The 72,089-nt window shown below is 36.8% G+C and overlaps 3 protein-coding genes and 2 long non-coding RNA genes across 5 annotated transcripts; 3 read left to right on the top strand and 2 right to left on the bottom strand.

Annotated features, from left to right (window-relative positions):
• Positions 1–10,080: 10,080 nt before the first annotated feature.
• Positions 10,081–10,821, bottom strand: LOC112786221 (protein FAR1-RELATED SEQUENCE 9-like). Its single transcript, XM_025829625.1, has one exon. The coding sequence runs from the start codon at positions 10,819–10,821 to the stop codon at positions 10,081–10,083; it is 741 nt and encodes a 246-aa protein (XP_025685410.1).
• Positions 10,822–10,833: 12 nt separating this feature from the next.
• LOC112786220 (protein FAR1-RELATED SEQUENCE 5-like) lies at positions 10,834–11,586 on the bottom strand. The gene has a single exon (XM_025829624.1). It carries the CDS (start codon positions 11,584–11,586, stop codon positions 10,834–10,836), a length of 753 nt encoding a protein of 250 aa, XP_025685409.1.
• Positions 11,587–26,910: 15,324 nt separating this feature from the next.
• LOC140183182 (uncharacterized) lies at positions 26,911–27,549 on the top strand. Its single transcript, XM_072231204.1, has one exon. It carries the CDS (start codon positions 26,911–26,913, stop codon positions 27,547–27,549), a length of 639 nt encoding a protein of 212 aa, XP_072087305.1.
• A 14,201-nt stretch (positions 27,550–41,750) lies between these two features.
• LOC112785813 (uncharacterized) lies at positions 41,751–43,963 on the top strand. The gene is made up of 4 exons (XR_011878946.1): positions 41,751–41,980; positions 42,068–42,463; positions 42,569–43,506; positions 43,587–43,963. It is a non-coding gene; the product is annotated as an uncharacterized lncRNA (long non-coding RNA).
• A 5,754-nt stretch (positions 43,964–49,717) lies between these two features.
• LOC112786810 (uncharacterized) lies at positions 49,718–53,798 on the top strand. The gene is made up of 3 exons (XR_003194334.3): positions 49,718–50,633; positions 50,707–51,032; positions 53,596–53,798. It is a non-coding gene; the product is annotated as an uncharacterized lncRNA (long non-coding RNA).
• The last annotated feature ends 18,291 nt before the right edge of the window (positions 53,799–72,089 follow it).

Genomic DNA, 72,089 nt, shown 5'->3' with positions numbered 1-72,089 from the left:
TATTGTTGCATAGAAGGTTCTGATAACTGATATGATTCAAGATTCACCTTTTTAGTTAGCATGACTTATATGCTCTTAAACTTTGAGTTGATTCATTGATTCGGGCACATGTATCATGGTATGAATTGTTATCTTTATTATTAAAATGTATAACTTGGCTATCTTTTAATGGAAATTTATTTTTATTTTCAGTTGTGTTGACTATTGAACTTTTAAACTTCTTTAATTGTTGTATTTGAATTTCTTTTGTCGTTAAATTTTATTAGACCAATACTTTGTTAGCTATTGTATATTTGTGTTTGTTGATTTCAATGTTATGATTTTGTGAAATAGTATGGTAGTATTTTTTTTAATTGATTAAAAAAACCGAACAAACCGAGCCAAACCAAATAGATTTTAATTGGTTTGGTTTGGTTCGGATGGCTTCGATAAAAAAATCGAACCAAACTGAACTGTAGTTTAATTAGACGATTGGATCGAATGACTTTTCTCTCAAAAACCGAACCAAACCGCACTGCGAACACCCCTAAGGGTAGATGTGCTTGGACCCGTTCATGTGGTTGGGTTGATATTTGGTTGGGCCCTTTTTTTTGGTAATTCAGTACTAGTTCATTATGGCACTATTTGTTATCAACATCATTTTATTATTATCGTTGTGTTAGACAGTATTATTGGTATATTATTATTATTAGCAATAATTTTGTCTCAGAATATTTACATGCATTTATTATGTGAGACTAATAACATATTAATTTGTGAAACAACCATAAATAGAGGTGTACATGGCCTGTCCCAGTCTGAAGGTCCGGTCCGGACCCAAATATTTTTTAAGTTAATTTGGTGTAATTTCATCGGGTTTAGAGCTGAATAATGATCTCAAAAATAGACTCGGTCATTATTTAGGGCTGGGTTCGAGGTTCGAGTCAAGGCGAACCCGACTAAAAAAGGTATATAGTTTTAAATTAATTCTAATATTATTTTATATTAATTATAAGCTTATTGTTTTATTTTTAATTACACTTGTTTTATTAGAAAGTAGATTAAACAAGCATAAAATTAGAATTTATGGACAAATTGAAGTTCAAATATGGATATCAACTTCTCCGTAACAAGTATATTATTTCCTTTATAAATAAGTGAATCATAATTTTTTGACATAAAGTTTATCAAGACTCGGATTTTACCAGTTTAGACTTGATTTTAGTGTGACCTGAAAATAGTAAGATTTTACCGGGTCTAGAGCCGAATAAGGATCTCAAAAATAGACCCGCTCATTATTTAAGGTCGAGTCCGGACCCGCATACACCTTTAAGTATATAAGAATAATTAAAAAACATTTTCCAGCAATTATAAGATTATATTATTGCTCGTATTTGTAGCAAAGGATACGAGCTTGTGAGATCAAGGAATCAGATTCCCTAATTTAGCTGACTACGGAACCAGATCAGAAAGATTACTTGCAAAATACTCTGATACTTAAGTCAATAATATTCTTAGGTGTTAGAGATGATTAGATTTTACCTGTTGAATATCCTCTCCTTTTATGAGTATCATTCTTGTATAAACCAGTACCTTAACTCAGATCTCTTGACTTAAGCCCTTTGTCATGAGCACCCGAATTTACGAGATCAAATCTAAACAAGTTTTTCACTTTTAAAGTGCCAAAGATCTCCAGAAAACTTTTCAAAATTTTTTTGTGCAGTTATAATTTTTCTCGGTTTGTGAACTGTGAGTGTCAGTTTTGCAATTACAGCTTCTCTTTCCATCATTTAATGCTATATTAGTTTTTAATTTAATAACTCTACTTCAACTTCACTTTTTTCATTTCTCCAAAATTTCCTTTCTTTCCAAAGGGTTTCTACCAAGGTTACAAAAATCGAACCGATTAATGAACCGATAGAGTGACTAATTCAATGGTTCAAAGGTTCAACTGGGTTCAATTGGTTTAAACAAATATAAAATAAAATTATTAAAAATTCAATATATAATTTTAAAAATTTAAATTTAATGATTTTTATTTTTTAAGTTGATAAAATTTAAAATTTTACAATTTTACCTAATAAATTATCCATAATTTATCATTAAAAGTTCACAAACATCTTCAAACATCAAAATTTATAACCAATAAAAATCAAAATAGGCAAAAATGACAAATTCAAATAAGAAAAATCAGCATAACCAACTTAAAATCAGAAAATTTCAACAATAAACAATGCAGTGAAGCTCTGTACCATAGCACCATCAACAACTCAAATCAAAAAAATCAACAACCAGAATCAACAAATCAAAAAAAATTAGTATAACCAATTCAGAATCAGAATCATAGCATAAACAACTAAGAATTGATTCTAGCATAAATAATTTGGTGCATTGAGTGGAATTGAAGATGTAGCACTAAAATCAAAGGATGCCTTAACTTCCAAGTCTTTTAACATCTGCTAAACAAAAATCATAATTCAAACCTAGTTTTTAAAATTAGTAGAATCAAATCAGCCTAAATTACCTTAAAAGCATTAATAAAAAATAAATAAAATTCATCCTGCAAAAAAGAATCATATTTGCATATTTGGAGGAGTAAAAACTACATGCCAACCAAGAAGTAAGAGCATTCCATTTACTATTTTTGACATCATAATAAAGCACATCGTCTTGATTTGAATGATAGAAGTAGCAGCAGCAATAGCACAAAGCAATTATATTATATCAGGACAAAAAGCATGAAAATTGGAAGCAATTTCTATTTCATATTTCATATTTCATAGCTTTCATAGAGAATATTTGGAGGCTAATCCTAACACAAGCAGTCAAGCACGCACAAACAAAATCTATTGGATTTCTCATAACCCTAAGAAGTGACCCTTATTAAGATTACAAATATATCCAAATCTAATGCTCGGGAATCTCTTAATGAGATTAATAAGAGTGAGACAGAGTGAACTCAGAGAGAGATAGAGAGCTTGAAGAGAGACACGACGGTGAGGAGAAGAGCTCTGAGCGCGACGGAGAGAAGAGGGTGTCGATCTATAGAGACCACTTTTGGTGACGACGGCACGCTTTTTGTCACAATTCTAGCGGCGACGACACCCTCTGGCCAAGGAGAGGAAATCGGTGATGGAGAAGGTGGCGGCTAGGGATTCTGGTGATGATTGCTCTGATAGGGTTTATGTTGCTTTTAGTCAGTTGTGTTTGTGAGAGAAAGAAGGGGGAGGGTGTTGTTTTGTTCATTGTTTTTCTTTTTTACACAAAACGGCGCCATTTTAACTAGTAGAAGAGCGAATCTGACCTTTGAAATCTAGGCCGGTTCTCCAGTTAATCGTTAGTTCAACTGTTTTTTCATCGGTTTTTTGTAGGACAATTTTGGAGAACAACCAGACCGGCCAAATGACCGATTTTCAGTTAATCCAGTCGATTCAACCAGTCTGATATGGTTTTTAGAATCTTGGCTTCTACTGAAACTTCCTTATTATTCTTCTTCTTCTTCGCTTCTGCCCCATTGACAGAAAGCTTGCTTTTCGCGGCCATCTTCAAGCATGCCTTTCAACAGTCTCTAACAAATCAAGTAACATTACAAAAAATCTAGTAAAAATGGTAATTTTTAATTGTATTTACGGCGGTTTGAACTGCCATTATTACCAAGAACGGTGGTTTTAGAAAGCGATGTAATTATGGACAGCATTCCAGTTATTACGACAGTTTTTTAAAAAATTGTCACAATTTTTTTGGGTAAAATGGTAGTTTTCAGATAGGTTAAAACGATGGTGCAAACTATTGTTATTTCCAAATAAAACGGCATTTTCTATTTGGTTAAAATAGCAGTTCAAACCGCCATTATTTTCAAGGTAAAATGGCATTTTTGGTTTGTTAAAACAGCGTTTATAAACCGTCATTTTTATCCTGACAGAGTGGTATTTTGGTTGGTAAAAATGGCATTAAAACGGCGTTTTTGGTTGCTTAAAACGGTGTTTTTGAACCGCCATTTTTACCATGACAGTGGCATTTTTATTGGTTAAAACGACATTTTTACTAGGTGAAATGACTTTTTATTGTTTAACAAGGCAGTTTTTACCATCATTTTTATCGCGTTAAACAAATTATTTTTTATTAAAATTTTACAATAACAGAAAATCATTATCCATAAACAAAATATTATATAACTTATAAACAAAGCATTAAACAGAATATATAATTTTTTTAATATTGAAAATCAAAAGTAATAACTCCTATACAAAGTATTAAACATATCTTAACATGTAACTCTTAATACATAAAATCTTCATCATATTTCACGCTACTTTGTTGCTCGCTCCAGAAGGCCTACTTCCTAACTCTTTTGGCAATAGAATCTCACTCTTTTGATCCAATTCCTACAACAACAATATAATTTAAAAATATAATAAAAAATAATAAATAGATAATCCATTTAAAATAATTAACTTTTTTGAATTTTTATGTATAGACAACTAAACTGTTAGATAAGTCTGGACACTTCTAAAAAAAATAAAAGATATTAAAAATTACATATGAATCTATAAGATTTTTTTTAAAAAAATTTGTCCATAGTATTAATATTTATGTAATTTAATAAAATTAATTAAAATTTGAACGTAACCATAATAAGTTCTTAACTTTAAATTTTCATAAACTTAATTTTTTTATTTTTTTGAAAGTAAATTATCCAATAAAAATTTATAGAACCATTATTAGTGGTCAAATAATAGAAATAAGATTATATTAATTATATTTATTGAATAATCTAAAATTATAAAGTTAAATGTTCATAACATGTATATTAAAATAAGAAATAGTATATTTATATATAAATAAAATAAAATTATCATTAAAGTTGAAATATGCAAATAAAAAAATTGTAACTTGCAAAATGTTTTTTTTAATTTGTTGCATAAATAATTAAAATCAAGTATTTATATAAATTAAATTATGGGTAATTTACATAAATAAATTATTTGCCCTTCAAATTTATGCAATTGCATTCTTTCAAACGGGGGAACACAGAAATTGCTAAAGGCTGCCGCGGTTTCTATTTATTGATGCTTGGCCATAAACTACTACTGGCAGTAGTGGTTTATGTATATTGGGACACGTACGTAAACCGCTGGAGGCAGCAGCAGTTTATGTGGAGAGTGAATGCCTATATAAACCGTAGAAGGCAGCCGCAGATTACTCATTTGGAGTCATTTGAAGGTTGTTTAGAGAGAGAAAATTCTAGAGAGAGGTCAGAGCAACTTGAGAGCGGGTCCGAGGTATCCGAGAGCCGACCTCCAGCTGGATATCATGGCAAATGAACAGAGCTTGTACCGACTGAACGGTGTTGCCCATATTGCCGGTGCCATTGGTGACGGGGTCAGTTATATTTTAATTTTTTTTAGCGTTATCATTTATTAACTAGAAAAATGGTATGTAAGGTAGAGGAACTAGAATTTATAGTTTGAAATTAGGCTTTGCATGTTAGGATGTAGAATGTAGTAGAGCTGTACAAACAAATCGGTTTGGGTAGCGATTTTTGTTTTCTTAATTTCCAAATATGATTAATTAACTGAATTTATTTCCCTTTTATCAATCTTATTCTTTGTGTTAGTATTTTTTTTATGGAATTCTTATTGTTTATGCTCATATGAGTCTATTTTTTTATTATTTATCCTTTTTTATTTTGTACAATTATTTTGTTTTAGTTTGACAAAATTTTATAATTGTGCTTGTTATTTATTTTATTTACCGTTATTATATTTTTATGATATGAAGTATTATATTTATTATTATTATATTTTTATAATTGTGGTTGTTATTTATTATATTTACTATTATATTATATTTTTATAATATGAAGTGTTTATTTGATTTGACGACTGACTAATAGGTTAATAGTTTAATTATTTTATTATTTTCTTGTTTGGTGATGGTTTAAGCGATTTGTTATTATTAGATAGGGGGATTCGTTGTGGATAGTAGAATTTAATTGTTTCGTGTATATCTTTCATGTTGTGTGCAGCCAACTAGGTGTATCTACAGTGTGAGACGGCAACAAAATATGCCCATGCATGAAAGGATCATCCCGTATTTAGAGAGGTCTGGATTGTACCACTTGGTCAGGTTAAACAGCCACTGGTTCTGGCTGGACGAGCCCTTGGTCAGTGCGTTCGTTGAGAGGTGGCGCCCTGAGACGCATATGTTTCATATGCCTTTCGGAGAGTGCATAGTGACGTTGCAAGATGTGGCGTTTCAACTTGGGTTGCCTGTCGATGGGGAGGCCGTGAGTGGTTGCCTTGGTGAGTTTAAGAAATTCATGGAGGGTGGCTGACCAACTTGGGAGTGGTTTCAGGATCTATTCGGTAAGCTGCCACCACCGAATAAGGTCAAGCAGATGATAGTCCACTTTACATGGTTCCACGAGAGGTTTAGGGTGTTAGCAGATGCGACCGAGGACACTGTTTGCATTTACGCACGTGCCTACATCATGATGCTGTTATCCACTCAGTTATTTGGAACAAGAGTGCGAACCGGATACATATACGGTGGTTGTCATTTGTCGCGAATCTTGATGAGATGGGGAGGTATAGCTGGGGGTCGGCCGCTTTGGCGTAGTTGTATCGATGCATGTGTCGGGTTGCGAATAGAAATGTGACCAACCTGGTGGGTCCTTTCCACTTGCTACAGAGTTGGATCTTCTGGCGGTTCCTCACCATCCATTTGTGAGAAATAACACTCTTCCTCCACCTTTGGCATTTGAGGGGTTTATATAGGCAGCCACGCTCACACATACTTAACGTAAACCGCTGCTGCCTCCAGCGGTTTACGCACGTGTCCCAATACACATAAACCGCTACTGCCAGTAGCGGTTTATGGCCAAGCATCAATAAATAGAAACCGCGGGAGCCTCTAGCAGTTTCTATGTCCCTCCATTTGCATGTAATCCGCGGCTGGCTATAGTGGATTATGTGTTTCCAGTAAACCGCTACTGCCAGTAGTGGTTTCTATAGATATATGAAATAATGTATTTGCGTCTTCATATTTGAAAGAATGCAATTGCGTATATTTGAAGGACAAATAATTTATTTATGTAAATTGCCCTTAAATTATATTATATTAAACCGTAAGATATTTAGACATCTAAGTAAATGAAATACTCGATATAATTAATTAGTTATAATTTATTTAATTTAATGATTTAAAAAATTTAAAAATTACTTTTAATAATATGCCATGTAAATTCTATCATTAAGTGTAAAAATTTTATTTCCATATAATATAATAAATATTGATACCCCAACGACATGGATCGATCAAATTTTGATACATTATTTAGTATATCTAAATTATATTATATATAAGTTTTAAATTTACCTATTTATAATTATAATTTATTTTTTTTAATTATTTTTAGAATAACGTGACAAATAGAATTTTGAGGATTTCGACGTTAGTCTAATTAGTCATTCAAAAAATTAAAGTACCAACCAAGTCCTTTACGATAACAAATGGTGAATATGTATGTCCTTCCATGAATGAATATTAACAAAACGAAATAAAATTGTCCATGTATTTCGTTATCTCCAGTGGTGTGTATTCTATTGCTACCACATGAGCATGAAACGATGCAGTTTTCGACAGTGAAATATTTATTATTTTTTGAATTTCCATATAATTTTTATTAACTACTCTCTATTTATAAAAAATTCTATTAAAATAAGTGAAGTTTCACTCCAAAGTTATTATTTACATGACGATCTTTCATAAATAAACACATCGCAGTAGTTAACAGTATTGTGAAGAACCATCGTTATGTTTATGTGATGAGGAAACACCCATTGAAGGGGGTCATACCAGTGGTTCATAGTCCGAACCAAATTTAAACCCAGAAATTGGTGGTGGGAGTCAAAAGAAGAAGAATAGAAGGTCAACAGTGAGGCCTCTTCCAACAGGGCAAACCGTCATACCTAACCAGGATCCAAATAAGCATCCTTCAACATTTATACATGTAGAAGGTAAAGATATGTCGAATCCAGGTGCATTGTACCACTATTATGAGTCCGAAGAATTGGATTCCATTGCAAGTGATGATGAAGAGAGTTAGCAGGTAGCATTTTCACAAGGGAATGCAAATGCTCCAATTAGGGAAGTAAGATTGGATTTAGCAATGGAGTTTGAAAATCTGGAACAATTCAAGAAAGCAGTCAGAAAGTACAACATCAACATAGGCCAAAGCATATTCTTTCCAAGAGTTGATTCTGCCAAGTGTAAGGCTATATGTTATGATGAGGATTGTCCATAGCAGATATACTATGCGAAGAGGTCGTATCCGTTAAGCTTTCAAGTGAAAACGTTTATCAATGAACATATATGCAGCAGAGTTAATAAGAACAAATCTGCAGATACAAAGTGGGTTGTTGATATTGAGAACAAGATCCGTGATTACCCAGAAATGACGCAAAGACATGCAGAAGACTTTTTTAAGGAGTATGATGTAATTGTCAACGAGAAAAAGATATATAGGGCTATGGTGAAGGCAAGGGAAATGATTGAAGGGTTGGAAATAGCTCAATATACACTTCTTAGGGACTATGCAAATGAAGTTATGAGGACTAACCCTGGCTCTACTGTAAGAATCAGCACCAACTATGTGGAAGGTACAGGACATAAATTCAAGAGGATATACATTTGTTTGGAAGGTTTGTAAGAAGGGATTTTCCTTTGGCTACAGGCCATTCATAGGGTTGGATGGGACTTTTCTTAAAGGTTACTATCCTGGACAGTTGCTGACTGCTTGCCAATAACCATATATATCCTATATCATATGCAGTTGTGGAATGTGAATGCAAGGATAGTTGGAAATGGTTTTTGGAACTCCTCCAAGAAGACTTTGGTAATGCATCCATCAATGGGTTCAATTTCATGTCAGACATGCAAAAGGTAATGAATGACTAACTATATTTATTTAGATGATAATTAATAGTAATTGTCCATCTATTGTATATATTTAGTGTTGTATAGAGATGATAGCAATGATGTTATTATTTTATTTATTTACACCAGGAATTCATCCCTGCTCTGCATAAAGTAAATCCAGGAGCGCATAACAGATTTTGTGCTATATACATCTGACAAAATTTTAGGAAACAGTGGAGAGACACTGTGTTGAAGATGGCTATGTGGAGATGTGCCAAAGTAACAACATCTCAGGAGTTCAATGCTGTTATGGATAGAATCAGACGGGTTAATCCCCATGCTTGGGAGTATCTGAATAGGATACCCCCAAATCAATGGAGTAGGTCAGGTTTTAGCGAATATCCGAAGTTTGACAATTATACAAACAATAACTATAGGATCAAGATGAAGGGAAAGCCTACTATAACTATGCTTAAAGAGGTGAGGTGTAATATGATGATCATCATCGCTAGAAACAAGAAGGCATTGGTGGGATATAGGTCAGAGACAAGATCTTTTAAGCCGCATGCAGATCTTGAAAATATAGGTCGTATGTGCTATCAGTTTAAAAACTTCAGTCAAGACATGTGCTACGTGATGAACTTCTGGCTTCAGATTGCATTGATTAAGCTATACTTTTCCTATAAATATCAAGATATATGCATCAATGAAGAAAGGAAAAAAATTTAGAGAGACCAAAGAGAAGAATCTGAGAAAATAATAATGCAAAAAAAGTTCATAAAAAATTAGAAAAATACAAAAAAAAAGAAACAACGAACGAGAACAAAGAGGATAAAATTTTTAAAAAAAAAAATTTGGAGACATCATTATTAGTAATAATTTCAAAAAATAATATTTTGAAATTTCAAAACAATTTTAAATTTAACACTAACCTCAACATATATGTCCTCCTTGTTTGCTGTGCAATTCCGTCGATCATGTCCAAAACCATGGCAGCGCCTGCACTGCCTACCCATTTTGCTGTTGCCGCTTGACTACGGTGCACCTTTTGACTTGATAATTTTCGAATCCAAAATATCGCAACCATCTACAATAGCATGCACAAAAGTTGAACCATTACCCTTTGGATCTTCTACTTCAACCTTTTTTAACAGCTACGCTATCTTGGCAGCAGCGTACTCATGCGTGGCAGGCTGTTGGGCTGCTAACAAACTCATAGGGAAGCAAGCAATCCACAACGAACCATACCGTCCCCGAAAATGCTTTATTACGATCCAAACCTCCATCGGAGTCATGGAATGATCCAAACTTAGCATCTTTGCAACACTTTTTCAGCACCAACCCCATCGGCAATACATCCTTCTCCAACTCTTTCAAAACACAGATGATATGGCTGCATGGAATTCCTATGTTGTTCCAAAGCTTGCACGAACACTCATACCTCTCAGAGTTGCTTTCATATAGTACAGAGTAAACTCGATGAGGCTTACGAAACTTTCTAAACATGAACTTTTCCGTACTACCATAACTTTTCCTATGAAGAATTATCAACGCAACCACACATTCAATCTCTTTCTTGACCTCGAAGAATATCTCTTTGGTATAGATTTGAGATATGGCCCGTTCAATTGATTCCAGCCCTGTAGTCATGACCGGTTTCGAATATAGAGATTTGTAGTTCGTAATAAACTCATTGTTCCTGTAGTCCTTAGCCACACGCTCAAGATTCTCCACCAACTCCAACAAGCAATTCGAGGACTTGATAAACCTTTTAAGAGATGTATTAATGTCCTCGTATCTTGACGTCGTTCTCAATCCAGCACAAAACTTATCGCACAAATACGCATTCGCCCATTGTACCATCTTTTCGTACGTTAACCAAATCCATTCGTTCTCCTCTAACCTGAATGCAGCAACCATGTCTGCCCAATACTAGTCGATCTCCTCAACCTCAAAATGACCATACATAGCAGTCTTAAATGCATCACAAAAATCATTATCCTTGATGTTCGAAATAGCATTCCACGCTAGGTGCCAGGCGTAAAGTCGATGCGTGGCATTAGGAAAATCTACCCTAATAGCCTCCTTCATTGACTCGTCTCCATCTGTAACCACAACTTTGGGCTGTTTTTGATGCATTACTTCCAGGAAAGTGTCTAGCAGCCACTTATAAGATAGAATTTTCTCGTCCTCCAGCAACTCGAAACCAAAAAGTATTGTCTGTCGGTGGTGATTAGTTCCAGAAAACATTACCAAAGGCAAGTTGTATAGATTCTTCCTATACGTCGAATCAAAGGCCAACAAATCACTAAAGCACTCATAGTCATACTGCGACCAAAACAGGTGACCAAGGTGGTTTTCGGGACAATATGTGTACATCACAATAGCTAATGGATCCACCTCAGTTTCCTCTTCAGATAACTTATTGCTGCTGCCGCATCTCCCTGAATGATCCGAGAGCGACATACATCGTCGATATAGTTGTAAATGTCCTTCTTTATGAAGTGAAAGTTTCGATAACCACGGACAAATATGCAAAGAACCCCATGATCTGACTGGTCTAGAATCCTGCATGCTATGAATGTGGGCTTTATTACCTTCGTTGATGTTGCGGTGGGCTGTCATGACATTAGTGAAAGCAGGCAATGCCAAATCACGATTGTGATCTTGAACAAATGTCTTCATCCTCCACTTGCCACTCTATTTGTCTAAGAACACAATGAACTTCGCATTGCAGTTGGTCATAGTCTCTTCCTATCTGCCCTCTCATAATGCTTCTTCTCCTGCAAGCCTTGTCGATTGCAATATAAAAATTTCCTCACAACATTGCCTTCATCGTCTTTAATGGAATCTCCTTTTTGAATAGCAAATCCAATCGCCTTTACATATTCCATATATCTTGCATAATCCTCTTCAGCCCCATGAAATTCAGTATCAGCCAATGTAGCCGTAGTTGAAAAGCATGGAAGTGTCCACATCATCACTTATTTGATCGTCTGAACCACCTGGTGACTCCGATGAAAGCACTGTGCCACCCTCGTCCGCTTTACCAAATACATCAACTCTCTCTACCGGCTCGCTCTCCTTTCCCACTCGTGATGGTGAGTCTAACCCCTTAGAGACCTTTTTCTCGTCGGACTTATTACTCCGTCCATCAGTCCATTGACCCGAAAAGTCCGAGTTTCCTTTGCTGCCACTATCCATTCCAATGCGTTCTTAAGTACCTGCATTACACAATTCAAAATTAAACACACTAACAACATTGAAGATAACATAAAACTACAACATTTGATTCACAACACGGATGCCAATTCAAAAAAGTATAATTTTTAATTCTCATGAGAATTTCAATTCTCTTCAAACTAAATCAGACGAATAACAGAGTACTAATTGGCTTTTCTAATGCTTTGAAGATAATTTTAAGCCTTTAATACGTGCAGGACTAATTATACAAAAAGTAACAACTTTATATATAAGGGAATAAATTCAACAAAGAAAGATACATGTCGTTTTATTTGTCTCATCAATTCTTGTGATGGTTCTGGTAGCCCAATCCTTCCAAAAAAAATAAGGAGAGAAAGAAGATAAATATGAGGATTTATTTGAACTCAAATATTGCAGAAGAAAGAGTACTAGTAGAACTAAACTAAACTCAAATAGATGCATTAGATCATAACTTGCAGTGTGGCATTTGTGGATAAGTATTCAAATCTCCTTCAACCCTTCCAACAAAAGAAGGAGAGAAAAAAGATAATTAAGGGTTTGTTTGAACCCAAGATATCGGACAAGAAAGATTACTAGTAGAACTAAAGCATAATTTGAAAGTAAAAGATTTATTCTGTGTGAAAAAAATTGAAAATTGAAATAAACTAAAATAAGAAAAATTTAAATAGATGCATTAGACATAATTTATAGTGGCATTTGTGGAAAAGTATTCAAACCTCCTACAACCCTTCCAACAAAAAAAAAGGAGAGAAAGAAAATAAATATGAGTGTATATTTGAATCGAGATATTGGAGAAGAAAGAGTACTAGTAGAGTTAAAGCATAACGCAAAAGTAAAAGGTTTAGTTTGTGCGGAAAAAAAAATGAAAATCAAAATAAAATAAAATAAGGAAACCTTAAGTAGATACATTAGATCACACCTTGCAGTGGCATTTGTGGAGAAGTACTCAAATCTCTTTCAACCCTTCCAATAAAAGGAGAGAACATAAACATGGGGTTTATTTGAACCCATGATATCGGATAAGAAAGAGTAATAGTAGAACTAAAGCATAACTCGAAAGTAAAAAATTTATTTTCTGTGAAAAGAAATTGAAAAAATCAAAATAAAATAAAATAAAAAACCTCAAGTATTAGATTATAGTTTGTAGTGGCATTTGTGGAGAAGTACTCAACTTTTCTTCAACCCTTTCAACAAAAGACAGAGAGAAATAAGACAAAAAGGAGGGTTTATTTAAATTCAGAATATTGAAAAAGAATGAATACTAGTAGAACTAAAGCATAACTCGAAAGTAAAAAGGTTTATTTTGTACGAAAACAATTTAAAGTCGAAATAAAATAAAATAAGGAAGACTTAAATAGATACATTAGATCATAACTTACAGTGACATTTGTGGAGAAGTACTCAAATCTCCTTCGACCCTTCCAACAAAAGTTTCTAAAACGAACACTCTTTATGGTTAATGATTCTCTCTAAACAATCACTTTAAAGGCGTAAGCCATATATATAAATGGTGTGATACATACTTCTTTCCAACAACAACAAACTAACCAACTTAACCGATAATACTTTCAAAAAATAGGAAGAAAGTAAGAAAATTTTGATTTATGAATGCTGAAAAATGTACCCACATTATTGTTAAACTTTTTATACAATCACATGCCATATTTTGGTACTCTATGAATTTATTCATGTTGGAAACCAAAAGAAATAGGGCACTTTCATTTAAGTTTCAATAATAATCCAAAGATGGCTAAGTAACATGCTTCCAAGATCCATACTTATTCAAGATACTAACAACAAAAATAGAGAGATCAATAAGAACAGCAGAGAGAAATGGAAAAAGGATGATAACATACATGTGAACGTAGCAACTTCCAATGCCACCGAGGAATACTTATTGTACCAAGCTGCTTTCGGCACCTTGATGTTCAAATCCACGCACACAACCTTTAGGGGTGTGAGTTACCGAATCGGACCGAAATTTACCACAAAACGAGCCAAAATTTACAACAACCGAATAAAAAACCGAAAAAATTATTTTTTTCGAATTAAACTGATCGGTTCGGTTCGATTTCGGTTGGCTTAACAGAAACCAAACCGAACCGAAGAATTAGCTCACAAATACTTGTTTTTACAAGTTTGCCATTTAACTTAAACCAAACCTCCAAATCCTTAACTTCACTCAGCGCAGCCACACACAACCCCCAACACAAGCCTTCAGTAAACTCACTTCCATAGTTCCATCTTTCTCCTCCATGTCTGAGACTCTGAGAGAATGAGAGCCTGAGAGAGCCAGTGAGCTAGAGAGCTGCCGCCATCCTTCAGAGTTCAGTCGCAAGTCGTCCATCGTCACCGTGAAGGACATCGTCGATCTCCATCGCGCCGTCGTCTAATCGCAGTCTTTACGCCGTTGTCGATCTTCGTCTGAGCCGTTCTTCTCTGTCGCCGAGCAGTAGTCCCCGTCGCCAAGCAAACCCTTAGTCAGAGCCCTCTCCTGCAACTCAATGTCTTCTTCTGAGGTTAGTAACTTGATTTTTTCACAATTTATTGCAATTTATGAGATGTTCTTGTTGCTGGTCTGTTCTTGTTGCTTTCATAAAAATTCATTGTCACAAGGTTGTCCATGCATGTCTGTTGGTAGGAATTTGGCAACAAAATCCAATCTTTGTGACAAGATTTGCCACTCACATACATACATATGCTTGGAAATTTGATATTATTTGCCATTGAATCTATTGTGAGAGAAATTCCTGCACAAAATCATGGAGAAATTTTCATTCTACTGCTAAAAGCACGTGTTGCATTTTCTAGAAAATCGGGAATGGGGCCTTCTATGGTATTGTTGTGCAAATCACTGAGAATTAAACAAGTTTAGTTAATTTACTTAGTGTTTACAAAATTATTTTTGTAGAAAATTTTAGAACAGAAGTAAAAAAAATTGGATTTATGAGTATCTCACATAGTTTCAAGTGCATCCATGGAACTGAAATCTGGAAGCTCACCTTTCAGATCAAAACCACTGAGATACCTATTTGATTTTATCCAACACATTTATATGGCAAATTAGTATATACATATATATATATATATATATATATATATGTATAATCTATTTCGAAAATTTGAGAGATAAAGTTTAAAGCCAAAAGTTACCTCTGATTTGAGAGATAATGTTTAAATTAGTCACTAAATTACCAAAAGGAGAGGTTTAAGTGTGTGTTTGGATTACGGTTTGTAAACGGAGGTTTGTATAAAATTGATTTTGTAAAATTGATTTTGATCAAAAATGAGTTAGTATTAACGTGGTTTATCTTTGGTAATTCTTATTCAAAATGGATTTTAGTAAACTAAATATTGTTTAGATTACATTATTCAAAATCACTTTTAGATAAAAAATTACAGAAAAAGACATGAATTTAAATAATTATTTTATGTTATCTTATAATTTTATTTTAAATATTTAAATAAATTTTAATATTTTTTTAGTACTCTCAATATTCTTTAGTACTCTAATAAGATTAATAGAATCATAATATAAAGTAAAAAAAATATTTCATACAAAAAAAATTAACAATAACATTAAAAGAACTCATATAAAGTTGAAACCCTAATTGTATTTTTCAAATTTCTTTTATTTTTTTTAATAAATTTTTTTTCAAACAGAAATTTTAATTTCATAATTTTGTCCTCCGTTAATATTACCAATTATTATTATTTTTATTATAGTTAGTAAATTCACTTGGTCATAATATTAATCAACCACAAATTTTTACTGCACATGTCTACAAAAAATACAACACACATTATATAGTCACTTTAATCTCTTTAACTTCTTAGTCGCTACATAAATACTTTTATTATTGTACGTTGTTATATATACTTATATAAATAGTCATAAAAATATACTTATATAAATAAATATATTAATACTAATATATTAATATTAAATATAATATTAATAATTGAGTATATATATATTTAAAAATTTTCTTTTCACTAAAATCAAGTACTTTTTTGAATTTTTTAAAAAATTGAAAAAATTCTTCTTGCTATATGCGAATCGCTTTTGGAATAATTAAAAAAAAATTCTCATCCATTGTGAGAGGAATAAACTTACCTGTTTACATCCAAAATTTAATGCAACACATTTTTATCTTTTAGAATAATATTTGAAAAAAATTCATATCCAAATTTTTTGAACTTTTTTTAGGCCAAATTTATTTTTTTTTTTTTTCGTTTTGACGTGTTCAGGTAATACTTATCTAAAAAACTTTTATACATCAAATAAGGATATTCTAAGTGAATTGGATTGGATTTGTGGTAAAATGAGAATCGAATCAATTAAATTATAATTAATTTAGATTGGTTTATTTTTATATTTTTTGTGTGTATCCAACCAAACTAAGCTGAGTAAGAAACTAATGATGGATTGGTACGGTTAAGGTAATTGAGTATCCGATAAAATATAAATTAAAAAAACATTGAAAAAAAATGAGAATTTTTTAGAAAAATAATGTTAACATGATAAACATATAATATCAACTAATAAATTAATAATATTCTAATAATAATAAAATATCTATAAATCTACAATTATAATAGTTAGATTAATTAATGTAAAAACTTTATAAATATATATTATTAGAACTTATATTTTTTTATTTAATAAAAAAGCTATCGGATTCGCAGGTTAGTTTGGATTCTGTTTCTCCAAAATCAATATCTGGACCAATTATGATCTAATATCATTGGGACAGATCTAATTATATCCAATTATCCATTGGCTACGGAACCAATTTAATCGGCTCAGACGGATAATCATGTTCTTCGAATTGGTAAACACCCTTAACACTAGGAGTATTTATAGACCGGACCCGCTCCTAAAAGGCCATCAAATTTATTTTGACTCGACTCGAAAATAATTCACAATAAACCAGATAAAATCGAATATAGCTGATGTAAAATTAACATATATAAATTTGTAAATTTTATATATTAAAATAATAAAATTTTATTTTAAAAATTATATTAATAAATGTTATATTATATTTAGATCAAAATAAATTATTTTAACATAAAAATAATATTATATAATATAAAAAATATTAATTAAGTATAAAAATATAATATAATATAATATTATTAATTTTATTTTAAAATATATATTTTAATTGTAAAATATAATGTTAGACCAGATTAAATGACACAGTATAATTCAAAACCGATCGTTGCCGCATAGAAATTACAAATCTAAATCCAGTAAAATATGTCTTGAATTTGGATGGACTGATTCTTGAATACGCGTGTCTATAAGGCTAACACCAAACTCTTCAATGCCTTTCCACCGCCTCAATAGGAAAACCGCGTGAAATCAACGGGACTATTTTTTTAATTGCATCATAACCGTCCATTCTCTCACCACCGACTTAATCATAACCGTCCATTCTCACCCATCCCTTCGTATATAAACACTTGCGTTTTCTAAATTCTCCTCATACTGCATTGTAGGTTATTTTGAATTTTGAATGCGTTGGTGGAGTGGTTTCGGTTTCGACTCTTCTCTTTTTAGCTAATGCTACTCTTCCTCTCTTTTTGTGAATATTTGCTTTAGTCTTCTCCGTGTTGGTGTTGTTCTCTTATGTTTCCGATTTCAAGATTTCATCCATGATTTAGAAGATTTGATAGGCTTTTACTGTGAATTATTATCTGATTCCGTTTATGCAACTGTATTCGGATTTGTGGATTATTGATTTGCCTCAGGGAGAAGAGAACTACGTGATTAATATATGAACGGAGTGTTATTCTTGTTTGCTGGATTGGAATTATGATTTCCTCTACTTAAGTGTGGCGAATTTTTTTGGATGATCTGTTAGTTGAATTGAAGATATTTTCCCATCTGGAAGTTTGGTTGGGCTCTTCTAATTTGTGATCTGTTCTGTTACGGTACTGTGTTGTTGAACATGACCTCCTTTTTTTCACGGAACTGTTTTCCTGATTGTTCAGGTGAGATCTCGATTGTGAACGTTTCCTTTTTGTCGGTGATTGGAGGATGATTCTGCTTCTTCCTAGATCCGGAGAAACTGAGAACTCTCTTTACCCTATCTTTTTATGAAACTTCTCCTATTCTTCAACTATTGATCTTATGTATAGAGATTTACCTACGGTTCTGCTTGTTGAACATGGCTTTTCTTTTACGGGACTGTTTTTCTGATTATTCAGGCGAGATTTAGATTGTGAACGCTTGCTTTCTGTTGGTGATTGGAGGATGAATTCTGCTTTTGCCTAGATCCGAAGAAACCGAGAACACTACCCTTGCTCCCCCCTAAAACTTCTATTCTTCGACTGTTCTTATCATTATTATTGTAGAGGGATTTAGCTTCGGTTTTGCTTTGTTTGCAGTGTATTTTGGGAGGTTGGAGATTTGTAGATCGGATATATTGGAAAGAATTTTCTGCAATTTTCGACATGGACGATTAGATATCTAATTCCTTAAAACAGAACAGATTCTCTACTTTTACCCTTTTTTAAATTCAATTATAAATCATGCATGTGAATTAAAATGTGAATCTATATTCTATGCAGCGGTGTCCATCTTGAAGCGTGGTTGTTTTGAGTGCGACACATACAGAGGATAGAGATCAAGAACAGTTTTTCTAAACTTTCTTTCCCTGCATTTTTTTCCCAACTTACTTGTGGCAGCATTGCGAGTTAAATCTGGATGTGTTTCCTATGCAGTGTTGTCTGATCTTGTTACCGCGGGTGTTGAGTGCATCCTGGTCGATATGTTTCTTGCACTTGACTGGTTCATTTGTTTAAGTTTTGCTCTTTTTTTTTTTTTAATTTAAATTATTGGCTGCTTTGGTTCTTTGTTGTTTCCTCCATAATTCTGTCTCTTGGAAATCGGTTTATGTTTCTCTTTTTTGCCTTAGGAGCCAATTGAAGGATATGGGATTGCACTTAGGCGATGTGTCCAAGATTCCGAAATTGATAATTCCCTCCTAACATGTGCACCAATATTTTTTAGTATTAAATAATAGTTGGATTACGGAGTTATCTTGTTAATGTCCTGCAATGCTTTAAATTGGTTGCAGAAATCTGGAATCATGGATAGAAGATATATGGCAGGAAGGCTCAAAATAATACAGGCTCATAATCTGATTAACTTTTCTTTTTTAACTATATTGCGTTAATGGTCGTGCAAAATTAAATCTGAACTTGTTCTCTGGCAGTGTTTTTGTTTTGGTCAAGTAATGTTGTGTAGCTGGTGACTTTGTACCTGGAGTTTGGACGCACTGGATCTGTTGTCTCTTGGTTTTTTATTTTTTTGCTAGCTCATATGCATAAGTAATCCAGATATCAATTGAATTTCGTCTGTTCATTTGCAGTGTTGTCTTCCAATCATACTTTTGGCAACGGCATTCATGTATAATGGTGACTTCTAACTGAGTTTAGTGTTCTCTGTGTCTGTTCCTGTGCATTTCATTTCTTTGATGTTCTTTATATTGCTTGGGGAGGAGTGTTCCTTGATCTGTTTTTCCTGTGAATTTCTATCTAGTTTATAGAACTATTCTTGGATTTGTGGATTTTGGATTTACTTAGCTGCTGATCAAGATGCTTCTTTCTGGATTCGATAATTTTGGGAATGGTTATAGTTTCACACAGTTTCGCAGGGAAATGAACTAGGCGATGAACATATGGACAGGGTGCTATTCTTGTTTGCTGGATTGGAATTGTGATTTTCTCTCTTCAGGTGTAGCGAATTATGTGGATGATGAATGCTCGCTTTTTTGTTGGTGTTTGGAGGATGAATTCACTTTTGCCCAGATCTGAAGAAACTGAGAACTCTCTGAATCCTTGCTTTTTCTGAAAATTCTATGCAGCTGTTCTGTTGATTGTTAAGGCGACATTATCTGGATTATGAATGCTCGCTTTTTGTTGGTGTTTGGAGGATGAATTCTACTTTTGCCCAGATCTGAAGAAACTGAGAACTCTCTGAATCCTTGCTTTTTCTAAAAATTCTCCTATTCTGTACTATTCTTATTCCCGGAGAGATTTAGGTTTGCTTGTTTTTGCTTGGTTTGCAGTGTATTTGGGAGATGGGGGATTATAGATCGGAGATATTGGAAAGAATATTTTGCAAGACCCGAGAGGACCATATATCTAATTCCATAAAAGCAATCTGATTCTCTATACATTTTATTTCCTTGATCATTTAACTAAATATTTTAAAGCTTGCATTGTGAATTAAAATGTAGTTTATTTTCTATGCAGCATCGTAGCCTGGTTGTTGAGCACGATGCATACAGTGGATGGAATCTAGTTTCCTAAAACAGTTTTTCGAAGCTCTTCTTTCCTTTTTGTTCATTCCAACCTATTGTGCTAGCAGCATTTGAATTAAATGTCGTTGGTTTCCCGTGCAGTGTTGTCCGATCATGGGTGTTCAGTGCATCCTGGTGATATGCTTTTGCACCTGGCTGGTTCATTTGTTTAATTTTTGCTTTTTTTAATTTTAAATTTGCTACTTTGTGTTGTTTCCTGCGTTATTCTCTCGCGGTTGGAAATCGGTTTTTGTTTCTCTTTTCCTTAGGAACCAATTGAAGGGTATGGGATTGCACCAAGACTGTTCAAGATTCCGAGATTTATATGTCCTTGTTATAGTTTTTTTTTCTTTCTATCCCCTAAATATTATAAAAATAACTAGATTATATAGTTGTTTCACGTTGTTTTATGACCTCCAATGCTTTTCATTGGTTGCAGGGATTTAGAATTTTGGAAAAGATGTGTTTTGGAAAAAAAGCTCTGCAAAAATAATACAGGCTCATGATCTAGATTAAACTTGTCTTCTCTACTGAATTTTTCTTCCATATTTATTTTTTAGCATTAGTGGTTCGTGCAAAGTTCAATTTCAACCTGTTTTCTTGCAGTGTTATGATCGTTAACATTGTCCGTGTAATCGAGTTAGATGTGGAGTTGGTGACTTCTACCTGGAGTTTGAATTCCCTGGATCTTTCCTTTTGTCTCTTATTTTCTTTCCATGTATTTAGTATGAACATGTCAATTCCTGTTCCTTTGCAGTGTCGTCTTCCAATCGATACTTTTGACTACCATATTCATTCATATGGTGACTTCTACCTATAGCAGTTTGTGTTTTGTTCATGATTTTGACTGAGAGTTTAGAGAATGATGATAGGCCCAACCTGTTGTTCCCTCATCCTAGTTGTTGACACACTTTCAAGATAGGACTGTAAGCGTTTAATGAGCACTTATTGGTCGTCGTTGACCATATAGGCTGACTGTATCATATATAATCAATTTTGCTTTTTATCGCTTTTTAATTTTGGCCGAGCACATAAAAGTTATTGGATTCGGTAACATGAATTGTATAGTTGTTTATGCTTCCAGTTATCTCTGAGCAGAATCACACGGTGTATTGGTTGCGGGGGGTTATCAGTTCAGTCTCACTAATAAGGATAAGAGGATTTGACTTTAGTTCTTTTTTTGGTGTTGTGTTCTCTTTGGTTGAGGTCTTGGAATTGAATTGTGAACATGCTTTTGTGCAGTTAAACGACTGAGTGTATTGGAGATTAACTTTGGGGGTTCAGGAGCAAGATTCATAGTTTTCCCAACTCGACTTTGCCATTTGTTCTCAGGTGTTTTTGTTTGATCTGGTCTTCCATCAGTTTGACAAGCTGTTTCTTTCATTTATTTTCAGCTTCCTGCATACACGTTTGCCATAATTGGTCACACTACCCGTAATTGGAGAATTTTGCTTGAACGCTGTGAGGGGGCTGAATTATGTTAAAACTGTTGTAGATTGTTGTGCTGGCCTTGAACTGTTCTTGCATGCGAAGTATTGAAGGATTTTCTGTTATTAGGTTTTAACGTGTCTTGATTTTACTTAACTACTAAGGGAAACTGTAACCATGATGTCTTTGATTTCACTTTCTATTGGGCAAATTGCAACTATGATTTTGTTTTTTGTGCATAACTAGAAACTTCTTTTCTGTTCATCTCTTTCAATCTTCCATGTTGAGTACCATGTGTTTGGCAGCATCTGGAAATTGTAAGTCGAGTTTGAAATATTGAAGGACCTCTTCTTGGATGGTTTAACTAGGATTTTGTACCTAAATGAGTGACTTCTGAATGGTTTTCAAATTTTCGTCCTATAGTTTTTAAAGCTTCTCCTTGTCTGGATTTTCAACTTAATCTTGTCGTTTGTTTTACGTACGCATAACTGGTGACTGGTTTTTCTGGATCTTCACCTTAATCTCTCTTGTTTTTCTACAGTTCAGTGTCTTATGTTTGGCAGGAGCTAGGATTTGCAATTGGACTTTCTATGGGTTTTAAACCTAAACATCACTTTGGTGTACTGAAGGATTTAAGTATAATTGTCTGGTTTTTAAAGCTGCTGCTTCTTTGTTTGGATTTTCAAAATTTTTCTCTTCCGTTTGGCAGGATAAGGGATTTGTAATTGGACTTTGGGTGTTAAGGATGCAAGTATAACTGATGACTTTTAACTGGTTATTAAATTTTTTCTTTTGTGGATTTTCACCATGGTCTCTTCCATTCTTCTATGGTTCAGTGTCTTATGTTTGGCAGGAACTGGGGTTCAATTTGGAGTATCGAAGGATTTAAGTATAACCGGGACTGATTTTTAAAGCTTCTTTGTTTGGATCTTCAACTTAATTTTTCTTTTCCGTTTTTCTACGTTTGGCTTTCATATTCAGCAGGTTTAGGGATTTGTAATTGAATTGTAAGTTTCCTCCTCCGATCTTCTACGTTTGGCTAATATATTCAGCAGGTTAAGTGTTGAAGGATCTAAGGGTAACTGGTGACTTCTTACTGGTTATTAAAACTTTTTTTTTGGGTCTCTCTCTCTCTCTCTCTCTCTCTCTCTCTCTCTCTCTCTCTCTCTCTCTCTGTGGTACTGTCTTGTGTTTGGCAGGGATTTGCAATTGGAATTTAAATGTTCAACTCGACGTCACTTTGGAGTATTGAAGGATTTGAGTATAACTGTGCCGGGCTTTTAAAGCTTTTGTTTGGATCTATATTAAAAGCTTTTTCTTTCTTTGGATTTTTATCTTGGCGTTTCTCCCTCTCTTCTAACATTTGGCACTCTTATTCAGCAGTATCTGGGATCTGTAAATGGATTTTGGTCTTGAAGGACCCAAGTATAACTGGTGACTTTTAACTGGTTATTATAAATTTTCTGTATTTTCACCTTAATCTTGTCCATTCTTCTAGTTCTATTTGGCAGGGGCTGGGATTTGCATTTGGATTTTAAATGTTTCCTATGGGTTTTAAATATTCAGCTCACCACCTCACTTCCTTCTGTGGTTTTAAATACCATCACAACTGGTGACTTCAGCAGGTTTAGGGATTTGTAATTGAATTGGAAGTTTCCTCTTCCGATCTTCTACGTTTGGCTAATATATTCATCAGTGTATCATAAACAAAAGAATACACTAGAACCACTCACATCTATTCTACTCTTCTACATCTGTGAATCGCCCCTTTTCTGCTTATTGATTGCATGTTGGTTTTCGTCTGGATTACTTTTACATTTATTTTCAATGCAGGATCTTAAGGTGGTCAGATATACCCGGTTAGACATGGTTATTTGTTTCGTGTTATGATTTTATGCTTCTTAGTTTGAAGATATCTTTTCAGTTCTTTATGTGATTTGTCAAGTTAGTAGAATTCTTTGTGAAAATTCCTCTAAAATTTATAATATAGGTTAGCACGGTAAGCAACTGAAGTTTGAAATGGAAATGATGCTCTTATTCATCTATATTAATTGTCCTCGTCGGGGGACTTGATTGCCTCTTAACTTTGCATGCAATTTTGTTGTAGCCTCGGGTGAATTTTGGTGAGGGGATCTTTTACTAGGGATTTGGATATTACCGTGGTAGCAAAGGGTTTAGGAATTTTTTGTTATTTTAATTCATGATGAATTACGAAGGTTTTTTAATTGAGGTTTACTATCATTTTGCGAACTTGCTTTTGTGCAGTTCGCGGATCCCATTTTTGGCTGATTTCTATCTTGGGGGAACGAAGATCACAATGGCATTCAGGAGTTGGTAGCTGTTTCTGAAATCTGAACTTTTCTGATATGCCTCTTGTATTTTTGTCGTTTGGGAGAATTGTGGACCAACTTCTGTGCTGTTCAAGCGAGTGCTCCGAGAGAAGGGTATTCAAGGAAAGGTTGGGGTGATTGGTGATTCTACAGCAGTTATGGACGCAGGATAATTGGTTTTAATTCTTTGATTCTTGTCTCTCGTCTCGCATCTATATTGTTATTTGATATCTGTAGGCTGTTGGTGAAGATACTTTCCATCTGCAAATGTAGTGGTTGCTGTAGTATGCCATGGTTCAAGTGCAACCATCATCTCTCTAGCAGAAGCAGTAAAAGCAGAACGATGTTTTTAAGATCTGCATTTTCTGCTGACGTGTTTTTCACTTCCGTCTTGGAAAGCTGTTTCATATTTTTTGTGGATTTGTTTATGAAATTTGTTTTACTGGCCTTGTAAATAGCGCTTCTGTGTGTTTATTCTTAATTTCTGACACACTACAGAATGGTTGGTTCTATTGGGGGGTGGTTCCAGGTCAACTTCTTTGAAGTTGCATTCTTGTGCAGTTATCTCTCGCAGCTTTGCAGTAAATTTTATGTATATCTTCTATTCCAATGATTTTTTGTCATTTGGATTTCTAGATCTGGATGTGTGCTAGTGTCGCCATGCAGTTATGTGATCTAGGCCATTTTTATATGTTCCTGATGGTTTCTGTTACGGATCCGGCCCACCATTCCGGATCCAAGACCGAACCCAACACCGGTTCTCCGGGTCCGACCCGTTTTTCACTTCTAGAAAGTCCGAAAACGGCATTTTCAGACTCCTAACCGACTTTCGAATTCAAACGTCTCCTTTATCTTAGCCAAATAAGATAAGATAAGATATTCTCCATCACATATAAATAGAGGACTCAGGTCCCTCCAGGTATTCATTCATTCCACACACTTTCTACCTCTCAGATCCATTCTAACTTGAGCGTCGGAGTGTCTTTGCAGGTACCACCCCCATCGCCCCAGTCAAGTGATCCGGCATCCGTCTCGACCCGCAGGTTCCCGATCCATCTCTCAACCCGTACCAGAGACATCTTGTACATTGGCGCCGTCTGTGGAAACCCTGCGCCGACCGGGCCCGATGGGGGACGTCCTAGAGGAAACCCCCTCAAGCCAGGATGACCCCCAACCAATTAACCCGACCCCCGAGCACTGTGAAGTCACAAACCAAGCGAGAATAGCGAGTGCGGTCCAAAACGCGAACAATTACGACGTCACGGACAGACGACATCATGAGAAAGCCAGCGACAAAGCAGCGCAGATCATCCAGGATCTCTGACTCCGGGTTCAGGAACTCGAAGGCAAGATAACCAACAAAGGAAAACACAACAACGAGCACGGAAGCCATGCAACCTCCAGATCAAGATTTCGCCGCGGTAGATCGTCAACCCGAAGAGACGACAGAAGAAACGGTCGCAGTCCATCACGCGATCGCAGACACGAGAAATCACCAGAACGGCGATACAACAAGAAACATAACCGTAGCACCTCTCGAGATCTGAGTTCTCAACACTACTCAGACGAAGATCGGAGGGACCGAAACACCAAGCGCACGAGAAACGACCACATAATAATGGGCGGTACACCCTTTACAGAAAGAATCCTAAGAGCAAAACTCCCCAAAGGCTTCGACAAACCTACCGATATGAAGTACGACGGAACCAAGGATCCCCAAGAACACCTAACGGCTTTCGAAGCCAGAATGAACTTAGAAGGAGCAGCCGACGCGGTCTGATGCAGAGCTTTTCCGGTAACCCTCGCCGGGCCAGCAATCAAATGGTTCAACGTCCTCCCAAACGGATCCATAACCAGTTTCCACGATATCACACGAAAATTCATGGCCCAGTTCACTACAAGGATCACTAAAGCCAAACACCCCATCAGCTAGCTCGGGGTCACACAAAAACAAGACGAATCCACAAGAAAATACCTCGACCGCTTTAACGACGAATGCCTAACGGTCGACGGACTCACGGATTCCGTCGCAAGCCTTTGCCTGACCAACGGACTAATGAACGAAGATTTTCGCAAACACCTCACCACCAGACCGGTATGGACCATGCATGAGATCCAGAACGTCGCCAAAGACTACATCAACGACGAAGAAGTCAGCCAAGTCGTCGCGGCCAACAAGCGGCAGCACGGCAACAACCAACGCGGCAATTCGGCTTCTCACCATAACGCAACACCCAAAGAGAATCAACGGGACCACCCGAGGCCGACCAATCGGACACCGAGAATAGGCAAATTCTCCAATTACACACCCCCTAACTGCACCAATTACCGAGACATACCACCAAATAGCGGACCGAGGCATCATTCCAAAAGCCCGACAACTCAAGGAAAGGACAGGAGGCAACAAAACCCTCTACTGCGAATACCACCGAGGCTACGGTCATAAAACGCAGGATTGTTTCGACCTTAAAGACGCCCTTGAACAAGCCATACGAGACGGCAAACTCCCAGAATTTACCAAAATCATCAGAGAACCGAGACACGCGGAGAGAGACAGGTCACCGGAGAGAGAAGGACGTAACCCGAGAACCCAAAAGCGACCCCCAAGAGAAAGTCCAGAAGAAGACCCGACCATCATAGTAAACGTCATCACCGGCAAAGATGCACCATGCAAGTCAAAATCCAAGATAAAAAAGGACCTCCAGGTAATGGCCGTCAGAAACCAAGCCCCAACTCCCGTGTCCAACAAAGCAATAACCTTCCTATCCGAGGACTGCCAGCACGGTACCACAGCCGAAGACGCACCCTTCGTGATCTCGGCGAAGATCGGAACCGGACTAGTCCGAAGAATACTAGTAGACACCGGTGCAGACTCCAACATCCTCTTTCGAGGGGCCTTCGACAAGCTTGGGCTCCGCGACGAAAATCTCCAAACGCACTGCAATGGTGTCACGGGACTCGGGGACAACTTCCTCAAACCGGAAGGCTCCATCACACTCCCCCTCACCATAGGAACCAGTGACAAGAGGAGGACACTCATAGCTGAATTCGTGGTCCTAAAAGACTCCACTGCCTACAACGTCATCCTCGGAAGAAAGACGATCAATGACTTTTCGGCCATCATCTTTACCAAATACCTCCTTATGGAGTTCATAGCGGAGGACGACTCCATCGGGACCATCCACGGAGATCGGGAAATTGCGGCAGAATGCGACAACACCAGCCTGGCTTTACGGAAAAAATCCCGCGACGCAGCCGGGATATTCCTGGCCGACCTAGATGCCCGACAAGACGGCCAACCTAGACCCGAACCAGAAGGCGACATGGAGAAACTGCAAATAGGATAGACCAAGGACGAGTACACCTTTATCAATAGGAACCTCCCTTATGACCTAAAAGAAGACCTTTCCCAATTTTTAAAACAAAACAGAGACCTGTTCGCTTTCACTCCAGCCGACATGCCGGGGATAGATCCCGACTTCATGTCCCACCGGCTAGCCGTGAACCCCAAAGCCAAACCCGTAGCGCAAAGAAGAAGAAAAATGTCAGCAGACCGAGCGGCTGAAGTCAAGAGACAAGTACAATACAAGCCCTGCTCGAAGCAAACTTCATCCGAGAACTTCCCTACACAACCTGGTTAGCAAACGTTGTACTTGTAAAGAAATCCAACGGAAAATGGCGAATGTGCGTTGACTATACGGACCTCAACAAAGCCTGCCCAAAAGACGCCTTTCCCCTACCGAACATCGACGGACTAGTGGACTCCGCATCCGGACATCGATACCTGAGCTTTATGGACGCGTACTCCGGCTACAATCAGATACCCAAACACCGACCCGACGAAGAAAAAACGGCGTTCATCACCCCCGACGGCACGTACTGCTACACAGTCATGCCCTTCGGCTTGAAAAACGCCGGAGCAACATACCAATGGCTCGTCAACAAAATATTCCAGAACCTATCCGGAACCAAACTAGAAGTCTACATAGACGACATGCTCGCCAAAACTGACTCCGACGAACAACTCATCAGCGACCTCAAGGTCGTAACGGACACCCTAAGAAGACACCAAATGCGACTCAACCCAACAAAGTGCGCCTTCGGAATGGAGGCAGGAAAGTTCCTCGGCTTCATGATCACACAACGCGGAGTTGAAGCCAACCCGGAGAAATGTCGCGCCATTCTCGAGATGACGAGCCCAAAAAACCTACGCGACGTTCAGAAGCTCACCGGTCGACTGACAGCCCTATCTCGCTTTCTCGGAGCATCAGCCCAAAAAGCAATCCCCTTCTTCAAACTAATGAAAAAAGGAGCCCCCTTCATATGGAAAGAAGAGTGCGAAGCGGCATTCTAACACTTCAAGAAAATCCTGGCGGAACCACCAATCCTCGCCAAACCCCAAACAGGGGAAACCCTGTACTTATACCTCTCCATAACGGAAGAAACACTCGCGGCGGCACTCATCCGAGAAAACAAGAAAAAAGAGCAAAAACCTATATACTTCACAAGCAAAGTCCTACAAGACGCAGAGACCCGCTACTCGCGCCTAGAAAAACTAGCCTTTGCCCTCCTCACGGCGTCCCGACGCTTGCGACAATATTTTCAAGCCCACCCCGTAACGGTTCGAACCGACCAAGCAGTCAAACAGGTACTACAGAAGCCCGACCTAGCGGGTAGAATGCTAGCATGGTCCGTCGAACTATCCCAATTCGACATCAAGTTCGAACCCCGATACGCAATCAAAGCACAGGCTATGGCCGACTTCATCGCAGAGATGACCCCAGGAAACACCCCTCCCGAGGCATGGAAACTACACGTTGACGGCACCTCGAACGTCACTTCCGGAGGCGCCGGAGTCATTCTGGAAAGCCAAAACGGCGTCGTGATCGAACAATCAGTCCGATACGATTTTTCGGTCTCAAACAACCAAGCAGAATACGAGGCCCTCCTGGCAGGCCTAACCCTAGCCAGCGAAGTCGAGGCAAAAGTCTTGGAGATCAACACGGATTCGCAAGTAGTCAGTTCCCAAATCAACGGAGACTACCAAACGCGAGATCCCCTACTACAACAATACCTCGCCAAGGTCAACAAACTAAAAGAAAAATTCAACCAGGTAATCATACAGCACGTCCCCAGGGAAAGAAACGCCAGAGCCGACCTCCTCTCCAAACTTGCTAGCACCAAACCAGGACACGGCAACAAATCGCTAATTCAGGAGGTCGTCAAAACGCCGTCCGTATCCTTAACAGCCGACACCCACCTGACACACTCCCACCACAAGTCATGGACCTACCCCATCCTACAGTACCTCCTCAACAGGGAACTGCCCGAAGACCCTAAAGAGGGAAAACGAATAAAAAGGGAGGTCGCCGGTTATACGGTCGTCGCAGGACAACTATACAAACGCGGATTCTCGCAACCCCTGCTCAAATGCGTCGAGCCCGGGAGCACGGAATACATACTACGCGAAATCCATGAAGGCTGTTGCGGCCACCACGTCGGAGGTAAAACCCTTGCCCAAAAAGTCATCCGCGCCGGCTACTTCTGGCCCACGATCATCCGGGACTCCATGCAACTAGTGAAAAACTGCGATAAATGTCAACGGCACGCCAACATCCACCAAGCCGCCCCACATCAGCTCAGCATCATATCGGCAGAACGGCCATTCGGCACCTGGGGGATCGACCTTGTCGGACCTTTTCCCACGGCACCAGGCCAACTCCGATATCTCATCGTCGCCATAGACTATTTTACCAAATGGATCGAGGTCGAGCCGCTAGCCTCTATCACGGCGACCCAATGTCGAAAATTCCTTTGGCGACAAATCATCACCCGATTTGGGATCCTCGAGATCGTCATCTCGGACAACGGAACCCAGTTTGCCGACACCAAATTCAAGGAATTCCTAAACGGGCTACGCATATCCCATCGCTTTAGCTCGGTAGAACACCCCCAAACAAACGGACAAGTGGAATCAGCAAACAAAATAATAGTCAAAGGCCTCAAGAAACGACTCGACGAAGCCAAAGGACTATGGGCAGACGAACTCGGATCGGTCTTATGGTCGTACCGCACGACCCCGCAGACAGCTACCGGGGAAACCCCCTTCCGATTAACCTACGGCACGGAAGCTATCATCCCAGTTGAAATCGGCGACCCAAGCCCACGAAGAACAATCGGAGGCAACGACGAAGAAGCAGAACGAGACCTCACTAGCGAAATAAGAAGCGTAGCCCACCTCAGAGAGCTAGCCCTAAAACAAAGAATCAGCCTGAGATACAACCACGGAGTCATTCGGCGAGAGTTCACAACTGACGACCTCGTCCTACGGCGAAACGACATCGGTCCCCCAACCCTGGGAGAAGGAAAACTCGCCCCCAACTGGGAGGGACCATATAGAATCAAAGCTGCAATCGGGAAAGGAGCCTACAAACTCGAACGGCTTAACGGTAACGAAGTCCCGAGAACGTGGAACGCCGCCAACTTACGGCGATACTACTCCTAAAACCAACCCAGGTCTCCATTTCCCCCCTCCCCCGTTTCCTTTTACGCTTTCGCTTTACTTATTTGCAAAATTACATTTACATTTCAAAAACTACGCCTATGTATCAAACTCGGGTACTCTTTCCCGCCAACAACGGAGGGTTTTAACGAGGCCCACCCATCAATAAAATCACATTACAAAGCTATCCCTAAATTCTTTATTTCTCACACAATGTCCCAATTACGGAACAAAATCACGGCCACAACTGGAGGACCGATCACCCTCCAGGCCCAACCCACGGATATCCATATAAACCCGACCACACGACGGTCCACTCATCCCAAATACGGGAAAAAGATTAATTAAACGGAATAGCTTTTAAACGGAACATACGAAAAGAGCCTGAATGGCTCGAAAAGTTATTAAAACAAAAAATCAAAAGTTACGGAGTCACGGTTACACGGCCCACGGCCAAACCAAAAGTATCCAAAAAACAAAGTAAGTCTAAAAAAGCGGGAGAACAAAGATTACAAAGATAAAGCTACTCGAGGTCGACTATCCGGCCATCACGAACGGTCTTGAATGCTCCCATCACGGACACATCCACTCCCGGAGCAAGCACCAGGGCCTGCGCCTTCATCGTCTCCTCAGTAGCAGCAATTGCATCCTTAGCATCGGCCAACAGTTCCGTTTTCTCCCTTTTCAATGTAGCAACCTCGGCATTCAGAGCCTCCGTCTCACCAAGAAGTACGGCAGCCCGGGAACCCGCATCGGAAGCCTTACGCCGCTCCTCGCCCAGCTGAGAAAGGAGTGAAGTCTCAACTTCGGAAAGCCGGAGAATCTCCGCCCCAGCTTCCTCAGAAGACTTCACCGCTTTCCCCCTCGCAATCTCGGCAGCATCGAGCTCCTCCTTCAACTTAGCCACCTCAGCCTGAGATTGACGAAGCTTCTTATCCAATAAACCAACCTGAGCCATCACAGGCTCAGCCTTCCGAACAACAACAGCAGAGCGAAGGAGAGCACGATACACCGACTTGGTCTGGAACGAGACATCACAGCCATCAAAATAAGGCTCCGTACCAGGCATCAAATGCTGATCAATAAAATCCGGAGCATCAAAATGACGATCCATCACACTTGGCACCAAACCCTCCTCAAAAGTCTCGCTGCTCGGGTCCTCGGGCCTCTTTCTCTTCCGAGAAGCCTCAGCAGCCGACACTACCACAACCTCAGGAGAGTTCACATGGCCAGGGGAAACTTGAACCTCTGCCCGAGCAGCCGAGGAAATCACCTCCTGGGAAACCGGTTGAGATTCCACGGCAGGATTGGAGACAGGGGTAGAAGGAGACGAGGATCCCTCCTCCCGACCCATCGCCGCCTTCAACCTAGCCAGAGAAGTCAGCCCACCAGCCATCTCAACTGAAAGAAATAAAAAATAACAAGATTACAAAAAGGCAAGAATAGAACATACGAAATCGGGAAAAGAAGACAAAGCACACACCGATATACACCCGACAAGCCTCGGGATCCCCCATAACGTCCCGAGGATTCAACGGACGCTCACCAAATAAATGCCACAAAACATTGGCAACGTCCTTATCCTCCTGGGACAAGCCATCGTAGGTGAATTTAGTTAGAACCGACGGGCCAGCCTGGAAATTCCAGTATGTCGGAAACCGACGAACGCCCTCCGGTGACAGCCAGAATGGATGGTGCCCCTGGACAGGACGCACCTTAAAATACTCCCATTTAAAACCATGAAAAGAATCCTCAAATAAACCAAAAATACGGCGATGAGGCTGAGCCCGAAAGGACATATACCTCTTCTTATGCTTCCCCTCCTTAGTCGGAAGAGTGCATAAGAAAAGAAAAAGAAAAACAGGAACGGAAGCCGGAAGGTCGAGATACCGGCACACCAACTCAAACGACCGCACAGCAGCCCAGCTGTTCGGGTGAAGTTGAGACGGCGCCACGGAACACCGACTCAACAGATCCTGAACAAACGACGAGAAGGGAAGTCGCACGCCAAGCCGAGTGAACATCGACTCGTAAACCCACATCCAATCCGGAACGGTGGGAGAATGCAGATTCAAGTAACAAACGCGCTCGTCGGCATCCGGGAGGACGAGCTCATACCGCCCCTCCTCATCACCACCGCCACAGATGGCCCCCTGATCACGGAGCCGTTGAAGGTCGCCCTCCGTCATCCGCGACGGAACGCCCCATACATCACTAGTCACCCAACCATAACGATTGGGAACGCCCCTGGAAGGGGCTACTGGAGCCCTCACACCTTCATTTCTCCGCCGTTGCATACCTAAAACAGGGAGGAGCACCACCATCAGCCTGCTAACCCTAGACAGAAGCAAGACAGAAACCTACACACCGCTACCAAACCAACGCGGCGGTACACCGCCATCACCGAATGAATACGGCGGTGCTCGACCCCTCCAAAAACTCAAACAACCACCCCCCCCAAAAAAGAGACTAGTTCAACGCAAAACTAAAAACAGGCAGAACAATGCATGGCAAAAAACAGAGCAGCATTCACAAAATAACAGGAAAAGAATAAACGAAACGCGCTAACCTGGAAATGCAGAAAGAACACTTGAGGAAGCTCGAAAAGCAGAAGCAGCAAGCAAAAACAAAAAAAAAACGAAAGACCACAGAGAAAGGAGGGGACTTTCTGTTCAGAGAGAAATTCTTCAGAAGAGAATGGAAAAAGGAAAAAGAAAGGGAAACGAGCGAGGGAACTGAAATAAAAATCCAAAACGGTTTCAAAGAGGGGTGAACTGACACAATTACCCCTAGGCACAGTTAAAGCTAGTAGGGGCAGAAAAGGGAAAACGTCCCTTCACATTTAATGACCCTCCCTCGAAAAAAGAAACTGATAAAGCATCGAAGAACGCAACAGACACGGCAGAAGCGGAGGAGTCTCGTCAAACCAAAAAACGGTCAGACGAGCCCCCCAGCGAAACCGGAACCAAGGCACCGACCTCCCTCCAGGAAACAAAACGAACTCCCGAGACGAACCGAAGCCCACGGACAGGCATCACGCCTTTCAAGCGACGGACCGACCTTGTTCGCTCTCCCGCTGCGGGGGCAACTGTTACGGATCCGGCCCACTATCCCGGATCCAAGACCGAACCCAACACCGGTTCCCCGGGTCCGACCCGTTCCTCACTTCTAGAAGGCCCGAAAACGGCATTCTCAGACTCCTAACCGACTTTCGAATTCAAACGTCTCCTTTATCTTAGCCAAATAAGATAAGATAAGATATTCTCCATCACCTATAAATAGAGGACTCAGGTCCCTCCAGGTATTCATTCATTCCACACTTTCTACCTCTCAGATCCATTCTGACTTGAGCGTCGGAGTGTCTTTGCAGGTACCACCCCCATCGCCCCAGTCAAGTGATCCGGCATCCGCCTTGACCCGCAGGTTCCCGATCCATCTCTCAATCCGTACCAGAGACATCTTGTACAGTTTCTTTTACGGGGTGTGCGCTAGTTGATATAAGACTTTGCTTTCTGGAATGCTTGGTGACCTTTTGAAGGTGGATTTTGCAATAACGGATGCGACATTATCGAAGATTATTGATGGTTCAGTTCTGTTGCTTAGCCGCTTTGGTGTATGTGTTCGCATAACTCCATTATTTTGTCATCCTCGTGTATACGCATGCTGATCTATTCAAATGGTATATATTCTTGCACGCTGAACTTGAAATCTGCTGTTTTGACCTGAGTTGCTATTTGGATCATGTTCTTACCTAATAAAATGCGTCCAAGTTATTGCTTTACATTACCTCTGATTCCAATGTTTTCAAGTAGAGTGGATGTATGTTGTGTTCGTGTGTATAGGATGTTTCAGGTATTTAATCGGAGCGGCATCATGGAGGAAGATTTGCCTACAACCATAACCGTTTTCTCTTTTCTGTTTTCACCGTGTATTGTAAAGATTGTACTGTGGATTCTTGATTTCTTATAGTGGAATGCTTTTATTATTGTTCCCGTGGATGTAGGTCATTTGACCGAACCACGTAAATTCCCTGGTCTTCTTTCCCTATTACTGGACTAATTATTTTATGCGTTTCGGCGGCTGAGAGCATCAAGTCAAATAGGAATAAAATGGAACAGGTCATGATCGTAAATTTGTAATTGAAATTCCAGAAATGCAAAGTGCACTAGCAAACTGATACTACTGTGAAGTCAGTTTAGTAAACTAAAACCAAGTTTAATAACCGTTGAACAATAACCCAATGGTAAGATATATTGAATTCGCGAAACTCTAAAGAAACTGGTAACTTCGTTAGCAATTCTAGCGGTAATGGTCTGACCTAGATAAAATTCTACTTCGAAGAAAATCTTACTTCGGATAGGCCAAATCATTAACATTTTTTTTTTCAAAAATGTAAGTTTATCCTCGTTCAGTTCCTGCTCTCGGGACCACTATCTTTCACCTTCCAACTTCACTTCATCTCTCATCCCTATATCACAACACTTCTGCTATCATTCCCTTTGAAATCATCACCACCAGCAATAATAATACTAAAAACAAATATTAAAATTAGAATAATAATATTAACAATATCAAACATAACTCAACATCAGAACAGACAGAGAAGAGAAGAAAGGAAAGGAAAAGGCAAGGCGGTGGATGCTGGTGTCACTGTTGCTGGATAAAGAGGAGGATAGAGATGAGAGGAGGGGGAAAGAGCGCGAGAGAAAATGCCCACGTGCATAGTTTAAAACACCATATTGGACCGGTTTGTTCGATCAAAAAATCGATAAATCGGATCTCTAATCGGTTCATTTTAATTGAAAAACCGTTTAAGATAAAAAATTGGTAAGAACAGGTTAAGCTGGTGAAAATCCGTCAAAATGGATGAAAATTGGTAAAAAATCAGTCTAATTGAACTGTTCAAGAAAATTTTCCAAAATTGTGAAGATACGATTTGAACCTAGAAAAATCTTATACTGTATATTCTCCTTGTCACTAAATCATGATATTTCTCATTATTTCATATACTAAATATTAATTATATAGTGAAATTACACAATAATTTTATTATATTATTTTAATTTTATATTTATTTATATTTAAATTAATTATATTTCTTATTATTTATAATTATTAATATAAATATGTATAAATAAAAAATATTAAATATTTTTATTAAATACAATATAATTATTTTTTTATGATTATGTGATATTTATTAATATTATTTTTAATAAATACATATAATATAAATAATATAATAAATACAAAATACTTTAATATAAAAATAAAATTAAAAAATCTTAATAATAATTGTACAATTTAATTAGCTTTGGTTTCTGTCTTTATGTATATTGTACAGAAGATATATATATATATATATATATATATATATATATATATATATATATATATATATATATATATATATATATATATATATATATATTTCTTTATGTGTTGCTTTATTTCTTTTTGTGTTTGTTTGTGTTGCTTAATTTCTTACAATCATTTGATTCGTTTTTAAAATAAATATATGTCGATCGAATGCTAATTTGATTACAGGCTTAATAATAACAATTAGGTATGTTTTAAAAAAGCAAGTTAGTAGTGTTTAGTTTTCAGTATGACCATGATGTGTTAGAAATTGGGTCGTTACAATTTGGTATCAGAGCAGTTTTTTCTGTTAGAGCTTGGGAAAATGGACTGAATTATGCTTCATTGCATACTCTGAGTTGTGTCTCATGCATTTAGGATATCTTTGTGATATGGATTGCATAACTGTCATTATATATTCATTTCAGAGACTATTCACACTTTACCTGAAATGTTAAGACTGACCACCTTAATATGAAATGTTGGGTGTGAATAAGATCTTAATGGCTGCACGGGGATGAGGATGCGGTAGGCGAAGTGAAAATTCAGGAGATATTCCGAGGAACGACGCGGATGCTGTTATAGCTATCGTAAACACCATGGCTGATGCTGTGCGTGAAACGATGACTTCTACTACCCGAGCAATTGACCGTTTAGGGGAGAGGAATGATGAACGTAATGGTGAGCGCAATGAAGATAGCAACGGTAATGAGGATGCCGGATCACGAAAAATCTATGACGCTGGCAGTTTTTCTGAAGGTAAATCCGCCTAAATTTAAGGGAACGCTTGTTGTGATTGAAGTTGACAATTGATTCCCAGGTATCGAGAAGCATTGCGAGTGCAACATGTGCCAGAAGGACAACATGTGGAGTTTGCGACATATATGCTAGAAGGAGAAGTTGAGTACTGGTGGCATAGAGTATAGCGGTTGCTACGGCAGAATGCTCGAGAGATTCTTTGGAATACTTTTAAGGAAGAATTCTATAATAAGTATTTTTTTTATATCAGTTCGTGATGCCAAGGAGATGTAATTGATGCAGTTGAGGCAGGAAAATATGTCAGTAGCAGAGTACACTGGAAGGTTTGAAAATTTCTGCCGATTCTCTAAGATCTGTCAGAGAAATTCAGATGATTTTGAATAATGAAAGTGTTTGAAGTTTGAATGAGTATTTTTTGACGAGTTGATGCATTCGTTGGTTTCACTGAAAATGTAAAATTTTGCAGAGCTACAAGAGTCAATTGATGGAATATTGCGAGAAGAAGATGGCAGTATCGAAAATAATTCGTCCAAGTTTACCACCAAGAAACTTTAACAATTTCAATTGGTATGTGGTACGATGAAAGATGAATTTTAAGGCACCTGGAGCACCATGTGCAAGGAAATCAACAAGCTAGGAACATTCCTATTTGCTCTACTATTGGAAATGGCAATAGGTTAAGACAGAGTGCTGACAAGCGACCTCAGCAGGTCCAAGTGGACATGACATGTAAACAGTATGGGAAGAATCATCCTGGTAGACCTTGTAAATTTGGAACGATTGTCCGTTATAACTGCGGTGAACTGGGGCACATGGTGAGGAATTGTCCAAAGAAGTTTGTTCAAGAATCAGTTAGGGTCTAACAGTAAGGACGGGTATTTGCTATGACCGCTGATGATACTGTATATTTGAACTCCTTGATTTAAGGTCAGTGTTATGTCAAGACTCGCTTCTTAACTGTATTATATGATTTGGGTGCGTCACATTCTTTTATTTCTTTAAGTGTTGCACATGAGTTGGGATTAAATTTATCGAAACTAAATTTTGATTTGATTGTTCATACACCCACATGCCAAAATACTTTGACTAGCCTAGTATGCCAACAAATAGAATTTGTCATAGACGGAAGAACCTTTGCACATTACCTAGTCTGCTTGCCTTTATATGGTTTAGATATTATTTTAGGATTGGACTGGTTATTCAAAAATCATATTTTTCTGGAATGTTTTGAGAAGACTGCTATCATTTTGCCTGAAAATGTACCTACTGGACTAGTATTATCCAATGCTTTCTATTTAAATTCTGTAAAAGTTACATGTGATGGGAGTAATGGTGAGGGGTACGTTCTGTTAATGGCTAGCTCAAACGGCAACGGACAAAGTCTGAAACGGATCCAAATGGTGAAGAAATTTTTCGATGTTTTTTCCTGAAGACATACTAGAGTGTTCTCCTCGGCGAGAGATAGATTTCGGCATTGACTTAATACTTGGAGTTGGACCGATCTTGATAGCACCTTATCGGATGTTACCATTGGAGCTAGCAGAACTGAAGAAGCAATTAGATGAGCTACATGGGAAGAAGTTTATTCGTCCAAGTGTTCATCGTGGGAGTTCCAGTACTGTTGGTAAAGAAGAAGGATGGCGAATAAGGTTGTGCGTGAATTATCGACAGTTGAATAAGGTCACTATCAAGAATAAGTATCCACTTCTTTGGATTGGGAAAGAAGACAAAGTCAAAGATTCTCTACTGTTTAGAATTGGTATCCTCAGCAAGCTCAAGTTTTTGAAGCTTTACTCTTATATAAAATCGTAAACGGCCAGCACTTGAATTAAGGTGGAAGCACACTATTTGGGTCTTCATAGCTTTCTAACTATACCTTCTTTTCCTTCATGGTTTAACTTTAAAATTTTCTATTCTTCAAATTTATCTTTGTTTCAATCAATGGAAAAAGGTAAATATGTAAGGTATCTATAAAAATCATTGAGAGAAAAGACAAAGAGAATAAGTTTGGAGAAAAGCCAGAAATTATATTAATTTCTTTTATTATCACTTCTGTTTTGTATTCATGAATATGAGAAGTTTCTCTTGCTAAGTTGGATGAATACTTAGTGGTGAGAGTCTAGGGAGTGAAGTTAGCCAAATCAAGTTTGGTTTGTCCCTGATAGGATTAGGTAGAATCCTTAGGAATTGGTGTTTGCAAATCTTTGATAAAGATAGTGCAAATTCTACCATCGTTGTAGTGAAAACTGGAATAGGCCACATTGCACATGGTGGCTGAACCAGGATATATGACTGGATTATTTCTCTTCTTTGCTCTTTTTGTTTTGCTAGTTATAAGATAAAATGAAGTTGTCTCCTACTTAATCAACTTCACAAAAATTATAGCAACACAAAGTGTTAGTTTTTCATCATTGCTTTGTTCCTGATTCATTCGGTGAGTGACAAAATAAATTTGTCACCTGCATAAGTAATGTTGCAGATTCTACAGTAACTCTATTTTAAATCCTAGTTTAAAATTTAGAAGTGTACAAAATTAAAAGATATAGATTCAACTTTCTCTTATCGAAGATATTGAGAATCTTTATATTTAAATTAATTAAATTAAATAATTAATATAATTAATTAATTATAATTGTTTGATTTAATAAAATAAGTTAAATGAATAAAAATATCTTATAAATATGTCATATAAAAATTATAATATTTTTAAAAATTATTAATTAAAATACATAAAAAATTAACTTAAACTAAAATAAAATAAATTCATTTATTCTATTCAAATCAAATAGTTAATATAATTGATTTTTTGTCAATCAAATAAAATAAATAATTAATTATAAAATTTTTAAAAATTATTAATCAAAATTTATAAGATAAAAAATTTAATGTAAATTAAAACAAAATTAATTTATTTGTTTCAGTAAAATCAAATAATTAATATTATTGATTGGTATAGTGAATATGGTTAAACAAAATATTAAATGAATTAAATAAAATAAATTAAAAAAACTTTTAAAAATATACCATGTTAGTTATACTATTAATTGAAAAAATTCAATTTTAATAATATATAATAGATTAAGGTTGTCAATGTATATTTCTTTCGAAAAATTTTAATATATGAAAATGATATTGTTAATATATGTTCTTCTAAGAAAAAAGATCAATAATATTTTAAACAAAATTTTAAAGATGTACAACATCAGAATATCCAATATTTCGATAACAAATATGATTTTCCGATGTTGTATATATCTTTAATGATTCATCTCCCCAAACCACATAAATAATCATTCAGAGGTGATTTTAAATATTGGAGATTTTATGTCCCTTCTCTCGCTTACTTTTATTTTTCAATTTTATTCTCGTTAATTTATTTTGAAGAGTATTAGGAACTAATATTTTTAATTAAAAAATTAGTTAATATTGACACAAATTCAAAGTGAATAAAAAATATATTAGTCTATATATTGTATAATGCAATTAAGTTCTATATACTTAATCAATAATGCTCTATATCATTATAAAAAATGCATTCAAGTTATCCAAGCAATTTGGGTCAGACGCGCCTCCCCTCTTACTCATTTGTCATACACGCGCTACATATAACTTGCTACAACCTAAAACTTTGTTTAACGTAAATCTTCTGCTGCAACCTAAACCTTCTTCTTCTTCTTCTTCTTCTTCTTCTTCTTCTTCTTCTTCTTCTTCTTCTTCTTCTTCTTCTTCTCTGCTCGCGTTCTTCTTTATTGATCTGCATTGCCTTCAACGTAATAAACTTCGCCGTTCTCCTCTGGCCGCGCTCATCTTCTCATTTTCTTCTTTCGATCTACTTACATTGCATTTATCTTCTTCCTATTCTTCTTTGTTTTCTTCTTCGATCTGCACTTTTGAATCGAAACAATGAATGATTCAACTTCAAATCAGTTGAATGAGAGAGAATTGGATTATTCTTCTGAAACGAATCAATTAGACGAGGTTTGGATTATTCAATTTTGAATCGAATTGAATGGAATGCAATTGCTAACTTGAATTGAATTGTATTGAATGGACACAAGTGTTCTGAATCTGAATTGAATTCAATTGATTTGATAATCTCTAAATTGTAGATAGATGTGTTTCAAATTTGATTTTATATAATGGATTATGTTTCGTTCATTCAGTACTATACAATTGTCTCACCATGAGTACGTGTTCGGTTCATTATGCAGAAAGATGTTTGAATTTGATTTTATATAATGGATTATGTTTTGTTCATTCAGTACTATACAATTGTTTCGTTCATTCAGTACTATACAATTGTTTCACCATGAGTACGTGTTCAGTTTATTCTGCAGAAAGTTGTTTGAATTTGAATTTATATAATGGATAATGTTCCATTCATCTAGTTCCATACTATTGTTTCACCATAATAACATGTTCGGTTCATCCTGCAGACCAGGTGTGTTGTGGATGAACAATTTGTCCCAAAGGTGGAGATGATTTTCAAGACACTAGAAAAGCCAGAAAGTTCTACAAATATTATTCCAAACTTGCCAATTTTTCTACCAAAATAAGAAACACGACTCAGAAGGGAGACGAGGTTAAGAATCAACTAATCGTATGCAGCAGAGAGGGGAGATGAAAATCCAAGATATCTCCAACTCTGAAGACAAACCCCTCAGTCGGCATAAACTGTCCAGCCAGGATCTACGTACATATAATGAAGGACGTCGGTCTCTGAATAATTTCCAAAGTTGTTCTGAATTACTCACACCACTGCTGTCCAGACCGTGCAGAGATGCTCAAACAACATAGGGAGCTAAGCATGTTCGTGCGTCGAACCATCGAAACCAACGAGGAAGCCAAAATCAGACCAAGCAAAACTTATCAATCGTTTGTAGCAACAGCCGGTAGTCACCGAAAACTCAGTTTTATAAAAAAAGACGTGAGGAATTACATCACAAGGAAAGTACGGAATGTTTCCGAACAAGACGATGCCAAAGAATTGGGAAGCACCTACTAAGAATGAAAAAGAAGAACCAAAATTTATTTTTTGAGCTCAATCTCGAAGGCGATCACTCCATCAAACATGCATTCTGAGCCGACGCAAGAAGCAAGGCTGCATGCGAGTATTTCGGAAACGTGGTTTCATTCGACACTACCTACAACACAAACAGGTATTTGGTTCACCCAAATTCAGTCTTTATGTTCACCAAATCCACACATTTCGGTTCATCACATTGTGAGAGTGTTGATTTATGCAGGTACAATCTGGTTTTTTGTTCTTTTGTGGGCGTGAATCACCACGGTTAGTCGACACTTCTCGGATGCACGCTGATGAAAAACGAGGACATCCAATCATCAAATGGCTATTCGAGTGTTGGCTCCGTTGCATGGGAGGGAAGGCACCAAAAGGCATTCTCACCGACTAATGCGCATCGATACAAAGGGCCATCGAGATGTGCATGCCAACAACAATTTACCGCTGGTGCATCTGGCACATCATGAAGAAAATTCCAAACAAACTAAATGACTACAAATGACATGAAGAAATCGAACAAGAGACTAGCTACGTCGTTTGGTCACAAAAGACGCATTCGACAGAAATTGGAATGATTTTCTCACAAAGTACGGCCTCGGAGGCAACAAGTGGATCTCAGGTAACCGAGGTTTTAACTCAAATTATTTTCATGCCTTTATCTTTTGGGTCAAAACATGCACAGATTTCGGTTTAGTGCAGCTCATTAGTTTGGTTCATTCTGCAGAGCTGTACGAGGAACGCCATATATGGATTTTAGTTTACCTGGATCACCACTTCTGGGCCGGGATAAGAAGCATACAAAGAAGCGAGAGCATGGACGCATTATTCAATAAGTTCTTCACACGCAACAGCTCCCTAAGTTAATTTGTGAAGCAATACGACAATTGCCTAGCAAGTAGAGAGAAAAGAGAGAGAGAATTTGACACTGCAGATTTTCACACTGTGATACCGTGCGCAACAAAATTAGCAATAGAGGCGCAGTTTCAGCACGTGTATACCCACGAAAAGTTCAGGAAAGTTTAAGGACAATTCAGAGGAAAAGTGAACTGTATCACAAGATCAGTGCATTCCACCCTAGGTTTCACAACATACGAAGTCATAGAGCAGGTTTTCAACTCAACATTCAACAAATTTTTTGTCACCTACGATGTAGTATCACGAGAGGTAAAGTGCCAGTGCCTACTATTCGAGTCAAGGGGGCATACTGTGCCGCCATTTTTTGAGCGTCCTAAGCTTCGTGTGAGTGGATAACATGGCACCAAAATACATACTGGAATGCTGGAGCACGAACATAAAGAGGAGGCACACACACATCAAGAGTAGCGAAGACGAGCCTCTACTGGAGCTGAGAAGCAAGAGATTCAATGATTTGGTGTTTCAGTCGCACAATATATGCGAATTTGCATCCGAGTCTGAGGAGCTGACCGAAATTCTGCACCGGGCGTTTGATAATGTCATGGCCGAGATGCAAGAATATCAAGAGGGAAGCAAAGGAAAAAGTTCGTTATCCCACAAAGAAGCGACGTTGAGCGACGTGAACGACCTTCAAAGCTCGCCACGTGTCAGAACAACAGGCCGGTCCAAGAACAGACTTGGATCAAACTTGGAAAAAAAAAGATCTCAAACGCCACGAAGAAAAAGAAAAAGCCAGCTCTAAGCGAGGTAAAATTGATTTGCTTTTGATTAGGCAAACATTCATTTGTGCATTTTGCTAATATACGATTTATTTTCTCTTTTTGCAGCTGAATCTTTTAAACGGCGGACCGACAATTCAGTCAAGTTCTAGCTTTTATAATGCACCAGATATGAATTATCCCAAAGAGGATTATACGAGTTTCAGTTTTCATTAACATAAATTTTCTTTCATCTATGAGTAAATTTTAGTTCACTGAAGTTATAGGAGGTTTAATTTCTAACTGTTGTTAGTTTTTATTGCATAGTCACTTTTTTTGTTTTTTATATTAGCTTTTGTGAAATTCTTTATTAAATAGTCACTTTTTTATTTATTGAATAGTCAATTTATTGTGCTATGTCAGAGAGTTCAGGTGTTTCTGAAACTGAATACTGATATATACATTTTTTATTGATATATGCACTTTTTGTTCACTGTGTGTATTAATTTCTGCTCATTTGTTTATTTGGGGTCTGATTCCATTTATTGTGATCCTAGAACAAAACAGTAGCCAGACAGTTCCAACAAATATATACATCTTGAATCAGATATAAATATTAACATTAGATATATACATTAAGATTTACATTAATATTCAGATATATACATTGAAAGAAGCAGCGTTTGCTTTTTTAAACAAAATAGTGTTAATTACAACCAGTCAAATAAAGTATATCCTATTTACTACTATATATATATATCCCCAGATGTGAATTTACAAAAACGGCTGGAGAGGACAGCAGATGGCTTCGGGAGTCTTATTGCTTCAGATGCCCGAATCACTTGGTCTCTTATTTTGTTCAGTTTGTACAACAGAATATTTGGACCATATTCAAGCCTAAAAACATTAATATCTTCCTACATTTCAATTGAAAGAAATTATTTACATAAGAAATGATCCCAACTGAAATAAGAAATGAAAGAATTTTATTAATTTAGAAACTAACTTACTTGTGTCTAATCTTTATATTGATACCTCTTCCCGCTTTTGATCTTTCGAGGATCAATTGTTTCAAGCCATTTCATGATGTATATCGCATAATCATAGCTAAGCAAGAATTTAAGTAAAATACGATTAATAGTATACAAAATAAAACACATTTAAAATAGCACTATAAGAGAAAGATTTTTACCTTGTACGTTGACCATTCAGCTTGATATACTCTGCTTCTTCTCCATCTCCGTTCTCCATTAAAGGTTCTGACCCACCGTAAACCCTCATCTGGGAGACTATTAATCCCTGAAAGTGATAAAAACAGTGAATTAAAATTAGGTGAATCAAAATCAGCAACTCCACTAAATCGAACACCGACTTGAATAAAATATCATAAACATTGAATCAACAAGGGAAACATTTAAATAACTTACAACAAATTTGTTCAGTTTAATTCTCAAATAAGGTATTTCATTCTTCTTCTTGTTCAAAGGGTCAAGCACGTAGAATGACTTTTTTCGGACATCGGCAATCCACAACCACCAGTGCCCTCCATTGCAAATCAGCACAAACAGTTGAAATTTGGAAAAATGATAGAATATCTCAGTCCAAATGATAGCAAACGAGAGAATTATCAAAGAAGGTTTAGAAATCACGACTTACAAATAGATGCGATACAAGTTTTCTTTTGTCAATAAACTGGCGTGCATATCGATCGACATCGAACCGGTAGGCCTTCTTGGTCTTTAGATCAATGTAATCTTCACCATGGTTTTCCAACATAAACATCTGCAAAACAAATCTCAGTTAAATCACAAAAGAACCAGTAAAACACCATCCATGTGCTGAATAAAAGGACATAATTGAAGACACTAACAATCAAGTGAACGAAAATGACAAACTCCACTGAACCGAACACAATTCATATGTTAAATAAAACTTGATACACATTCAATCATCAAGAAAAATATTTTTGCATGCAAAAGGACATAACTGAAGACACTAACAATCAAGTGAACAAAAATGACCAACACTACTGAACCAAACGCAATTCATGTGCTGAATAAAACGTGATACATATTCAATCAGCATGGAATAAAAAATTTGGCTTACCACAATATCCATCGGCACACAATATATATCTTTCTCAAACCGGGGACATTTCATGTTGTTGAGAATCATGCAATGTGTATTGACCACCTACAGGAAGAAAATTTACGAGATATGCAGTATAAGAGTATTTAGAAAAATCATTAATGTTAACGCAATAGACAAAGAATTTACCGTGCTTTCCACATGTTCTCCGGGCATTAGAGACATGAAATGATGTCTAATCCCGTCGAAATTCGCTTGATGGTTCAAGATGAATAAGGGGTCATATTCATTGGTACTATCTTTGGTTTCTTTCACATGTGTCATCCAATAATAACACTTCTCCTTCAACTCTACCGTTATTTCTTTCTCTTTCCCTAGAGTTTTGTAAACTTCAGCAACTATGAAGCTCGGCTTGGCATTTGTTGCTTCAGCAAACTTCAATGCCGCCATTACCCCAGCATCTACAACCACCTCTATCAGGATTTCAAGATCTGACACTGATGATGAAAAATTATTGTATTACTACAATAACTCATTCGACAAGTATACCGAATTATCATTAAGTAACAACTCACAAGAGTGAGGTCGAATCCCACAGGGATTAATTGATTGAACAATTTTAGTTAGCAGGGTAATTTAGTTAAGCTGATCATAGATGAGTATTGGGTGCAGAAATTTAAATGACAGAATAGTAAATGACTTGAAACTAGAGGAAAGCTATAAAGTGCAGGAAATTAAATGGCATAAATGTAAAGAGCAGAAATCTAAATAAACTTAAATGTAAAGGGGAGTAGGTTGGTGAGCAGAATTTAAACAAAGCTATAAGGAAAGGGAAGAAAAGAATAGGGAGGATTCATTGGAGTTAGGAGATATTATATTCTCCGGATCAATCTCATATCATCTGTTCTTCAATCATGCAATTCCCTGACCCCTTGGCAATCATTAGTGGTTGAATCTCAATTCTTTGGTAATTCAAACTCTCTAATCTTGATCAATAGCCAATTTCTTGGTCTAATTGCTCATGAAGAGAGATGAAGCTTGTTCCCTGATTATACCACATATTCTCATGGATCCAAGCAATGGGTATATCTAGTGTCACAATTATCTTATCCGATGTGGAGCGCTCTGGCGTGCCACGCCCAGAATTTGGCGTGCCACGTTCCCTTCAATGCTTCCCATTCAGCCTCTGAAGAAATGAATTGGCGTGCCACGCCCAAGACTGGCGTTCCACGCCTTTGATGATTGATCAACTTGCCTTTTGTATGCTAAGGCTGGCGTGCCACGCTTGTACTTGGCATGCCATGCCCTCGAAGCGATCTATGATGCCTTTTTTTGGAAAGATGGCTTGGCGTGCTATGCCACTGCTCGGCATGCCACGCCCTTAGTGCTGGGCCAGAATTTCTTCCTGCTTGATGAGCCTGACGTGCCACGCCCCTTCTAGGCGTGTCACACCCTTGATAGTGCCCCAAATACTTCCCCTGGATAAGTAGCCTGGCGTGCCACGCCCCTTGTATCTCATTGAGCACCTCTTTCTGAAGATTGGACCAGGCGTGCCACGCCTTCGAGAACGCCCATGTTGTTGCACCAGTCTTCACTCTTTGGAATTTGTGCCTGGCGTGCCACGCCTATGCTCAGCGTGCCATGCCCTTTGTATTGCCTCTATCACCTTTCTCTGGAGAACATAACTGGCGTGCCACGCCCCTTATGTTGTGCTGATCACCCTTTCTGGAAGGTAGTATTGGCGTGCCACGCCCATAGTAAAACTTGATTAAACATCTCTGCAGTGTAGAACTGGCGTGCCACGCCCAGGGTAGCCGTGCCACGCCCCTTGTCAGACTTGAGCATTCCTCCTTTGGAAACTAGAGCTGGCGTGCCACGCCCATTGTAAGATGTTGGGAAGCCTTCTCTTGAGACAAAGCCTGGTGTGCCACGCCCTTAGTAAAACTTGAGCAACCTTCTCTGGTGGTTAGGCCTAGCGTGCCACGCCCTTAGTAAAACTTGAGCAACCTTCTCTGGGGGCTAGGTCTGGCATGCCACGCCCAGGGTTGGCGTGTCACGCCCTTAGTGAGACTTGGTGTGGCACGCCCAGTCCTTTTTGCTTGCTTTCTTCTTCTTTTGCTACTCTTTTCTCCTGAAATGCATACAAGAACCAATTTCAAAGTAATATTCTACTAATTCATGATATAGCTCTTAATAATGCATTGAATCAGTGAGAGTTTATCAATTCTATGGTCTTTTATGATGAGAAAATAGGTAGATGATGCAAGTTATCACAACACCAAACTTAAATTTTGCTTGTCCTCAAGCAAATTAGAGTTATATGTGTATTGTTCCAAACTTTTGAGACTTAACCCTTATGAGAATGCAACTGAAAATCAGAGATAAAGATTAAGTATATAACAATGCATGAACTTTGTTGTTTGGTTTCTTATCAAACTGAAACCTTTAGATTTTTGAAGATCTCCTTTAAGTACTGCTTCTAGAGCTCTCTTTATAGATTTTCACCTTGAAGTAGTAGAGACATTGTTTTCTTTTTGTTGTTTTTCTTCTTTTCTTTCGTTGACCACGACTCTAAATGTTTTGTCTCAAGATGACCCTTTAAGGTAAGCTTTCAATTAGCACTCCCAAATCAATTGGTTTTAGGGTACTAGGTGTTGAAACACCCCTAGGAATTTACTTGCTCGTGTCTCTTTTCTTGACACAGCTTCACCACAAGCATCTACTAGGATTTTGACTCTTTGAGCCCACTGTTTCTTTCTTTTGTTCTTAGTAGTTGATACTCAGAGCCTTGGGTCATTCTTACTACTTCTTGGATATTGATTTTCGAGAGTCATCCTTGGTATCTACTTCTTTGTCCCCTATGTCTAACTATTTCATTCTGAATGACTCACTTCCAAACTTCATTTTATGATTTCATACTTATTCCCTATATCTTTTTCTTAGTTAAATCTACTTGGGTTATAGTTCCTTTCTTTCCTTTTGTGACCAATGCATCATTAACTTCTTTTGATTAGCAAGCTAAATTCATTGGTATTGAAATGGTAACAAGCAACATTTTCTTTCTTCTAAAAAAAATTAGCAACTTAGAGACATATGCTAAAAATAAAAAACAGACATATCAAAAGAAACTACTTATGTAAACTAAATTTTTCCTAATGGAATTCAACCACCTTTTTGCTGTAGCTCATGGCATTTTTGCTTTTCCCTTTGATGCAGCATCCTTGGAACTGTTGCCACTAGCTCTCCTTGAAGACTCTTCTTGTCCTTGGGCTCCTTGTGGCTTCCAATAGCCAAGCCTCCTCATGAATTGCCTTTCTTCTTCCTTGTATTTTTCCAGGATTTCTTCTTGGCGGGCACTCAATGCCTCTATTCCTTGCTCAAAGATTGGAGTGTTTGGCTTCAAGGTAGCTATTGTATTGCACAAGTAGTTCAACTTTGCTTGTGTATTGACATCATACTGTCTCCTCTGGATATTTCTGGATTCATAAAGTGCTCTAAATTCAGAAAGGTTCCTTTGTTGCACCATTTGTTGCTCCCAAATTTTGTTGAGACTTCCTTGTATTTGATCCCAGTTAAAATTCTTTTGCTGCTCCATGACTAGACTCACATCTCCCTGTAGTTGGTTGATATTTTCTTCCATCTGTTCCCATTGCCCTTGCTGCTCCATGATTTGGTGTAATTTTCCTTGCATCTGGTTGATATTCCCTTGCATCTTCTCCCAATTGAAGTTCTCTTGAGTTGGTGCTTGGGCTCTTAGCTCTTGTTGCTCTTGTGGTTGCTTTTTGTGGTGCTTGCACATGGTGTAAGGCCCAGAATCTTTGAAAAGTCTTATTATGATCAAGTCTTAAATCCTACAATTATTTATAGCCTTGATTTCAGAGATTATTTTATTAAAGATAATTAAGGCAAGTTTTGATTTATTGGATTTGAGATAAGTTATGATTATTATCCAATTTTATAATTATTGGATTATTTTCTATATTTAAAGTATAAGGTTGATAGTTATGAAATAATAAGGATTTTATAAGATTTGGATTAGATAAGTAATATTTAAATATTATTACTGCTATTTTGGAAAAATAAAGAAATTAAGTATATTATTTCTAATTTTTGGATTTGGGCATTTTATTGAAAATAATTTGTGAAATTGATGAGCAAATAGTATTTTCTATATACAACTAGTGTTGGATTTAATTTGAGTTTCAATTATTATATTATACCAAATTTTATTTGAAATTACTAAATTACCCCTAAACCTAATTTTGCCTAAACCCTAACCTAGCTACCCTTTCCCCCCTGAGCCCAGCAGCCATAGCACGCACAGTTTCCTTTTGTTCTTTCTTCATGAAAGAAAGGAGCAGAAGCAAAAGAAAAACGAAATAGAGGGGAGAAGAGGGAGGCGGCGCGGTGGGTGCCACTGCCACCGTCGCCGCCGTCGCTGACTGAGGGGAGGGGAGCTCTGAACGAGAAGAGAGAGCTCGCGAGACAGGGGGAGATGGACCTGCGCCTTGCCGTCGACCCACGTCTCGCCGCCACTGCCTCCATGTCTTCCAATAGCGCCACCATCGCCGCCGTGGATCGCGACCAGAGGGGAGCACGAGATCGAGAGAGAGTGAGGCGTGGAGACGGCGTCGCGCGGAGAGGGACTCGCCGCTGCCGTCGCGCACAGCCATGTGTCGTCACTGCCGTCTGAACAGTCGCCGTCGCCCTGGGGTGTAGTCCGCCGCTACCGCCAGTGGAGGTCACTGCTGTGGAATGGAGGTGAGAGAGGGAAGCAAGATGAATCCTCTCCGTTTCTGGTGCTCTGGTTCACCGCCACTACCGCCGGAATCCTTGGCCGCCGCTCCTACCGTTGCTCCATTTGGGTTCTGGGTGAGTGCGCCGCCTTTGCCCTTGGAAGCCGCTGCTTGGGTCAGGATGCTATGGTGGTTGCTGTCCTTGTCAGTAGCGGGAGAGGATGAGACGCGATGATGGTGGGTGGTTCCCAGCCCTTGTTGCCGTGCCGTCAAAATCTGCCGCCATGGCCGCCGGAGCTCCGGGCTGAGTTTCTGCCACTTGAGACCCTACTGCCACCGTGTTCCACTGCCGGTAAGTTCTTTGAGTTTGGTTTCTGTTCTGTTGGAATTCCGGAAAGGTTGTTAACGCCGCGTGGTTGTTACAGTTACCGTCACCGGTGTTTTTGCTCACGATTGTCACTTGGGGTTACTGACGGAGCCACTGCCGGGTTGATAGGGAGCTGCGGCTGCTTCGTTTTGTGATTTCAGTGAGTATTTTGATTTTTGAAAGCCCTGCGTTAGTGCTCTGTTCCGTGTAATAAAGTATTTGCGATGTTAATGGTTTTAGGAGTTAGAATCCGGTTTGCTTATGCCACTTGTAGCGATTTCTGCTTTCGAGAGAGCAAGCCGAGTCGGGTTCTGATTGTCGGTGATTTCGGGCAGAGCGAAAAGAGTTCAGTTGACACGCTTGGGTTAAGTTTTGCTTGCTGAGGTAGGGGCGCTTTCCAAAAACTATAGTTTATTATTGGAATTATTACATATGGGTACTGATGTGAGATATTGTGTATTTGGTGATTGTATCTGCCTTATGTATTATTTGATTGACTCGAATGACTATGGATGTTGGTTTGGCCGAATTGTTGTGTGGCTTGTGAAATGTAATGTCTGAAGTTGATTCTTTAAAGATTTGAAATGAGTTTAATCCGTTGAGGGTTGGTTTGAATTGAGTCAATTATTTTGATGATGTGGAAGATAGAATACTCTTGAAATTCAGCCTGTGTGGCTTTAATTGATTTGGTTTTGATAAACGATTTATTGCTGAACCGATTCTTTAAAGCTTTGGAAATGAGTTAAATCGGTTGATATTGAGTTGATTTTTGAAATGGCTTCCTTGAGATATGCCACTGAGGCGACTGTTGGATTTAGCTTGCTTTTGAATTGATTTCTGGTTTTGAGCTGTTGAAAAGGAATGAGAAATAGTTTAGTTGGGACCCGAACCGGGTGGCAAAAGTCCAAGTTTTAGGGGAGGTGCTGCCGAAATTTCTATAGAACCCGAGTCCTTATTTGAAATGTTAATTGAGGAATTTTGAGTTTAATGCCTTTCCTATCTATTTTGAGGATTGTGAAATTATGGCTTCTTTATTACCTTTACTTAGAACAATTAAGAAAGCAATGAAGTTATGCTTTGAAAGAATTATTGAAAAGAGAATCATGATTTATCCTTATTTTCCAAGAAGAACAGTATGTCTTTGGGTACAAGTCATTTGAAAGAGAATTTTGCTTTGAGGCTGTTTTAAAAGGTAAAACGGGTTTATGTTTTTCTCTATTAAACACAAAGATTGTCCCTTGGGAGAGTTTTCGTGATTTTAAAAGGAATGAGATTTCGATTGATGAGCCTCATTATTTTGACGTTTTAAATAAGATTCAAAGTATCTTTTGAACTCTAGTTTAACACAACAAAAATGATTCTCTTATCAGTTTGAAACGCTTCAGATTTAATTATGGAATTGAAGCCGGTTTTGTTTAAGTAAAGGAAATGGTTTTGAAAGAAGTAAAGGTTACGTGACTCGGTTTGGCTTAGATCCTATTTTCTTACTCAAATCAGAAAGCCAATGTTTTAATGATTTTAAATGATTTTGGCGAAATGAGATATGTTATTCTCCCCTAAAGACTTGGGACTCTGCCGAGAAACTTTGTTATAAAATCCCATTGTTGAATGGATGATTTTGAGTGTCTCCAAAAAGAATCTTTAACTTGCCATGGTTATGGAAGTTTGGAAAGAGGATGCCGAGAGTGGCATTATTTTCAAAGGGAAATTTACCTTGAGTAAAAGTGGCTTATGAGCCTAAAATGATTTGAGAAATGAGATCTTTAAAGCCAAGGCTGAAAAGAGTTGAAACTCGATTTCAAAGTGAAATGAATTGAGGAAATGATTTATGGCTTAAATGCCGACTTTATGAATTTAATGATGTTGAATGGTGGAAGTGCTGTTTTGTTGTGAGCCGGAATGGCTGTGTATGATTATACATATTGGTTGGTTTTGGATTGAACCGTGAGCCGGAATGGCTGTGTATGATATGAATATTGGCTGGTTCTGGACTGAACCGTGAGCCGGATGGCTGAGATGGATGTTGATCCATGGATGAGATTGAATGCATGTTTATGCTGAATCATTGATAAATGTGAATGTTGCACTTCCACTATCTGAGATACGAGTTTCCCTGGGTAGTAGCAGTGGCTAGCCACCACGTGCTCCAGGTCGAGACTTGATACTCTGTTGACCCTATGTCGTAAGTGTGGCCGGGCACTGTGAAAGGCCCGGATGAGCTCGCCTCCATAAATATTCACCAGTGATGGTGATGGATAAATATTCACCAGTAAGGGTGATGGATATGGATCATGATTATGATCAAGTTTATGATGAGTATAACTCGAGTTGGGGATGCACGACAGAGGGACAGTCCAATGGTTAGCTACCAGGACTTGTCGGGTTGGCTTTATAACCGACAGATGATATCATCAGCCACTAGGGACAGGCATGCATCATATGCATTTGTGTGACATTGGTTGGGTGTGCATATTATACTTGGTTTGCCTATGTGATTAATTGCTAACTGTTCTACTTGTAATAACTGTTTGTTTGTGCTTGAACTTCCTTCCTGTGTTTGCATCTGGGACTCTGTTGGATTGTGGTGATTGGTTGTTGGTTGGATTGTTTGGGCCTAGGGCCGTGGTTGAATTGAGATGGACCGATGGTTGGTGTCGGTATTGTGGTTATGGTTTGGAAATGCGTGAAAGGCTAATTTGGTTCAGCATAGATAAACCTTCTGAAATGCTTTTGAATATTGTTTAAATGAATAGTTTCTTCTTTCAGAAAAAGGATTTCAGATTTCTCTTTTATTGTAAACGGTTGTTTTTGAAAAGAGGCATAAGATGGTTATTAATCACTGGTACGGTTTATCTTCATGTATCCTATTACAGTAATTCCCAAAAACCCTCTACTGAGAACCCTTTCGAGGATGATGTTCTCACCCCCTACATTTTTCCCCTTTCAGGATATGGGCGCAGAAGTTACGAAGAGCTTATTTAATTGTTGTTGTGATGCTCTGTATTGTTTTAGTTATGGTTTATTGTACCCTCGCCTTGATCTTGATATAACCTGTAAGAGGGATATGAATTGTATTGGATTATGTTTGTAATATTACTTATATATATATGTATGTATATATGTGGATGTACTCTTTATGAGTTTTTGTAAGTTGTATGGTATTTATGGATGTACGTTATCGAACGAAAGTATTTTTGGGAGCGGTATTGCGGTTTAAAGTTTTAAACAGGCTCATATTTTTAGTATTAAATAAGATAAGTGTCGTCGTAATGTCCGACCTATCAGAGTCGCGCAGCCGGAAGCGTGAGCTTTGGTAGTTAGGGTGTTACACATGGGCTCTGTGTTCTCTTGTTCTCCATAGTGGATTAGGGGCCACTACCCTTTCCATCTTTTTGGCTATGATTGGGCAATTCACCTCCAATAATGTTTCATCTGCATTGGTCTCCACCCCAGCCTCATTGCACAAGCGTTGAATGATGCTAGGGAAGGCCAACCTTGTACTCTCCTTAGTGCTTGGGAGCACTCTGTGAATGTTGCTAGCAATTAATTCTCCCATATTCACGTTTTCCCCCTTCATGATGCTGTACACTAGCACTGCTCTCTCTATGGTTATTTCTGAGGTATTGGAGGTAGGATTGAGTGACCTCACAAAATCCAGCCATCCTCTTGCTTATGGGCACAAGTCTCTCCTTTTCAATTGATTAGGTCTTTCATCGTTGTCCTTGATCCATTCAGTGTTGATGACGCATATTTCATTTATGATGTCTTCAAAGCCAGGATCAATTTGCTTCACTCTTTCTTCATAGCTACGAGTGGTCTTGTACGCCTCACTCCTAGGGTTCTTTCCAGATTTGCAGGTTGTAATCAATGACTTTCTCTCTCACAAAGCTTTGATAGGTGAGTTGTTGGCCCAATGGTGCAGCAATGTTAGCATAGAACTCCCTTATTAGGCTCACCACCACTCTCTTTGGTGGATTGCATAGAACTGCCCATCCTCTGCTATTGATTTCAATGTTGATCTCCCTATGTTCATTCCTTCCCAACTGAAAATTCACATCTGGAATTATTTGCTTCTCAATTACCCACCCAAAGAATTGATTCGGATGGAAAAGTGAGAGAAATTTGCGTTCATTGTAGTTTGGTGCACTAAAAGTTGCTGACTCCTTTGTCTTGCTCTTCTTTAAGCTTCATGTTTTTGAATTCTTAGGTGGTGCCATTTGTGAGTGTTGCTTTGTGATGGTGAAAATAAAAGGGAAGAAAAAAAGAGGAGCAGGAAGAAAAAAGAGCAAAATGACTTTTGCTCACCAACACCAAATTTGAACCTTGTTTGTCCCAAACAAGAAGAGAAAAATGCTCGAAAGGGAAGAATGAGAAGTGTGTTGAAAAAGGGAGGAAGAGGTCTCTTTATAATGCTGGGAATGAAGGGGGTTCAGTTGGGGTGGGTCCCACTTGCGTGTATTTACAGTTTCCCAATGTGCATTTTGAATTGGCGTTTTGGCGCCCAGCGTGAGAAGAAGTGCCACTTTAAGGTGGCTTCACTTTCTGCTTCTTTCCAATGTGTACTTTACACCCTAGTTTTTGTGCCTTGATGAGAGAAGATGTATCATCCCTTAGATATTTTCCTGAAAAGTGCACAATTAGAATTTTTATTAATGACAAGGGGATAATTCATATTCCTATTATCTTTCTTGATTGGAATTTAAGTTTAGGTAGGACACCAAATTTAGTCTCTTAGCATCTTGTAACTGGCGCTTATGCGTTTCGATTGCTGAGAGCATCAAGCCAAATAGGAATAAAATTGAACAGGCGATGATCGTAAATTCGTAATTAAAATTCCAGAAATGCAAAGTGCACTTGCAAACTAATACTGGTTTAAAGTCGGTTTGGTAAGATAAAAATTAAGTACAACAACCGCTGAACAATAATCCACTCAATTGAGCTCGCAAAATTCTAAAGAACTGGTAACTTAACGTAAAGATATTAAGTCGGGCATAATCTTACTGAAGTTCTATTAAGATAAAATTAGGTTGTTCGTTCTATTAAGATAAAATTAAGTTGAACAACCGCTGAACAATAATAACCCAATGCTAAAAGATATATTGAATTCACGAAACTCCAAAGAAACTGGTAACTTCATTAACAATTCTAGCGGTAATGGTTTAACCAAGATAAAATCCTACTTCGAAGAAGGTTTAATCATTATTGTGAGGATCATCTTCCTTTATTCTTTTAATTTTATGCTATATTTATTTAATATTGAATTTTTGTGAATATCAACTGAAGTTTTTAATTAAAAATATCAAAATTTTTTATTTAAAATTACTGAACTACAAAGGAATATATATTCACATGGCGTTAATACATGAATTTATTCCAAGATTCTCAAAAACAAATCTTGCTCTTTTAAAAACTAAAAATAATGAATGATGAGGAAAAAATAAAATTTAACAATTTAATTTGTAAACATAAAGCTCTTGTAGCACCGCACTAAATCTTCGCATATGTAGCTGAAAGGGTTAGAAAAGGGGTAATAACTGAGGAGTTTTTAGTAGGGTCGGGAGAGTTAGTTAAGTCGGGATTATCACAGCTTAATTTAATTCACAGCTCAGCACAAAAATTTAGAACAATAAACAGTTATAGAAGTTCAAATTAACAAGCAATGAAAATCACAAATACACTCAAGCAATCACAAGCAATTCACAACACCGAATCAAATGTAAAACATGCAAACAGGGATGATGCATGCCTATTCCTATCGCAAGTAATGAGCTCATTTGTCGGTTTCGACCCGTATCCGACGCAATTCAACTCGCAAGTCGGATAAGGCATTCCAGCGACATAACTTCTGCAAGTTTTTACTTCTTGCAGGTGCTAATTCTCCAGCTGAAGCATATGACCCCTTCTCCTAGAAGCCATTCCATGTTTACAGGCGTCCTCGTACAATCACAAACAAAGCCCACGGCTTATTAAAATTTCAAAAAAAGTCTTAAATTTTATAACGAAATTTCGACAGCATCTCCATAAAACTCTGACTTTGTCACCCTTTTCGCGTCCTATCCAAACCATTTTTCAAATTCTTTCAAATCTCTTCTAATAAATCAAAACCATTTCTAATATCAAAAAAATTGATAAAAGTAAACCAATTAAAAATTCAACCGCTTTCAAAATCAAACCATTTTCATATCTCAAAGCATGTCATCAATTCATTTCATATTAAATTTCAATGTCATCATCAAATTTCACCAATTTCACTTGATTAATAACAACATTTTAGCTCCGAATTCATGAAAATAATTCGATTCTTAGCTGCACTTAAACTGACCGAACTCCAAACTAATCACAAATATCAATATATCACAAAAATTTAACATAAATTCAGTCAAATTCAGTTAATAATTAATCAAACGAACATTCACTTATTAAATTCACATTCAATTATTATAAAATTATCAAATCCTACATTCGTACAGAAATCACAACAACTGAAATTTTGAAGAAGCTTTTTGACCGAGCTGCTGAAGAAAAAAACGTCAGAAATTGTCTGTGCCTCCTAGAACTTCAATTGGCCGAACTCAAGGAGAAGGGAAGTTATGCCGTCGTCCATTTCTACCAAACAAAAGTAACATCAATGTGAAGAGAAAGAAGATACAAACACTTTTATCGGATTAGATTTTTTATTGGAGTTACAGATCTCAAGAAATCGAATGCCGAAGGTTTGTGGCTTCCATGGAGTTTCTCGTGCTTTCTCTCTTTTCCTTTCTTGGCCTCGGTCAAAATGAAGGGAAGGATGAGATTAAATGAGATTATATGTGTTGTAAGGGCATGTGTCACATTAGGAGACACATGTCATGTTCTTAAGCTACTGAGTTAGCGATTCAAGTTATAAATATCTTAAATGGATAATTATGAAAGTTAAATATATTAAAACACAAGTAATAATATATATGAGTTACTAATATAAATGACATTAGCAATATAACAATAAAAAATATATGATAAAGCATTAACAAAGCTATGTTCACCGAGAAGTACCAATATTTATTCATATCGGCGAATATCGAACTCGATAATAATATTATTAACTAAAATTTGTTTTTAAATTAAAAATATCAATTACTTAAATTAAAATATATATAATTTTTATTATTTATAAATTAATAAAATTATAGTTTTAATTATGTAAAAATTTTATCATAATAAAAATATATATAAGAATCTAAATTTAATCGAACTCAAATAGTTATAAAATTAATTTAATTATTTATAATAAAATAACTTTTAAAATATGAAACTCCAATTTATGAAATGAATTATAATTTTTTTATATTTATATTTTTAAAATTGTGGATCGTTACAAGAGAGGATTCTCACGCGAGAGAGAGGAAAGGGGAAAGAAAAAAGGGGTAGCAGGTTTTTGATTTTATTGTGTGTTTGGGTTGGTGTTTGTTAAGAAATTTGAATGAAAGTGATTTTATAAAATTGATTTTCGATAGAAGTGAATTTGTATCAACATGATTTATGTTTGACAATTCTATACTGAAATTAATTTTGATAAAATGAATATTACTTGGATAATATTAGTTAAGGTGTAAAAATCAAATCGGTATCGGAAAGATTTTGACGCTAATAAAATGGTATCTGACTTTTGTTATTGACAAAATGGTCCCTGAATGATTTTAAAATTTGACAATGTGCTTTTGAGTTTGTCAGAGCATATCTCTGACGAGAATACTGCTGAGCTGGCTATCGTATTTTACTGAGATGGCAACATTCCTAAACTAATTATTTAGGTGTAATTAATGATTAAATTAAAACAATGGGTAAAAATTCTCCAAGTCAAATTAAGTTTATCCTAATTTCTCCAAGTCCTCCCTCTCGAATGCATACTCTCACTTTCTAGAACCTTGAAAAATTGTCCCGAACCTGAAAAAAATTCCTCAAAAATTATCCTTAAAATGGATATCTCTTCCAGTCGCAATGACCCGTCCTCCTTGACTTCTTGAAAATTTTTCTGTGCTGGTGGATGTAGATTCTCTATTGTTGAAATAGAGATAGCAATAACAGTCTCTTCAATAACCTCAATGATTTTTGCACTACCATCATCAATGGATGGAGCATTCACCATCTTTTCTTCAACTTCAACCACTGCAGTTTCTTTCACTTCACTCCCTCAACCTTCTTGTCTATTTTCGTGGCAGGTTTAGGTTCAGAAGTTTTTTTCTTCCTCTTTCTTTTCATTTTCTTTCTCAGTAGTTATAGCTTCTTTAAGCTTGTCTTGTTGCTTGGATTGATTAGAGACAGAGAAGTGGTGGTTATTAAGAGCTTTCTGAATAATAAATCTCTTGAGTTGTTGTGTATGAATCTGTTTGCTTTTTCTTCTACATGAATTTTATTGTTATTAATTTTTTTAATTATAAATTAATCTGTAATTGGCAATTTTTAGTGAATCAAAGTTTTGAACTGATGAATTTTTTTAATCTATAAATTTGGGACAATTAGCGTTTAAGAAAATTTTCTAGTCTATAATTAACTTAATTAGAGTTCAATGAAATTATCAGGTTTGGGACAATTTTTGGGGTTTTAGAGAGAGACGAAAGTGCGCTGCGGAAGAGAGTATGTGTTAGGGAGGAAAATTTGGGAAAATTAGAGTAAACGTAGTGTGATTTAAAAAAATTCTACCTATTGTTGTTTTAATTTTTAGATAATGACACATAAGTAATTAGTTTAAGGATATTGCCATCTCAGCAAAATACGATGGCCAGCTCAGCAGTATTCTCGTCAGAGATGTGCTCTGACGAGCTCGATGGCCCGTTTTTCAAAATTTAAAATAATTTAGGGACCGTTTTATCAATAGCAAAAGTCAGATATCATTTTATCAGCGGCAAAATTTTTTGGGTACCATTTTGTATTTACCTCTATTAGTTAAAATCACTTTTAGATAAATTACTAAAAAAGACATGATATTAAATTATAATATTATTTTTTTAATTATGTTTAATTTTTTTATTTTTTCTGGTATATTTTTTATGTAGTACTTTTTTTCTAATACTCTTGGTACTCTTAGTACGTTATAATTTTTTACTATTATTATTTATGGTTAATTTTTTTTTTTAATTTATTTTACCTAATTAAACAATAAAAAAGCATAATTTGACCACTTATTGTGTAAAAATAAATAAATAAAAATTTAATTTACAGTTGGATTTATCGAGAGTAAAATATGACGGTAATTAGGCGAGAAAGAAAATAGTGGAGTGCTAAAATTACCGGCAGAATTTTTTCGACAGTTCGACGGATTAAATAAAGAAAATCCGTCGCAGAATCCGATAATACCTACCGGCGGATTGAAAAATCTGATAGTAATTAGTCACTGACAAGTAAATATATCACCAACGGATTATTTTCTCAATCTCCTGGTAAATTCGACGACACTTAGCGTTTTTTTTTTGTAGTATAATGGGATCAATAAATTATATTATAAAAAGATAATAACAAATATAATACACAAAAATCACAATTATAAAAGTGTATAATGTCAAACTAAACCAAAATTAACAAAAAAAATAAAAATAATAAATAATCGAAAAAGAGAATTCATATAAAGAGAAACAATAAAATTTTCATAAATAAAATAATAACATGTATGATAGGTAGGGTTGGAAAGAAAAAATTAAAGATTTAGAATTAATAGCTGAACGCTAGTTAGTGAACGCAAAAGCTAAGATTTTTTGCTTCATGTGAAAATGGGTTTGAGAACAAAAATCTCATCTACGTTCATAAGAAAAAAAGTAACCAAACAAAAAATTAAAGCATCTAAGAAATCTGAACATGTTTTTTACCTCTCCAATGACAAAACAAATACATCCTAAATATATTTTAGTAATTTTATTTATTTAAGTCTCTATTTTTATCTTAAACAAATTAAATATCGAGTTATCTTGTCTCTTCTTCCTTTCAAACGCTACCCTAAACGGTAAAAACTGGTCAAATCCAGTGAAAACCGGACCGAATCGAATTGCTCGGGTCGCAGTTGAAGGAAAACCTACAACGCACTAGCGTTCTGCAAGTCCATTGTGTTCCATATGCTCCAGCGTTACCAAGTGTCAAGACATGTGAATTTTGGAAAATTTTTTAAAATGGATAAAATGGAGTTCAAACCCTTTCACTCTAGAATGCAACAAAGATGATTTGTACCACCAAGCTGCAATGCTTCTTACTAATATATATACAAATTATAATACATATAGCAATTTTTTATTTTATTTATATTCAATTTATTTTAATGTTAAAGTCACTCATTTTTAAATTAATTATATTTTATTTAACTATAAATTTTATTGAATATATATAAATTAAAAAGATAAACAAAAAATTTTATTAATCGCAATTTATTTTTTCTTTTCATGATTATATGATATCTATTAATATTATTTTTTCAATAAATACTTATAGTATATAATAATAGGTAAAGATTCACATGCAATTGTCTTCATATGAAGTTGATAGTTGAAAATCGTTAGATGATATTTAGTCAAACTTATCAAATCATCTCACGATTCTTAAATATCAACTTCATATAAAGACATATGTATGTGAGTTTTTACCTATAATAACATAATCATAAAATAAATATAAACTAATTAATAAAGTATTAAAATTTAAAAATGATAATTATTTTTATAAAAACAAAATAAAAGAACTTATAATAAAAAATAATTAAATTTTATATAATTATTTAATTATACCGGATTAACCGGTTTGACTAGTAACCCACCAATTGAACCAGTGACCTAGTGATCCAGTAACCTGACCGGTTCCATCACCAGTTCGATTTTGACAACTATGCTTGCTACCTAATTCTTATTCTTATTCTCTTATGTCCTTTTGAATATTGGTAATTTATGTAATTATTAGGGGTGTAATTGATTCGGTTCGGTTTTGGACAAAAAACTGACCAAACCGACCTGTTCGGTTCTACAATGATGCCAACCGTTCAGTTTGCTGCTTTTTAGACAACCGAATCGAACTAACAGCGATTTGGTTTGGTTAGTTTTTTCGATTTTTTTAAACCTAATAATTAGAATTTAAATTACCATAAAATGAAGTTTAAAATCGTCAAAAAACTAGAATAACAAGAGTATATCCCATCCAAATTCAATACAAATTCAACTTGTCCCAACAATTAAACATAAAAAAAGACAATTAAAAAAGTCTAGCAAACAACAAAAACAAACACACTTTAAAACATACTAAAAATCAAAACAGCCACTTTAAACCAAATAAAAACCAAACAGCCACTATGCTTAATCTGAATCCACACTTGATTCATCATCATCTTCCTCAGTTGGTGTAATTTCTACAAAAATAAAACAAAAAATTCAATATATATTATAAACATAAACATAATATAAATTATAAATTATAAACATAAAATGTTGTTTTATTAAAGTGACTTGTCATGCCTTAAAAAACCATATAAAATCACAAGGTCCACATATAAATTGAAGAAGACAGATACTAGATAGATAGTATAAATTGAAGAGAGTTTTAAAGAAGTCACATCTGAAGCAAAGAAACATTGGATGCATCAAAAGCCTTAGATTTTTCCAAATATATTACTCGCTATCAAGCAAAGCTAATTTGGTTTCATATCATTTTATATCACCATACGTTGTTATCATCACTCACCGAGTACATAATTTTTTCTTCTCATTGCTTTCTAATTCTCTACATCTAAGATCCCAAATGGGTCGTTATAAACTTGGGGCTTGGTAATTTCTAACAGCTGTATTTCAGTCGTAGCAAAAAAATGTTACAGTAAAAGCAACATTAATAAAAATTCTGCAAGATGTAATTAATTCATTTTTAAAGTCAATAAACAGAATTTAAATGACCATAAACAATCAGAGACAACAACAAAAATCAGAGACAATAATTTTAGTCAAACTCGTCTTTCTAATAATTAAGCACAAACCAGCAACAATAATCCGAAACAATAATTTTAGTCAAACTCATCTCCCTAATTAAGCACAGACCAGTAACAACATACAGGGACAATAATTTTAGTCAAACTTATCTTCCTAATTAAGAACAAACCAGTAACAACAATCAGAGACAAAATTAGAAATCAAACTCATCTTCCTAATTAAGAAGAGACCAGCAACAACAATCAGGGATAAATTAATTTGGTCAATTACTTTAAAGTTGATTTATTTTGAAAATGTAAGAGGCACTTTCCATGTACAGACTACAGAGAGCGTTTGTTAACTTCTGTGAAATTAAAAAAATGGATTATTCTTCGCAAAATAGCTGAACAATATAATGATTTGTGAATTTAACTAATATATGTGCCTTTAATCAACTATAAAAATTTGAAAATCATATTCTAACCTCCGAAGAAGACATTGTTCAGTTGCTTTTTGCAGAAGAGGGCTCAGCAACCAGAGTGCTGCTTGGCGACAAGAGTGCTGCTCCGCTTAGGGTTTGTTGCCACGGCTTAGGGTTTGTTGTGACGGCTTATGACTGGATGACAGCGTGGACTCAGGACTGTACAAGGGCGCGAACTGGACGATGCTGCTGGCTACACGACAGCGCTGCTCTTTGCTATGCCTGCGAGTATGTGACGGAGATGAATGGATGACTTGCGACGGCTTCGAGCGATGATGGAGGACTTCCTTGATGGTGGAGGACTTCCTTGATGGTGGATGACACTCTCTGGCTCTCATTCTCTCAGGCATGGCCGCATGGAGAAGGAAGAATGGAAGATGGAAGTGAGCTGTGGGTGAGTGGGTGTCATTCGGTTTAATTCAAAAAAACTGGTTTAATTCAAAAAAACAAAAAAAAAATTGGTTTTTTTGCTTTTTCATTCGGTTGTTGTAATCTTCGGTTCGGTTTTGCGGTATTTTTCAGTCCATTTCGGTAACTTACACCCCTAGTAATTATTTAGTAGTTCAAATCAGATTCCCTAATGAATTTGTATGGATACTACTAGTTTTGTCCATCCGTTGAAATGAAATAGGATTATGGATGTTAAATACTAACTTTAATAATGTTTAGAGAATTTCAATGATTTCATTTCAAGCTCAATACAATACAGGAGGATAATGTGATAGTTGAAATGATACAATATGATGTTATTAAGAGTAAACTACCATTTTTACCTATGAAAGTTGAAAATGCTGATGAATCTATCCATGAAAAAATGAAATTACTAAATGTACCCATTAATAATGACTTTCGTTTGTTGAAACTACCCAATCATTACTCCGACGTTGACTCCGTTAGTAATCCTCCCTACGTGGCATGTTACGGCGTTTTTTGGCCTAGGGGGTCTTCATACGTGGAAATTATAATTTATTTTGTATTAAGATATAAATGGTAGTTAGAAATTTATTTAAAAAATGGAAATTAGAAATTATGAGTTAGAAAGACTATTCATATTTGTACGTTTCACAAAAAAGAAGTCAGAGTCCTAGCAGAGCCAAACAGTTCTTCTTCTTCACTCAAACATTACATCCTATTTCTGTGGAGGTTAGCTGTAGACAATAACCATCGTATTGAAGAGAGAGTGTTTGTTGGTGTGGAACGTCTTACCTCTTAGAAGTATGTAGTGCCATTCATAGGTAAGTAGTAATCTATCATTCCTCTGATGTCAATTTCTCAATTTTAGATGCATGGTTGTCGATTTAAGATTTTGATTAGGGTTTGTTTGTATTGGTTCAATTTTTTTTAATTAACCTAGTATGAAGATGGCATGTGATTACTTGTTATTTAGGACTGATCTAGTTTTGATATTCTTCTCTAGCTAGACATCCAATGTTTTGATTACATTTCGTTAGTAGTGTGGTTGCATCATGAATGATGTGTTGTCTGTGTATGTCTCTGTACAGATGGCTACCATCCACATTACGTTGGTTATTAGTCACAGAGAAAAAATTGAAAAGGGTGATGATGGGAAGTTGGTATATGTTGGTGGTGAGAAAACAGAGATTGAAAGAGTAAATGTGGATACTTTAAATAGGTTCTTCATAACTGACTTACTAAAGGATATAGGGTACATTGATGTGAGCGAGTTTTACTGGCTGCAACCTGGAAAGGAGTTGGATGGTGGGTTAAAGTTGCTGGGAATTGACATGGATGTTGTGATCATGTATGAAGTCAGACATTACTAATGCGAGGAGAGTTGAGTTGTTCACTGAGCATCCGGTTAACTTTCTCGATTTCGTAGAAGGAAACAAAGCTCCTAAACCAGAAGTTGAGATTTTAAATGTTAGTAGGACCCTAATTAAGTACATACCCAAATCATGTGTCAGGAGAACCCCAACTTCAACGAAGAAGAACAGAACAAAGAGAGTGTTAAAGATGAGTGAGACAGAAGCAGGTAATACTTATTACGAGGATGATGGTGGGCCTGGACTGGAGGTCCAAACAGGAGATGAGGTACAAGAAAAAGATTTTCAACCTATTACAAAAACCACACATCAACCAAAATACCCACCTAATTATCGAAACTAAGCTTCCAAGAGCCATCAACAAGCATTTAGCATCCAGATTAGCCAGCCAACCCAATTTACTTACCTCTGAATCTCCCTTAACACCCTCCTAACCTTTAGAGAAGACTCCTTCACACACTCAACCATTACAAATACTAGTTGCAAGTGAAGAAATTGGACACCAAAATCCAGTCTCTACAATGTCAGTTACTCTCACAGCTAACAATGTTACGGCAGAATTTGTTGAGATTTTTACACAATACATCCCACAACCTTGCAATGAACCAGATTCTTAGGATACTGGCATCCAGAACGATGAGGAAACACCCATTGAAAGGGGTCATACCAGTGGTTCATAGTCTGAACCAAATTTAAACCCAGAAATTGGTGGTGGGAGTCAAAAGAAGAAGAACAGAAGTCAACAGTGAGGTCTCCTCCAACAAGGCAATCCTTCATACCTAACCAGGATCCAAATAATCATCCTTCAACATTTACACATGTGGAAGGTAAAGATATGTCGAATCTAGGTGCATGGTACCACTATTATGAGTCCGAAGAATTGGATTTCATTGCAAGTGATGATGAAGAGAGTTAGCAGGTAGCATTTCCACAAGGGAATGCAAATGCTCCAATTAGGGAAGTAAGATTGGATTTAGCAATGGAGTTTGAAAATCTGGAACAATTCAAGAAAGCAGTCAGAAAGTACAACATCAACATAGGCCAAAGCATATTCTTTCCAAGAGTTGATTCTGCCAAGTGTAAGGCTATATGTTATGATAAGGATTGTCCATAGCAGATATACTATGCGAAGAGGTCGTATCCATTAAGCTTTCAAGTGAAGACGTATATCAATGAACATATATGCAGCAGAGTCAATAAGAACAAATCTGCAAATACAAAGTGAGTTGTTGATATTGAGAACAAGATCCGTGATTACCCAGAAATGATGCAAAGACAGGCAGAAGACTTTTTAAGGAGTATGATGTAATTGTCAATGAGAGAAAGATATATAGGGCTATGGTGAAGGCAAGGGAAAGGATTGAAGGGTTGGAAATAGCTCAATATACACTTCTTAGGGACTATGCAAATGAAGTTATGAGGACTAACCCTGGCTCTACTGTAAGAATCAGCACCAATTATGTAGAAGGTACTGGACATAAATTCAAGAGGATATACATTTGTTTGGAAGGTTTGTAAGAAGGGATTTTCCATTGGCTACAGGCCATTCACAGGGTTGGATGGTACTTTTCTTAAAGGTTACTATCCTGGACAGTTGCTGACTGCTTGCCAATAACCATATATATCCTATATCATATGCAGTTGTGGAATGTGAATGCAAGGATAGTTGGAAATGGTTTTTGGAACTCCTCCAAGAAGACCTTGGTGACGCATCCATCAATGGGTTCAATTTCATGTCAGACGTGCAAAAGGTAATGAATGACTAACTATATTTATTTAGATGATAATTAATAGTAATTGTCCATCTATTGTATATATTTAGTGTTGTATAGAGATGATATCAATGATGTTATTATTTTATTTGTTTACACCAGGAATTCATCCGTGCTCTGCATGAAGTAAATCCAGGAGCACATAACAGATTTCGTGCAATGTACATCTGACAAAATTTTAGGAAACAGTGGGGAGACACTGTGTTGAAGATGGCTATGTGGAGATGTGCCAAAGTAACAACATCTCAGGAGTTCAATGCTGTTATGGATAGAATCGGACGGGTTAATCCCCATGTTTGGGAGTATCTGAATAGGATACCCCCAAATCAATGGAGTAGGTCGGGTTTTAGTGAATATCTGAAGTTTGACAATTACACAAACAATAAGTATAGGATCAAGATGATGGGGAAGCCTACTATAACTATGCTTAAAGAGGTGAGGTGTTATATGATGATCATCATCGCTAGAAACAAGAAGGCATTGGTGGGATATAGGTCAGAGACAAGATCTTTTAAGCCGCTTGCAGATCTTGAAAATATAGGTCGTGTGTGCTATCAATTTAAAAACTTCAGTCAAGACATGTGCTACGTGATGAACTTCTTGCTTCAGATTGCATTGATTAAGCTATACTTTTCTTATAAATATCAAGATATGTGCATCAACGAAGAAAGGAAAAAAATTTAGAGAGACCAAAGAGAAGAACCTGAGAAAATAATAATGCAAACATAAAAAATTAGAAAAATACAAAAAAAAAAAAAAGAAAGAAACAATGAACGAGAACAAAGAGGATAAAATTTAAGAAAAAAAATCTAGAGACATCATTATTAGTAATAATTTCAAAAATAATATTTTGAAATTTCAAAACAATTTTAAATTTAACACTAACCTCAACATATATGTCCTCCTTGTTTGCTGTGCAATTTCGTCGGTCATGTCCAAAACCATGGCAGCGCCTCCACTGCCTTCCCATTTTGCTGTGGCTGCTTGACTACGGTGCACCTTTTGACTTGATAATTTTTGGATCCAAAATATCGCAACCATCTGCAATAGCATGCACAAAAGTTGAACTGTTACCCTTTGGATCTTCTACTTCAACCTTTTTTAATAGCTATGCTATCTTGGCAGCAGCGTACTCCTGCGTAGCAGGCTGTTGGGCTGCTAACAAACATATAGGGAAGCAAGCAGTCCACAACGAACCATACCGTCCCCGAAAATGCTTTATTACGATCCAAACCTCCATCAGAGTCATGGAATGATCCAAACTTAGCATCTTTGTAACACCTTTTCAGCACCAACCCCATCGGCAATGCATTCTTCTCCAACTCTTTCAAAACACAGGTGATATGACTGCATGGAATTCCTATGTTGTTCCAAAGCTTGCACGAACACTCATACCTCTCAGAGTTGCTTTCATATATACAGAGTAAACCCGATGAGGCTTACGAAACTTTCTAAACATGAACTTTTCCGTACTACCATAACTTTCCCTATGAAGAATTATCAACAAAGCCACACATTCAATCTCTTTCTTGACCTCGAAGAATATCTCTTTGGTATAGATTTGGGATATGGCCCGTTCAATTGATTCCAGCCCTGTGGTCATGACCGGTTCCGAATATAGAGATTTCTAGTTTGTAATAAACTCATTGTTCCTGTAGTCCTTTAGCCACACGCTCAAGATTCTCCACCAACTCCAACAAGCAATTCGAGGACTTGATAAACCTTTTAAGAGATGTATTAATGTCCTCGTATCTTGACGTCATTCTTAACCCAGCACAAAACTTGTCGCACGAATACGCATTCGCCTATTGTACCATCTTTTCATACGTTAACCAAATCCATTCGTTCTCCTCTAACCTAAATGCAGCAACCATGTCTGCCCAATACTAGTCGATCTCCTCAACCTCAAAATGACCATACACAGCAGTCTTAAATGCATCACAAAAATTATTATCCTTGATGTTCGAAATAGCATTCCACGCTAGGTGCCAGGTGTAAAGTCGATGCGTGGCATTAGAAAATTCTGCCCTAATAGCCTCCTTCATTGACTCGTCTCCATCTGTAACCATAACTTTGGGCTGTTTTTGATGCATTACTTCAAGAAAAGTGTCTAGCAGCCACTTATAAGATCGAATTTTCTCGTCCTCCAGCAACTCGAAACCAAAAATTATTGTCTGTCGGTGGTAATTAGTTCCAGAAAACATTACCAAAGGCAAGTTGTATATATTCTTCCTATTCGTCAAATCAAAGGCCAATAAATCACTAAAGCACTCATAGTCATACTACGACCAAAACAGGTGACCAAGGTGGTTTTCAGAACAATATGTGTACATCACAACAGCTAATGGATCCACCTCAGTTTCCTCTTCAGATAACTTATTGCTGCTGCCGCATCTCCCTAAACGATCCGAGAGTGACATACATCGTCGATATAGTTGTAAAAGTCCTTCTTTATGAAGTGAAAGTTTCGATAACCACCGGACAAATATGCAAAGAACCCCATGATCTGACTGGTCTAGAATCCTACTTTGTGCATGCTATGAATGTGGGCTTTATTACCTTCATTGATGTTGCGGTGGGCTGTCATGACATTAGTGAAAGCAGGCAATGCCAAATCACGATTGTGATCTTGAACAAATGTCTTCATCCTCCACTTGCCACTCTATTTGTCTAAAAACACAATGAACTTCGCATTGCAGTTGGTCCTAGTCTCTTCCTATCTGCCCTCTCATAATGCTTCTTCTCCCTAAAGCGTTGTCGATTGCAATAGAAAAATTTCCTCACAACATTGCTTTCATCGTCTTTAATGGAATCTTCTTTTTGAACAACAAATCTAATCGCCTTTGCATATTCCATACATTTTTCATAAGCCTCTTCAACCCCATGAAATTCAGTATCAGCCAATGCAGTCGCAGTTGAAAAGCATGGAAGTGTCCACAACATCAATTATTTGATCGCCTGAACCACCTGGTGACTCCGATGAAGGCATTGTGCCACCCTCGTCCGCTTCACCAGATACATCAACTCTCTCTACTGGCTCGCTCTCCTTTCCCACTCTTGATGGTGAGTCTAATCCCTTAGAGACCTTTTCCTCGTCGGACTCATTACTCCATCCATCAGTCCATTGACCCGAAAAGTCCGAGTTTCCTTCGCTGCCACTATCTATTCCAACGCGTTCTTAAGTACCTGCATTACACAATTCAAAATTAGACACACTAACAATACTGAAGATAACATAAAACTCCAACATTTGATTCACAACATGGATGCCAATTCAAAAAAGTATAATTTTCAATTCTCATGAGAATTTCAATTCTCTTCAAACAAAATCAGACGAATAACAGAGTACTAATTGGCTTTTCTAATGCTTTGAAGATAATTTAAAGCCTTTAATACGTGCAAAACTAATTATACAAAAAGTAACAACTTTATATATAAGGGAATAAATTCAACAAAGAAAGATACATGTCATTTTATTTGCCTCATCAATTCTTGTGATGGTTTGGTAGCCCAACCTTTCCAAAAAAAATAAGGAGAGAAAGAAGATAAATATGAGGATTTATTTGAACTCAAATATTGCAGAAGAAAGAGTAATAGTAGAACTAAAGTAAACTCAAAAGTAAAAGGTTTATTTTGTGTGAAAAAAATTAAAAATCAAAATAAAATAAAATAAAGAAAACTCAAATAGATGTATTAGATCATAGCTTGTAGTGTGGCATTTGTGGATAAGTATTCAAATCTCCTTCAACCCTTCCAACAAAAGAAGGAGAGAAAGAAGATAATCAAGGGTTAGTTTGAACCCAAGATATCGGACAAGAAAGATTACTAGTAGAACTAAAGCATAATTCGAAAGTAAAAGATTTATTCTGTGCGAAAAAAAATTGAAAATTGAAATAAACTAAAATAAGAAAAATTTAAATAGATACATTAGACATAGTTTATAGTGGCATTTGTGGAAAGTATTCAAACCTCCTTCGACCTTTCCAACAAAAAAGGAGAGAAAGAAAATAAATATTAGTGTATATTTGAATCGAGATATTGGAGAAGAAAGAGTACTAGTAGAACTAAAGCATAACACAAAAGTAAAATGTTTAGTTTGTGTGGAAAAAAAATTGAAAATCAAAATAAAATAAAATAAGAAAACCTTAAGTAGATACATTAGATCACAGCTTGCAGTGGCATTTGGGGAGAAGTACTCAAATCTTTTTCAACCCTTCCAATAAAAGGAGAGAACATAAACATGGGGTTTATTTGAACCCATGATATCGGATAAGAAAGAGTACTAGTAGAACTAAAGCATAACTCGAAAGTAAAAAGTTTATTTTGTGTCAAAAGAAATTGAAAAAATCAAAATAAAATAAAATAAAAAACTTCAAGTATTAGATCATAGCTTGTAGTGGCATTTGTGGAGAAGTACTCAAATTTTCTTCAACTCTTCCAACAAAAGAAGGAGAGAAATAAGACAAATAGGAGGGTTTATTTAAATTCAGAATATTGGAAAAGAATGGATACTAGCAGAACTAAAACATAACTCGAAAGTAAAAAGGTTTATTTTGTAGGAAAACAATTCGAAATCGAAATAAAATAAAATAAGGAAGACTTAAATAGATACATTAGATCATAACTTACAGTAACTTTTGTGGAGAAGTACTCAAATCTCCTTCGACCCTTCCAACAAAAGTTTCTAAAACGAACACTCTTTATGGTTAATGATTCTCTTTAAACAATCACTGTAAAGGCGTAAGCCATATATATAAATGGTGTGATCCATACATCTTTCCAACAACAACAAACTAACCAATTTAACCAATAATACTTTCAAAAAATAGGAAGAAAGTAAGAGAAAAATTTGATTTATGAATGCTGAAAAATGTACACACATTATTGTTAAACTTTTTATACAATCACATGCCATATTTTGGTACTCTATAAATTTATTCATGTTGGAAACCAAAAGAAATAGGGCACTTTCATTTAAGTTTCAATAATAATCCAAAGATGGCTAAGTAACATGCTTCTAAGATCCATACTTATTCAAGATACTAACAACAAAATAGAGAGATCAATAAGAACAGCAGGGAGAAATGGAAAAAGGATGATTACATACATGTGAACGTAGCAACTGCCAATGCCACTGACGATATATCTGTTGTACCAAACCGCTTTCAACACATTGATGTTCAAATCCATGCACACAACCTTTAGGGGTGTAAGTTATCGAACCGGACCAAAATTTACTGTAAAACGAACCAAAATTTACAACAATCGAATAATTTTTTCGAATTAAACCGATCGGTTCGATTTGATTTTTGGTTGGCTTAACAGAAACTAAATCGAACCAAAGAATTAGCTCACAAATACTTATTTTTACAAGTTTGCCCTTTAACTTAAACCAAACCTCCAAATCCCTAACTTCACTCAGCGCAGCCACACACAACCCCCAACACAAGGCTTCAATAAACTCACTTCCATAGTTCCATCTTTCTCCTCCATGTCTG

The sequence above is a fragment of the Arachis hypogaea genome, chromosome 20, assembly GCF_003086295.3.
Source record: "Arachis hypogaea cultivar Tifrunner chromosome 20, arahy.Tifrunner.gnm2.J5K5, whole genome shotgun sequence".
In the NCBI taxonomy this organism is placed as follows: Eukaryota; Viridiplantae; Streptophyta; class Magnoliopsida; order Fabales; family Fabaceae; genus Arachis; species Arachis hypogaea.
The sequence above is the reverse complement of the archived record's forward strand: the minus strand, read 5'-3'. Positions and strand labels throughout refer to the sequence as shown.

What these genes read in the sequence shown, in the direction of transcription:
- LOC112786220 (XM_025829624.1), bottom strand. Translation starts at nt 11,586, where the DNA reads ATGAAGACATTTGTTCAAGATCACAATCGTGATTTGGCATTGCCTGCT.
- LOC112786221 (XM_025829625.1), bottom strand. Translation starts at nt 10,821, where the DNA reads ATGGTTGCTGCATTCAGGTTAGAGGAGAACGAATGGATTTGGTTAACG.
- LOC140183182 (XM_072231204.1), top strand. Translation starts at nt 26,911, where the DNA reads ATGGCCGTCAGAAACCAAGCCCCAACTCCCGTGTCCAACAAAGCAATA.